The 72,089-nt window shown below is 33.2% G+C and overlaps 2 protein-coding genes and 1 pseudogene across 9 annotated transcripts in view; 2 read left to right on the top strand and 1 right to left on the bottom strand.

The window, feature by feature from the left end:
- Positions 1–55,204: 55,204 nt before the first annotated feature.
- LOC107604858 (aspartokinase 2, chloroplastic) lies at positions 55,205–65,406 on the top strand. Of its 7 annotated transcripts, none has more exons than XM_088489616.1 (14): positions 55,205–55,509; positions 58,825–59,227; positions 59,462–59,544; positions 59,681–59,721; positions 60,374–60,528; positions 60,647–60,796; positions 60,920–61,015; positions 61,276–61,392; positions 63,504–63,623; positions 63,721–63,813; positions 63,897–64,013; positions 64,251–64,367; positions 64,550–64,612; positions 65,039–65,406. In XM_088489616.1, the coding sequence occupies exons 2-14, from the start codon at positions 58,829–58,831 to the stop codon at positions 65,177–65,179; spliced, it is 1,692 nt and encodes a 563-aa protein (XP_088345742.1). In that variant the 5' UTR covers positions 55,205–55,509; positions 58,825–58,828; the 3' UTR covers positions 65,180–65,406. The 7 variants fall into 7 exon arrangements, with proteins under 7 accessions (XP_088345742.1, XP_016162050.1, XP_020960519.1 ...); XM_016306564.3 differs by having other exon boundaries at positions 55,210–55,509; positions 64,239–64,367; XM_021104860.2 differs by having other exon boundaries at positions 55,211–55,509; positions 58,684–59,227; positions 64,239–64,367.
- Positions 65,407–67,968: 2,562 nt separating this feature from the next.
- On the top strand, positions 67,969–68,798 carry LOC148562761 (uncharacterized). The gene has a single exon (XM_088489393.1). It carries the CDS (start codon positions 68,047–68,049, stop codon positions 68,641–68,643), a length of 597 nt encoding a protein of 198 aa, XP_088345519.1. The 5' UTR covers positions 67,969–68,046; the 3' UTR covers positions 68,644–68,798.
- A 2,208-nt stretch (positions 68,799–71,006) lies between these two features.
- LOC107647303 (phytyl ester synthase 2, chloroplastic-like) overlaps positions 71,007–72,089 on the bottom strand; it is an 8,884-nt pseudogene continuing 7,801 nt past the window's right edge. The window contains exons 8-10 of the transcript XR_015885926.1: positions 71,638–71,723; positions 71,297–71,406; positions 71,007–71,144 (exon numbers count right to left, since the gene is read on the bottom strand). The product of XR_015885926.1 is annotated as a phytyl ester synthase 2, chloroplastic-like (transcript). The remainder of the gene's footprint in view (positions 71,145–71,296; positions 71,407–71,637; positions 71,724–72,089) is intronic.

Here is a 72,089-nt window from a genome sequence, read left to right as displayed (position 1 = left end):
AAAATAAATACACTGTATAAACCCAAAACTTTTTTTCAATGTATTAGGATGTTAGGCTAAAATTTTTAGCCACACCCACTATTTAAATTTACTTAGTAATTTCGTAGAATATTCCCTCTAATCCATTTATTTTATCTGTCACTTTCTTTGAATGCACATTATATTATTGATAAAAATTTATAATCAAGAGTAATAAATTAAAGATAATATAACAAAATTAAGTCAACCTTAACTAATAACAAGATAAAATAATACAATAATTTTTAATACTTATATAAACTAAGAATATATTTGATAATTTAATAATAAATTATATTAAAAATTATAACTGACATATATTATAGAATAAACAAATGGGTAAAATAAATAGATATTAAAGAACGGATGAAGTAAAATATTAATATATAGAACGTTATCGATTTCACAGTGAACAATTTTCAACTTTCACTTCTTAACTAAAATAAATATGCAATCTATTTTTAAAAATATTATTTATATATCAAAATTAATTACTAAAATTAGTTATTATATATTTTTATATAAATATATATAATTTAATTTATTTTTAATATATTTACACTAACAACTGATTTAATTATACACCTAATACGATTAATCTATTTATTAATAAATTTAGTTAACATATATCTTAAGAATATATGTTAACAAATTTTTAAATTCTTTATCTCAATAAATGTTGAGTTGTTGACTAAACTATTTACATTAACAAAAATATTTTAATGTATACTAAAAATTAACTACTAATTAATTAGCGTCACTATATATATTAATTTATACACTTTTTTAATTAAACAATTAACTACTAGAATAATCAATTTTATTATAATAGAATAATTAAATTTACGATAGACGAATAATTAAATTCATTTAAAGTAGTATATATTTTTTTATGAAATACTAAATATGTATTTCAATACGTAATAGTTAATTAGTAATTGATTTTTTTGTACACATATTCACATAACTTGATTGATTTATTAAATATATTATTTATTGCAAAATAACTTTATCTCTCTTAATAATTATTATGTTAATTATTTTTATTATATAATTAAAACAAATTTTAACTTATTATTAATACTAACATCAAATTCGTAGAAGTATCTCTTATATTTTTTTATTAATATGAATTATATATAAAATTAACAACTTTTTCTTTATAATAATAACAGTGCATTTAATTTTTCCAAACATTTTTCTTAACTTTTTTAATATTGAAGAAAATAATGGTTCTTTAAAAAAGTTCACACATCTATATTTTCCTATATAATTCGATTTTATAATATCACAATTTAATTTTGAAACTGTTTATAAATATTTTTCCCTAAATGAACATACTATTTAATAATATATAGCCGATTCAATAAAAAAATAAAAATAAAAAAGAGATCAAGTTAAACTAGGAAATCAATGAGATTCCCATGTCTCTCCATAAAAATGCTTAGTACGGTTCGGGATTAATATTACCATTCTTTTAAATGAAAATTTATGTATAGTTAGAATTATTAAATAATAATTTAATTAAATTTATTAAATTATTTAATAATTTTTAATTATAAATTTTATATAAAAATAATTATACATAAATTTTTATTTTTATTTATAGTTTTTTTGGTTACTCTAATGAAATGAATTATTATTTGTGATCAAGAATTATCAGTACTAATGTATTAGTTACTTGATAGATTTTTTTTGTAATGAACCTTATTACAATAATGATTTTTTTGAAAAGTTTTTTGGAAAGTTATTCGAACTTATTGCTCTTCTGAAATTTTATATATATAGGGTGCTTTGATTAATCCTAGAAGTAGATTACTCTAAATCCATGAATGACTAGCAATAAAAACATCTCAAGAACCTAGATTAATAGGTTCTCCATAAGCCTTCATTATTAACAACAATAAGTGATAAAATTGTGAAAGAATAGGAAAATAATAGATAAAGAAATTTTATTAATTGTTGATTGATTGAATTATATTGAAGTGTGTTGTAAACTATGAAGGTAAAACTAAATATATATATATATATATATATATATATATATATATATATATATATATAGCATTGTCCTATGAAAGATAAAAACAAATAAAGATAAGATAAGAACAACTAAAGATAAGATAAAGATAAGATAAAGATAAGATAATAAAGACTAAAATTGTAATTGAATTTATCTATTCTGTTAGGCTGAATTTGTGGGCCACACGAGACTTCTTTATTGTTGTCATAGGTTAAGGTGGAAGAGTAGTTTAATACGCCCCCGCAAGCTGGTGGATGGAAGATGTCAATAATCCACAGTTTGGATAAGTTCCGATGAAATTGTTGAGTGTTTGACGTGGTGACGCAGAGGAAGATGCGTGCAGCGGAGCTTGAGTTGCCGGCGGCAAAAATATAAAGGGAGATGCTGTGCTTGAGCAGCGATCTTCAAAAAATGCGTGCGGCAGAGCTTGAGCTGCCGGCAGCAAAAATATAAAAGGAGATGCTGTGTTTGAGCAGCAATCTTCAAAAGAAAAATGAAAAAATAAGCGCGTAAAGCGCAATAAGATTGATCTTTAGAGGCCGCGTATGGCGCAATAAGAGAGGGCGCATAAAGCGCGATAAGAAAGAGGGCGCATAGAGCGCGATAAGAGTGCAGATGGAACTGCTAAAACAGAATGTAGATTAAACTGCTGAAACAGAATGCAGACGGAACTGCCGGAAGAAGGCGCAGATGAAACTGCCAGAGGAAGGCGCAGATGAAACTGTCGGAAGAAGGCGCAGATAGGCCATAGTGACTATTCTATGAATGATAGTTGTTTCATGTTAGAACAGGGATAACCAAGACTGATGTTGGATTTTTACTTGGATGGATGTAATAAAGATTGGTTGGATCTTGAACTGAATTGGAAGATTGATTATTCATTGTGAGAGGAGATTGAAAAAGAAGCATGGTGATTTCTCACCTAAAAGATGATAACTTATATATCCTCCTCAAGGAGGATACCAAGACTCTGATACCATGATAAAATTGTGAAAGAATAAGAAAAGCCTCATATCATTTGCAAATTCATCAGGCCCTGAATACACGAATTTGTGCAGCTTTGACTCTATATCCTCAAACCCTATTGGCTTCAACAACACACTCTCACATTTGTTACCAAGAATCCCTAACTTCTTGGGATCCAGAGTTTTATTGAAAGTCCAGCCATCTCTTCCAACTATGAAGCGCTTCAAGATCACCCAACACTGCATCTTTTGATAACGATCCATTCTCTGCTCATTCAGAACAACCTTCATCTCCTTTTCCTTCTTCGTGTTCTTGGAGTCAAGCATCTTAGAACCGGATCTTGGGATTCTTGAAGGAAGAAGGAAGAAGCAGAAAGTGAAAGAAGGCCACGTAGGCATCAACGTGTTGGATTCAACTCCTTTGTTAAGTACTATATTATTCTTTCGACAATTTTCTTTACCAATGTTTCTCAAACAAGCTCGAGCCAACTACTTTCTTTTTTAATTCATCTTAGTGTGATGAAATTGTGAAATCCGTACATAATGTCTCCTATGTTATTTTGCCTTGTTTTGTAAGTAAACCAGTAACGGTAAAGCAAACCTTTTAGTCCTATATTATACCGCATTGTAGTAGTGATTGTACCCCCACAAACTTGTTTGTTTCTTCTTTCTGTAATTAATCCTACCAAAGATCGAGCCTTGAAACCCTTGTTCACTCGAAACATCAACAACCAAGCTTTTCAATAGCAGAGGCAGATGTTGCCCCAAGAAAGAGACTCATAATTAAGCTTCGTTTGCCGCGTTCAAGAACAGTGTCATCTGAAGAGTGCAAACTAAAGAATGATGCTGATACTGAAAAGCATGGACCATAATTTATGGCTTCTGATTCATGCGGTGAGAAGAGGAAGAAAGATTAACATTGCAACACTACTGAATACTCGTGTAATGTAGTGAGAAAGAGCGATACAGAAGGTTCTAGAACCTTGTCAACTGATGCACAGTGCAAATAGAAGAAGGACGATGATGGTGCTGATTCTCGCGGAGGCAGAAAGAGAAGAAAGTTGGCAACTTTTGAAGTTTCTGTTTCCACAAAATTTTCTGTGCAAGAACACCATAATGCATGTTCAAGAATCCCAAAAACCGGTTCTAAGGTGCTTGACTCGAAGAACACAAAGAAAGAAGAGGAAGAACATCACAATGCATGTTCAAGAATCCCAAGAACCGGTTCTAAGGTGCTTGACTCCAAGAACACGAAGAAAGAAGAGGAGATGAAGGTTGTTCTGAATGAGCAGAGAATGGATCGTTATCAAAAGATACAGTGTTGGGTGATCTTGAAGCACTTCATGGTTGAAAGAGATGGCTGGACTTTCAATAAGACTCTGGATTCCAAGAAGTTAGGGATTCTTGGCAACAAATATGAAAGTGTGTTGTTGAAGCCAATAGCGTTTGAGGATATAGAGTCAAAGATGCACAAATTCGTGTATTCAGGGTCTGATGAATTTGCAAACGATATGAGGCTTTTGTTTTCTTATGGATTCATGTACCCTCAGAGGGATCAGATTCATAGAGTTGCAAGGAGATTCAATGAAAGCTTTAAAATTACTTGGAAGGCTTTGACGGAAAAGTGGTCAACTGAATAGAGGAAAAGGAACAAGATCTTCAAAAAGGGAAGAACGAATAATAAAGCGGTGCACCAAAAATTTTAGTACAAAGCTCTGATATCATGATAAAATTGTGAAAGAATAAGAAAAGAAGAGAGGAAGAATATTATACTTTGTATTTCTTGATTGATTGAATTGAATTGAAGTGAAGTGTAAACTATGAGGGTAAAACTAAATATATATAGAACATTGTTCTATGAAAGATAAAAGCAAATAAAGATAAGATAAGAACAACTAAAGATAAGATAAAGATAAGATAAGATAAGATAAGATAATAAAAACTAAATTTGTAATTGAATTTATGTATTCTGTTGGGTTGAATTTGTGGACCACAAAACTTCTTTATTATTGTTATTGGTTAAGGTGGAAAAGTAGTTTAATAATAAGTTCTGGTCATTGCCAGCTCTTCAAACACATAATAATAACTACAAATTCAATTTAATTCCTAAAATCTTTTGAGACAATTAATTTTATAAAATTTATATTAAGTTTAATAATTTTATAATTTAAATTTTGTTATAATTTTATAATTTACGTATTTAATTTATTTTTTAATTTTATATATAATCTTAATTTTCTCTACCTTGTTCAAACATTACAAAAAAAAAAAAGTTAATTTAAGATATAAAGGTGGTTGTGGCACGGGATACAAAAGTATAGATATTATTCCGTTTGATCACATATTAAACACGCAACAATGATCCTAACTAAAATTTTCAACAGTAGAATATATATGGTAGAGTACATACTAGTATGTATCCTACATAAAATTCAACGTAGAAAAGTAGCAGTAGATATAGAGAGACTATCTAGTATCAGTTTTAAAACTTTTTCTGACCCTCCATACACCCATCCATCAACAACACGCCTCCTTTATTCCTAATTTTATGCCATGCATGCGTTTCAAAACCCTCCATACGTCATTTCATATTTAAAAATACAATAAATTAATTATTGATCTAAATTATAAAATTTATATTAAAAATAAATTAAATAATATATATTTATATATACAAATATATACTAACAGATTTGATAACTAATTTTTATTTTTATTTAAATATTAAAATTTTAGATCAAATTATTTATAATCAAAAGATTATAAAATTAAAAAAAATAAGAGAGAGTGTTTTTATTTTTGCGGAAAAAAAAGAAAGAAGAAGAATTTATTTAGACCATCTCATTCATTCCAATTTCTATTTATGGTCCACCTGTCATAAAAAGTAAGCTTTTGCGTCATAAACAGTAAATAGAAACTTAGAGTATCTCTTTCTTCTCCATTAGGAGGAACCAACTTTAATTCATGTTGTGGCCTCACTTAATTAATTAATTAAAATACTTAAAATTAATATAATTAATTTTTTTCAATAATATAATTTAAATTTATAAATTTAAAAATAATTTACTATTAAAAGATATTAATATTAAATAAATTCATATTAATTATGACATAAATAATTTTAATAGAATAATATAAATAATATAATTAAATATTTGAGACTGCTAATTTAATATAATAATATAAATAAAATTTAATATTAATTATGACATAAATAATTAATATAAATTATTAATTAAATAAAAATTTAATTATTCAATATAATTAATTATTAAATTAATTATTATTTAATTATTTAATATAAGTATTTATTATAATATAATTATTTAATATAATTAATTAAAAGTTTGTATAATTATTTATTTAAATAATAATTTGACAAATGACAAATTATTATTGGCTATACCAAGTCTTCATCGAGAGAGACTTAGTTCTATTAAAAACTGTGTAGGGACCAACTCCACTTCTCTCCAACTGCTAGGGACTCAAATGTGTCAGAAAAAGTAAAAAGGGCGCTCAGCGTTAGAGTTGCTCTTACGATTTATCTCTACCTCTACTTTCGCGACGATTTTAAAATCAAGTTAAATCTTAGGGACAATTTTGTATAAAAAAAAATTGATACGAAGAAAATTTTCAATTTATACCTTAACAACCAAAATCGTACTTAACATATATAATACTTTAAAACTAAATTATACCGTAAAACCTTTTTGTATAGATGATTACTTTTACAGAAATCCAACGGTAGATTTGGATAGTAAATACAAGCCTACTCTCTTCGATTATAAAACTGTCTATTCCGATAAAATAGTAAATTCAAAAATAAAAATTCAACGTAATTTAATTAGTAAGAGGAAAAAATATATAAAGGCATATATTTTAATTTAACTAAAATTTAGTTAATCTTACAAAATTGTTAAATTATACTTAATTCCCATGATGAAAGCTAGCTAGTTGTTTTGTTGGAGGGGGAATTGAAAAACTTGAAAAATGCAATTAGGCATAGGAGCTCGCAGCCATTCTTTAATGAAATCACAAGCTTGTAACAAGTCGTTATAATTAGTTTTACCTTTAAATTAAAAAATGAATTAGATTTGGGTTACCCCTCTTAAATGATGTCTGACATGCATGCATATACTCAATTATTGATGAGAGAGAAAAGAGAAGCAGATCCGGGAGGAGGAGGACAGATAGGATAAAACTTTTGGGGACCAGAAAGCGAAACTGTAATAACCAAATTATGTATCCACCACACACATATATCGCTCAAACACCCAATGGATTTTTCTCTTTTTTTTTTCTTATCTTTTTAATTTTGGTTTTTCATCCTAACAAAATTAAAAGATTATTAAAATTTATTATTTTTAATTATTATTTAATTATTAACTTAATTTCTTTTATCTAATAATATATTTTATCTCATATTTTTAAATACTAATAATTAATTAATAACAAAAAATAATAAATTTTAATAGTCTTCTAATATTTTTTTTCAATTTCCTTTTGTGTTTTCTCTTGTCTTTTTGTTTCTTATGAATTTTTTTAATTATTATATAATATAATATAATTTAATTTCGATATAATATGACTGTAAAATAATTTTACATATTTTTTTAATTATATGTCGACATATTAATAAAATGATTATTTTTATATTAAACGATAGTGTAAAACGTTTTTTTTGCTGTAAATATATTAAAATTAAAGAAAATTCTATGATGTCTAATATATAACATATAGGTACCTAATTTACCTAAAAATTAAGAAAAATAAAAGTAGACTCTATTTTTTTTTTTTTTTTGGTATCAAATGATTTAAAAGTTAGACAATAGAACACACCTAAACTTAAATTCTATAAAATATACATAGCCACCTAGTTTCTCTTCAAGACAACGCGCCATGCAAGCCCCATGATCAAATTCTTTGCATGTGTTTCTATCATTCCAAGGGTGATAAACTTTGTCTCTTTTTTATTTTGGGTAGTCATAATTGCATATTTAATTTGATACATATTTTAAGCACTTTTTTATGTAATATTTTAAAAGTTTTGCTATTCTATGTCTTAAGGACATATATTAAGTATATTATAAAAAAATATTTTAATATTATTTATTGTTTTTATATATTAAAAATGTAAAAAAAATTATTTCATAATAAATAACATTAAAATATTTTTTTTATGTCTTTAGAACACATAATAGCAAAATTCATATTCTAAGTTAGTTTTAAATATTTTATCTAACATTTTACTTTATTTTAGAAAAATTAGCCATCACCAAGTTAAATTCTTCAAGTGGAGGTTAACACATTTGAGAAATGTGAAATTTTTTAATGTGAAGCATTTTACAAACCAGTCAATTTTCCAAAATATGACGGAAAATTTAAAATAAAAATAAAAAATATTTTCACAAAATAATTAGCACTTGAATTATAGCTATCTATTTAGATAGCTTATGAAATTGATAATTAATTAATTAATTGTATTTAAGTAAACCTAGACACTAAGGGGTAGTATCTTTTAACCAAAGAATTTCCTCAAGAGCAAAAAAAAAATGATTATATTATTCTCGTCATTGTTTACATATTTATTATATTATTTAAAAAATTTAGAATAATTTATACTAATAAATTGAATGGGATTTAAAATTACGCAGATGTATGTCCTAAATCAATTTTCGTTACACGCCTATTCTAGAATATCTCTATAAATCGAATCAATTGAATTTGATTTAACTATAATAGGAATAAATCGAATCAACTAGATTCAGTTTAGTAAATCGAATTTAGTTAATTCGATTTACTATTTCTGTAGCATGTATACATTGATTCGATTTACTATTTATATAATTTATTGACATTTCTACAAAATATAAATGTCAACAAGAAAATACTCCCATTTAGATTTAAATAAAATATCAAAAAATCAAAACGAATAAGAATAGAAATTCAACTTTTTTGTGTTTTAGTTCCAATTCCAAAAAATCTAAATTTTTATAAACTTGTGAACTTAAAACGAAACAATAAACGAATTTCATTAAAATTCATTTTTTGATTCATTAGTATCTAAAAAATCATCACCGGAATTTTTGATATTGAAAAAATTAATATAAAGTATAGCCTTCCAAACTCCAAAGTAACATAGGAATTAAAATTTAAATTTTTTTAGAGTCAGAAATAACAGATAGTTATATAATATAAAATAACTAAATATATTTATATAATATGTAATTTAATTTGAGAAATAATTAAAATACTATATCAATTAAATTATTATTTAATTTGTGAAATTAAATATAAAATTATGTTTTGATGATGTTGTGCTCTGAAAAATTCAAATTTGAATTAGAAGTAACGTCATCAAAACAATAAGTTCTATAGTAAACTGTATATATGCTACAGAAGTAGTAAATCGAATTAACTAGATTCGATTTATCTGTAGCATATATAGAGTAAATCGAATCTAGTTGATTCAATTTACTATACTATTATAGCTAAATCGAATCCAATTAATTCGATTTGCATAGAGATATTCTAGGACATGCGTATAATAAAAATTAATTTAGGTGTGCAATTTTAAGTATAAATTACCCAAAAATTTATTCTTCAAAATGTAATTTTTATATGATCTCTATAAAAAATAGATTAGTATTTTTTTTTAGAAATTTGACTAATTAATCTAATTCTATAGAAATCCAATAGAAAAGATAGAAGTTTCTGATAAATTTTTTAATTTCGCGGCATTCCTTAAAATATTTTGAACATAACTCAATCATCTATAGACATAATAAATAAGAGAATACTTTCAAGTTTGAACAGTATATATATCTATTAAATATGAGGTCTGAATCTGAACCTATGTGTATAAACATAGAACTCTTGAATAACAAATTGAAGCTGTAGCCCAAGTTGCATTTGAATCAAGCAATATCTAAATTAAAGCCAAGTCTTTGGAATAAATTTTCCAAGAACAAACCCAAGCTTCTCGTGACACTTTTTTTTTACCCATCATTTCATTTCACCCACTCCCAAAATCAAACTTGAAACTCTCATCTCAACTTTTCAATTCCCTCTTTCTCAATGCTCTTGCTCCCTCTCTTCCATCTGTCCCTCTCTCCTTAACTCACTCCGCTACCGCATACTCTATTAACAGTCTCGTCAACTTTCATAACATTATATAACTAGTAAATTCTTATGAGATTCTTATAATTCTATGTTTTCTAAATCAAATTTATATTTGTGTTTCTATATATTGAGCTTGGATCACTACCATAAAAATGGGGTTTAGCCACCAAATTTTAACTACAAACACTAAATTAGGATAAAAATAAATAAGTGTGTTTTCTATTTATCACAAAACATTGTTATAGTGGCTAAAATTTAACCTTTTGTTACAAAACAATATTTTTCACAGCTACATTTTTTGCTTACATTAACGTGCTATTAAGGTTGTCAAACTCGCGAGTCCAAGTAAACTCGTGGAGCTGACCTAAACTCGACTCGCGAGTTAACTCGTAGACTCATATGAGTTCACCTATTATGAAGTTTATATATATATACTCAATTCTAACCTTTCAACATTAATAATATCAATCTTAAAACGTATAATAAATTAAAATAGTAGCACACATTATAACAAATACTTTAAAATACACATTCAAATCCTCTACAATTATTCTTATACAAATACAATATAGAACAGACAAAATTAAAAATTCTAAATCTGTAATACTAAATCTTTAATTGAACATTGAACAATATCAAATAATCAAATTTATAACTCAAAAATTAATCAAATTATAAATTATACTAACACTGTAATTTACCAAAGATGCAATACTAAAAGTAAAACAAATTATAAATATTTAACTCTACATAACTAAAATAATAAATATTTGACAATTCAACATTCAATATAACTTTGTTTACGACATATAATTAACTCTAATCAAAATAATTAATTACTAACACCCATAAATGAATGAACTATCTGGCCACATAGGCTAAAATTAGAAGCAATAAAATTTGAAAAGCAAAAAAACCTAAATCAAGAAGCAAAGGCCTAAAGAAGGGGGGGGGGGCAAAGACATACAAAAAATAGAGGATGCATATATAAGCAAAGAAGGGGCAAAGTCCCAGCAACAGCGAATCGATGACAAGGGTGCACCAGGCAGTGGTGGTGAGGGTGCAGTAGCAGCACAAAATGACGGCGACAAAGAGTCATGGACTTCACGACGACGTGAACCAGAGTAGGACTGTAGGAGAAGTAGTCGAACTCGTGAATGGTGATAGCACGATGGAGTTGCGGATAGTGGAGATGTGAAGAAATACAGAGTAAAGTGCAGCAGAGGTAAAATTCACAAAGACAATGACGCAAATCAGAGTAGAGGTAACAGACGCAGGCGAACAGCGACTGCTCGACGGAACGGCGACTGCGACAAAATATGGAGAAAGTGAGACTTGAGAGAAACGACGCAGATGAGTGAGTTATGAGTGAGTTTTCTTTCATTCTTTGGGAGTGTTATCGTAACCCTAATAGAAAAAGTGTTTTTTTTTTCAAAATGATGCTTTCTTTGAGCAAAAATGAAGAAAAACACAAACTCGCTAACTCGGTCCTAGACTCGTGAGTTTGACGAGTCTAGCCGAGTTTACTCAGGATCGAGTCTATTCCCGAGTCAACTCGATTCCATATCTAAATTCGTACGAGTTTACGAGTTAGTTTGACAACAATGCGTGCTATAGCTATTCTGTCTTGAATAAATTAATTTTTTAAATAAATTTATTAATGTATAGTATCATTTTTTTAAATATTCTGACATTAACACATATTTATGAAGTTAAATCTAAAAATATAAAAAAATGAATTTAGATAAAATAAAAAATTATAAAAATAAAGATAATATTCTAATATTTGAGTTAATTATAAAGATAAAATTTATTTAGCTAAAATAATATAATTTGAATAAATAATAAAAAGTTCAATAATTTTTAAGTATAAAAAAATTAATTTTATTAAAAATAAATTATTTTATCATTTTTTAATTTAAAAAAATGACAATAAGTTAAAAAAAAATTTAATCTTTATTTACATGGTTTAGTACTCACTATATATTTTTGTGAGTACTGTACTCTTATTATATGCATAATTATTTTTTTAAAAATTATTTTATGAAATTATGAATTAAATTTTTTATTTATACTATTATTTAATTGGTATATTCTATTAATTAATTATTTTACAATTATTTTTAGTTATAAAAAAATTAATACTAATTAATTTATGAGTCACTTATATAAAAGTTTACAATTTTATTAAGTAACAAAGAAATTGATTTGTAAAATTTCTTATAACAATTTTATGTGATAATTAATTTGTCTAATGTAATAAAATTTTAGTAACTAATTTAGTAATTAAAATTTATTAAACATTAAATTTTTCAAGGTAAAAATATTTGCAAAACTTACTTAATGTATAACTCTTATTATATTGTTTCGTGTATAATAGGTAAATAATTAAATGATAGTGTATTGTTTGAATCATCAACTATCAACTAGAATAAAAGCGAGATTTTTTTTTTTGGTGACTTAAAAGAAAATAAACAAAAACTAAGAAAGAAAAAAAAACAAGAAACTGCTTAAGAAAGGCAGTCCCGCTGAATACTACTCTCAAACTCCTTCCAAGGCAATGGAAGCTCCACTTGGGGAGAAATAGTCCTCATTGCAGTCTTTGCCATGATGTCTGCTACTGTATTTGCATCTCTCAAGATCAACCGAAAATCAGCACGCCATTTCCAAGACATGATATCTCGAATTTTTAACACCAAAGGATTAATAAACCCAGAGCAATATTGTAAATTATTGACAATAGTAAATGCCTCCACACAGTCTGTCTCACATATAATGTCTCTTTGTCCCGAGTCCCATGCTAAAAGAAAGCATCTCCAAATAGCAAACAACTCTCCTTGCAAAATGCTACGACTCTCAATTGTTCCCAGACAGCCTCGTTGCCACCTTCCCTTCCAATCTCTGCTAACACAAGCGAAACTAACTCGAGCACCACTGCCAGGATAGCTAGCATCACAATTAATCTTAAAGGTACCCACTGAGGGGGGAATCCAAGAGCCACTAATGGTTGAGGGGATAGATAGTCGTTGCAACTCAAAAATATTTCGGAGCTCCTTTTCTAAGGACAAAGCCATACCAATCACCTTGTCTGTGGTCCAATGCTCGTGAGGATGAAAGATCTCGTTATTTCTCGAACACCAAATCCATCAGAGACCAGAAAAGAATCTAAAAGGGCGCTGTTTGCTATTATATAAGAACCAACTCATCAAATCCACTGGTTGATCGGAGATCCCTAAAGCTTGCCAAACAAGTTGGGCTTTTGGACAATCCCGAATACAATGTAAAACCGATTCCTGACCTGAGAAACATCGTGGACAGCTATCCGTGTGCGAAATGCCCCTCCTAAAATGAAATGCAGCAGTAGGAAGAGCCTCCCGAAGACATAGCCAGGCCAAAATTTTGTGCTTTTCTGGAACATGTTGACGCCAAAGCCAAAGCCAATTACCCCTATCCTCCCAACTAACATCTTCTTACTGAGCCACAAATAACCACTATGAGCATCATAAACCTTTGAGGCCGCACCAGTCCAACACCAACCGACCTCTGAACCAGCTTGAACATCTGGGTTGTAAGAGTTAATGTTGCTCTGCAGAGACTGATTCAGATGAGAATAGATATTCTCAAGGTTCCACTGTCCAGATGACCAAAGGTCCAAGATCCTGAGATCCGAATCAGAAATGTGAACATAATCCATCTCCTGACATAGTCGCCCCTCTCTTCTCCATTTAGAAAACCAAAAGTTCTGTTCCAAATCCCCAATGCACCAACTAAAACCTTCCTTCAGGATATCCCAAGCTCGACATATACTCTTCCAAACATAAGATCCCCTTCCTCGAGACCGACTAAAACAATCAGCCTTAGAAGAATGGTATTTTTCCGTCAACAGTTGAACCCTTAGCTTGTCGGGATGGTGAAAAAGTTACCAAACTAGTTTTCCAAGAAGAGCAATATTGGCACAAAAAGGATCTCTAATTCCCAAACCTCCAAACTTCTTAGGAGTGACCAACACTTTCCAGTTAACTAGATTCAGGCCTCTACCATCAGCTTGACCCTTCCATAGAAAGTTTCGCATCATGGATTCTATCTTATTAGTTACCCCTTTAGGGAAGAGAGATACTTGCATGCGATAAGTAGGAATCGCAGTCACTACCGAGTTGAGCAAACAGAGTCTGCCTGTCTTATTAAGCAATCTCCCTTTCCAGCTGGCTAGCCTTCCCCGAATCTTGTCCAAAACATCGTTGAAAGTTGCGCGTGTCACCCGAGAGTGATTAAGGTTCACCCCTAAATACTTGCCCAAGTTCTGGATGAATCTGATGGAGGAGACTCCAGTGAAAATCTCTTTTCTTGTCGCTGAAACATTCCTGGAGCATAGCGCTTTAGATTTTTCCACATTAACCTTCATCCCAGAGGCTCTGCAGAAATTTTCCAAAGCTACCATTACAGTTTGAACTTGTTGTTTTTCAGCTTTACAGAAAAGAAGCAAATCATCGGCAAACATCAAATGAGAAATTCTTGGACCCCCTCTAGAAACCGCAACTGGCTTCCATAAGCCCTTATCAACTTGCTGATTAATAGAACAGGACAATCTCTCCATACACAACACAAACAGATACGGTGATATAGGATCTCCTTGCCTAAGACCCCTGCTCGGAGTAAAGCTATTTAATCTATCCCCATTCCAGAGGATAGACAGTGAGGAAGCAGTGACACAACGCATAATCAGATTGACTGTCGGAGGAGGAAAGCCAAAACTCACTAGGGTTTGTTTCAGAAATCCCCAATCCACTCTATCGTACGCTTTCTCCAAATCAATCTTAAAGGCCAGGGTGCCTTTCTTTGACTTTGTCTTCTTCATAAAATGGAGAACCTCTTGTGCTACAATGATGTTGTCAGGAGTTTCTCTCCCCGGGATAAACCCTCCTTGAAGGGGCCCAATAATCTCTTTGAGATGGGGACGAAGTCTATTGACCAGGACCTTCGTTATAACTTTGTAAACCACATTACAGAGACTAATTGGTCGGAAATCCTTCATGAAAACCGGGTTTTCTACCTTCGGAATAAGAACCACAAGAGTTTCCATCATCCTTGGATCCATATCCAAACCAGAGAACGCATGACGAACCATAGTCCAAACATCAAAACCAACAATCTTCCAGTATTCTTTAAAGAAGAAAGCCTGAAACCCATCAGGGCCCGGCGCCTTAAAAGAATGCATACTGAAAACAGCCGACTTAACTTCTTCCAGAGTAACTGGCGCTGTGAGGCTACAACAGGCTTCATCATTCAGGGAAGGCAGCGGCACATCACCAAGACAACCTAAGTCTACATCCTCCGACTGGCAGAATAGGCATTTATAGAAGGATTCAGCTTCCTTTCTAAGGACATCCGGGTCCGTTTCCCACACCCCATCTTGAAGAAAGAGACCATGAATCTTATTATGCTTTCTCCGCACAAGAGTCTGGACATGAAAGAACTTGGTATTTTTATCCCCAAATTTTACCCACTGCTCTCTGGATTTTTGAAATCATAGAAGTTCCTCCTGCACAAGCGTGTTATTAAATTCCTCAATCAGCTGTTTTTCTTTTTGCCGCATAGACAAATCTTCCATTACTTCAAGTCGCTTCTGAAGGAAATTAATTTGTCTCTCCAATTTGCATTTCCTAACGAAAATGTTGCCGAACACTTTAGAGAGATTGTGAGAGTCATATATTTATTAAAGTAGTTTTTTAGTTATTTATTGTTTTTATAATACAAATTAAAAATAAAATTATTACAGTCTCAAAATTTAAATTTAAATTTAATTTTTTAATCATATTTGACCATTAAAAAAAATAATTATTGTATTAAAAATAAAATAATTTAAAGTATATTTAGTAGATAATAAATAGTATAATAGAAAAAATATTCTTAAAATTAAAGAAAATTAAAAGATGATCTAAACAATAATGACCAAACTGAATTTTTAAGATTTAAAATTTTAATGTGCGTTTAATTTCTGAGGTAGTTTTTGGCGAAAAATTAAAGTAATCACGGACAAATTTTAATATAACTTTCCATCATTCACGTTGTCTTTTAATTCCTACTTTTCAATACTTAAGTTAGTAAAAAGTTTTAATAGGATGTAGTTAAATTAGATGATCAGTTACTTAAAATGTGATGATATTTGTAACATAAAGATGCCATCATAATTGAGAGAAATTTTTTGGTTGATAATAGGTGTTATTTCATTATTGTATAAAAAATTATTAAAATAAGTTGATTATTCACTGCATACTAAATAGCTAAAATAACTAGGGATGACAACATGCATTTTATCCATAGATATCTAACCGACTCCACTCGATTGGGTAGGGTTGTCAATTTGATCCGCAGTAGATAGGGTAAGGTGCAGATTGAGTCTCAACCCTATCTATCCGCATCCTATATATGTATATGTTATATACTTATATAAAAATATATTTTAAGTGGATGTTGAACTAAAAATTTCTCATTAAATGTAAAAGATTTTTAGCCACTAAAAAAATTATTAATTTAGAATTTAATATTTTTTTAACATAAAACTCAGTTCTATTTTAAATTATCATCAAATTATACAATAATATTGCATCTTTTTTATAACTTACGGGTAGAGTTGAATATCTGCGAATTAAAAATAGGTAGGATTAAAGTTAGGATATTCTCAATTTACGGATAAAGTTAGAGTTTACTTCAAACTCTATCCTATCGTACCTATTATCACCTCTAAGAATAATAGAGACCAGAGAGAACTCTTTGCTTGCTTTCCAAGTTAGGTCTGATATCGATTGTGACGTCCGAATTGGGGTCCATCAAAGTATTATGGTCCAGTAGGCCCATCTAGGTAGTAGAATTTGTTTAGCCAATGACCCAAGTTGCCTTATTTCTTTTGACAGTATGATTTTGGGCCTCTAATATTTAGACTTTAGACTCATGTAGGAACAATTTGTATGAGTGAACTTTTAACTTAAGTATACGTTTTTATTCTTAGGTTATATATTTAAATTAAAATAGTTTGCAGGTAAGTTTCTAGTATAGTAGTCATTCTCTATATTTTATAACAAGTGTACCTGAATTTAAAATTTGACTGGTACCAAATAGGATGAATTTGTATTGTCTAAAATTGAAGACCGTGTAATCTAACAATAAAAAAAGTTTTAACAAGTAATAAACATGAGTTAATATAATTTTTTTTTCTTTACAAAGTTCAACCCACCTGACCTTCATTATCTGGATTTCTTGGATATTTCATTAAAATAAGAATCATGATAGTCCGTAATCACGCTTACATTAAAAAAAAAACGTTAATTTCTTGACGAGTCAAATTACTCGGTTAGTCCCTGATTTACATTTGCTCCTTACAAGAACAAATTTTAACCTATTAAGATTTGTAAACTAAAATAACTTAGGCATATAATACTTACATGATACAAAATATGAGCATTATGCCAATATTTGAATTAAGTTGTGTGATTTAAATTCAGATAAACTTTAAAAATAAGATGTCACAAAATTGTAACCTCAAAAAGAATGCAAAGATAAATTCTCAAATTTGGTTACCTCATCTAAGAGACAGCTAGCTACCTACATACACGTCTAATTTGCATTTCTGTACTCTTGCCACAAGCTTAGGACTTTGATTTCAATCACACACACACACGTCCAATTTTATCCTCTATATATATATAAGCAATCAAACAAAAACACAAACTGACCCCTAAATTGACCTTCGTACTAAATGGGGTTTCGGAAAACTTCATCTTCAATTAAAAAGAAAAATAAGATGTTTCCCATTTTCGTTACATAGCTAAAATAAATTTCTGGTTTCATCATCTTCTTATTCGGGATTGAATCTTCTCTTTTTTTTTTTCTTAAAAGAATAAAATATAATCTTTTATAATTTATTTTATAGATGTAACAAAAAAAATATTAAAAGATTAAAAATTATATTTTATTCCTTCAATTGAAAAAAAAAATTAAGATGATCTCTTTTCTTCTTTTAATTCATCATGTAAGAACGGTTTTAAACATGATCACAGGTGACGTGAAACTAAAGTGGCTATCTGGATGACACACACACCACACACATGTCTCACATATGCAAATAGTTATGGAATTTGCCTTCTCTAAAATTGTTTAGTCACTTAAAAAAAAAGTGAATTAATCTAAACCCTTAAAATATAAATGGTGTTTATCATCTTAAATAAATAAATAATAAATAAATGCATTAAAAGTGTTGAGTTGAGTACACAACAAATTTAAATGATGATGACAAATATTAAATTATTGGGATAAATACCCAATTAGTTTTAATGGTTTTGAGTTAGTGATGCAGGCAAAATAAATAAAGCAGCCCAAACAAATAGAAACAAGGAAAGAGGAGCTGCCCATATCTTCAATCAAAGCCCAAGTGAAAGTAACAAACATATCTATTAGGCCGAATGAAGTGACAAAAAAATCCAAGCCCAATGCAATTCATCCAAGTTGAAGCCAACGTTCACATTGCTTGCTTCGGTTAGATTCTTGAGAAGAGAGAGAGAGTTTTTTCTTCCTGGTTCATTCACTAGAGAAGAAAGAAAGAGAAAAGTAGATCAAGAAAGCAAATGTCTAATCATCTAAATCAAATCAGGTTAAGCTAAGTCAGAGGATAAAGGTAATTTATTACCATTTGCATGCAATTTATTTTCTTCACTCCTTCAAAATTCTGCAACACCAATTTGAGATATATGGAGAAAGTGATTTCTGATAATCACTGCTGTGAATCAAAGACTCAAATTGTTACTTGGGGCCAAAGCACTATCTCAAGGATTTGGATTTGGGTTTATCATTAAACAAGCTTTTTCATGCTGCTCTAAGGTCTTCAGTTAAGCAAAAAGGACCAGTTTTTAAATCCCTAATTTGGGGGTTAAATGAAGAGAGGTGACAAGCTAAGGAAGTGAAGAGTCCAAAGAGTTGACTTGAGAAAAACCCAAACTGTGACTCTGCACAAGGTACAAAAAGAAAAATGCTCTTTAGTTTTGGAAGAAGGAAGAGAGAACCAGAATCTGAGTTTGTTTGAGAGCTTCCCTATGAAGAGCTCAATGTTTTGGACAGTGTTTCTAAGTTAAAGAAACATTCTGCCAAGATGAAGAGCTTCATTAGAGATAGCTAAATCCGATTCAACTCATAGCAACATAGGCTGTTACGCATCAATCTTCTTCTTGTTTTATTAATTTGTATCTCAGTTTCAATGTATATCTTTCTGTATCGTCTTTGAGAGGTAAAAGGCTGAGAGAGAGACATTGAAAAAAAGCCTAAGAGTGAAAAAGGCTGAGTGAAACACTTGAGAGAAAAGTCAAGAGTGATTTCAGATTTTCTTTGGTTATAATTTTCTGTCTTGTGTCTTGTACCAATGAGGTGCTCCTTGCTAAGTTGGGTAAGCACTTAGTGTAAAGAGGTAGGTATTAGCATAACCAAGTCAAGTTTAGGAAGAAACTTGTGTGTCCAGATAGGATTGTGTGAATCCTAAGAAATTGGTGTATGTAATACTTTGACTATAGTGAAAATCTCACCACTGTTGTGGTGGAGACTGGATGTAGGTTGCATTGCACAAGGCAACTGAACCATGATATATGACTGTGTCAACTTCTTCCTTTCTCTTGCTGTTCTATTTTCTAAAATTTATGAGATAAAATGAAATTGTCTCTTAAATTTTCCACTCCACAGTTCAAACAGAAATTAAATTTGAAGTTGGGTATAAAGACATAATCGAATCAAAGTAAAAGAAGGCCATAGATTCAACCCCCCGTTCTCTAAGCCTTCTGTAACCTTCAATTGGTATCAAAAGTCAATGTCTCAAGAATCAAGCCTAACAGCTTGGAGCAAAGATCCAATGGCAAACAACTTTGGTACAACTACAGTTGCCTACACCCTAACAGAAGGTCAATCAAACAACAGGTCTCCATTCTTCAACGGAAAGAACTATGCTTACTGGAAAGAAAGGATGCGAATCTTTATCCAGTCCATTGACTACAACATATAGAAGATTGTTGTGAGCGGCCCCAAAATTCCATCAAAGATAAGTGCTGATGGAATGGTGACTCCAAAAGAGAAAACTGAATGGAATGACGACGACAAGAAGAAAGTAGAAGTGTAGAACTGAATGTTAAAGCCATCAACTTACTACACTGTGCTATCAGCTTTGAGGAGTGCCAAAAGGTGTCTAGATGCAAGACAGCCAAAAAAATCTGGGAGAAACTCTAGGTTACACACGAAGGCATCAAACAAGTTAAAGAAATAAGGATTGATATGCTGCGAAAAGAGTATGAGATGTTTAACATGAAGGATGGAGAAAGCATTATAAAATGTTTGAGAGATTCTCAATCATAATCAACAGCCTTGATACTATGGGTTTAACACACACAGAACAAATCCTAGTGAGAAAAATCCTTAGAAGCCTCACAAAGAAATGGGAAACAAAAGCCACTGTCCTAGCCCAAAGTAACAACCTAAGTCCCATAACATATGATGAGCTGAGAGGAAACTTCTTGCTTATGAAACCACACACATAAGCCAAGACTCAAAAGAAAAAAGGAATAGCCCTTAAGTCAAAAGTCGAACCAAAAGAGAGTGAATCTAGTGACAGTTTTTCAGATTATGAACTTGTATTTTTTGCTAGGAGGCTTAGAAGGCTAATGAGGAATAAAGACAAGTACAAAGGCTCGAGATCAAAGGAGTACAAGAAGGATATGAGCAAAGTGATTTGCCACAACTGCAAGAAAGCTGGACATCTTAAATACAACTATCCGAAACTTAAGAAAGAGGACAAAGGGAAGAAAGAAAAGGAGAGAGTGCTCATGACATCTTGGGAAGATCTTGAGAACGACTCGGATGAGGAAGAAAACTCCGAATGTGAAGCTCAAATCTGCTTCATAGCTGGTGAGGATTAACTTAATAAGGTAAATTATTATGACCTGTCCATAGATGATTTACATGTTACCATTGATGATCTCACCCTCAATTCTGAAAAATTACTAAACAAATACAATAAATGCAAATCTGAAAAAGAAATATTGAAAGATGAAAATGATTTTTTAAAAGAAAAGGCGAAGGAAATCGAATGTGTTTTGGATATTGTTAAAGAAAATAGATTTTTGAAATCTGAACTTGAGAAACTTAAAGGAAAGCACATTGTGGATCCTTTTTAAGAGCTTGTTGCTGAAAATGAAAGGTTAAATAAAATGATTAAAAGATTGAATAGTGATTTAGCAAAATTTGCTCATAGTTCTAGTAACTTGGACAAATTACTTTCAAATCAAAGACTATTGTTTGAAAAATCTAGTTTAGGCTATGTGACAAAAGAGTGTGCAGTTTTTTATCATTTCTCTACAAAATTCATGGCCTCTTCTTCATAAATAAAATCCAACATTAACAAATCTGGTCTTGGATATGTTCTCACCTATGAAGAAGAATTTGAAAAATCTTATTTTGATAAAACTGCATCATCTTCAAAAACCAAACCTACACCAAACAAGTCGGGTCTGGGGTATGTCTCAAACAATGAGGTTGCTTTCAAAAATCCACAATTTCCAAAAGAACCTCTTACTCAAGAAGTTCATATGCTTTCAAAAATTCTAGTTTGAATGTATTTGCAAAAAGAAACACTAATAACAACAATAATTTTGTCAAGAGAAATGCCCATTTTTCAAAAACCAGAGAACCTCAGTCATTTAATTATTCCTAGCATAAAAAATTAAATCAATTTCAGCAACATGCATCAGAAAATTATTGCTTCAATTGTAAGAAAATTAGTCACTCTGATCTACAATGCTTTATTAAAAAAGAAGAGTAGGAAACCAAACTTACAATGTTATTTGTGATTTTAATGCACTTGGGCAGCCAAGGTGGATTAATTTCAAAGGATCCAAATTAATTTGGATACCTAAGATTACTTGAGATTGTGTGCAAATTTGCCTAGCATCCAAGAAGAAGAAAGATATGTGGTACTTAGATAGTGGATGTTCTAGGCACATGACTGGAAGGTCAACCTTCTTCATCAAACTCAATAAGTATGATGGAGGGTTTGTGACATTTGGAGATGATGGAAAAGATAAAATTATAGCTGTTAAAAAAGTAGGTAACAATCATTTTACTTTCATTGATAGTGTCTTTTTGGTTGATGGTTTGAGGCATAATCTTTTGAGTATTAGTCAGCTGTGTGACTTAGACTACCTGATAATATTCAAAAGATTAGAATATCGAGTGGTGAGTGAAAAATTCAATGAAGTGCTATTCGTAGCAAATCGTTGTGATAATGTGTATGGTCTCACTCTTGATGAACTAAATAATCAAAATATAGTTTGTTTTAATTTCAAAGAATCTGAAAAGTGACTATGATACAAAAGATTGGGCCGCACTAGCATGTTTCAAATAAACAAGCTTGTCAAGAAGGGATTAGTAAGAGGTCTTCCTTTGATAAAATTTCACAAAGATATCACTTGTGGTGCTTGTCAAATGGGAAAATAAACAAAGAATTCATTTAAATCAAAGGAAGATGTTTCTACTAAAAGACCACTTGAATTGCTACATATTGACTTATTTGGTCCAACAAGAACTCAAAGCTTAGGTGGTAAACATTATGGTTTGGTGGTTGTGGATGACTACACAAGATTTGGATGGATTTTATTTCTTGCACACAAAAATGATGCCTTCTCGTCTTTTGAAACTTTTAGCAAGAAAATTCAAAATGAAAAGGATTTAAAGATTAGCTCAATGAGAAGTGATCATGGAACTGAATTCGAAAATCAATTATTTGAATCCTTTTGTGAAGAATTTGGAATATCACACAATTTTTCTTATCCAAGAACACCACAACAAAATGGTATTGTTGAAAGAAGAAACAGAAGTATTCAAGAAATGACAAGAACTATACTTTGTGAAAGTAATATTCCGAAATTCTTCTGGGTTGAAGCTGTTAACACGGCTTGCCACATTTTGAATAGAACAACCATAAAATTTTTTTGAAGAAAACTCCTTATGAACTTTGGAAAGGTCACCTACCAAACTTAAATTACTTACATATCTTTGAATGCAAATGTTTTGTCCTAAATAACAAAAAAAATTTAGGAAAATTTGATTCAAAGGCATATGAATGTTTATTTGTAGGATATTCCACTACTAGCAAAGCTTATAGAGTTTATTATCAAGATGCTAGAATTATTGAGGAGTCCATACATGTTACCTTTTGTGACACTAACTTGGTTCAAAGTATATTGGAAGATTGTGATATAGGAAATCGGGTTCAAGGCAACACAGGAGAAGCCCAAAATCATGAAAAGGAAATTTATGGGCAACCTAAATCTGAAATTGCTGCTGCAAGAGATTCTGCAGGAGACAATTCTGTTTCGTCTCCAGAAACAGGCAAAATTCCTGAGAACACCAATTCCATGGATCCCTCAGTGACCGAATCTACTCCTAAGTCCACTAGACCTCGTGATTAGAGATTTTTAAAGAATTATCCACAAGAATTTGTCATTGGGGACGTCTCTCAAGGTGTAAAAGCTCGATCCTCCACTAGAAAAGTAAATGAAGAATCAAACTTAGCTTTTCTCTCTCAAATGGAGCCACAAAACATCAAGGAAGCATTTGATGACCCTTCATGGGTAAAGGCTATATAGGAAGAGCTTAATAAATTTGAAAAGAATCAAGTTTGGACACTTGTTCCAAAGCCAAATGGAAAGAAAGTGACCGGCACCAAGTGGATTTTCAGGAACAAATTGGGTAAAGACGGAAGCATAGCTAAAAACAAAGCAAGACTAGTGGCACAAGGATATGATCAAGAGGAAGGAATAGATTTTGATGAATCCTTTGTCCCTATTGCCCGAATGGAAGCCATAAAACTTCTTCTTGCTTATGTTTCTTATTGTGGTTTTAAATTATTTCAAATGGATGTGAAATGTGCATTTCTGAATGGAGTAATAGATAGAGAAGTGTATGTGGCTCAGCCACCTTGCTTTGAAAATAAGGAATTTTCTAGTCATATTTTCAAACTTTCAAAAGCTCTTTATGGACTAAGGCAAGCACCTAGGTCTTGGTATGAAAGACTTAGTTCTTTTCTCTTGAAAAATAGATTTCAAAGAGATACCACAGATACTACTCTATTTATTGAAAAATTCTAATGATTCTTTTATTTTGGTCTAAATTTATTTTTGGATCAGCCAATGAGACCCTTTGTACTGAATTTGGAAAACTCATGACAAGTGAATTTGACATGAGTATGATGGGTGAATTTAATTTCTTCCTTGGGCTTCAAATAAAGAAATCTAAAAATGGAATTTGTATTCATCAAGAGAAGTATACCAAGGAATTAGTTAAGAAATTTGGTATGAAAAATGCCAAACCCATGGAAACACCCATGCACCCTAACTCAAAGATAGAAAAGGGTGAAATTGAGAAAGATGTTGATGAGACTAATTATAGAGGAATGATCGAATCTCTTATGTACCTAACTTCCTCTACACCTGATATTGTGCAAAGTGTTGGAATGTATTTAAGATTCCAATCAAAACCGAAAGAATCACATCTTTCTGCAGATAAAAGGATTATTAGATATGTTCATAGCACATCCAATTTTGGTTTATGGTATCCTAAAACTAATAAGTTTTCTGCAGTTGGTTATTGTGATGCAGACTTTGCCGGAGATAAAGCAGATAGAAGAAGTACATCAGGCATTTGCTATTTTCTTGAAAAGTCCTTAAATGTCTGGTCTAGTAAGAAGTAGTCTATAGTGGCATTATCCACTGCTGTGGCTGAGTATATTGCTTCCTCATCTTGTTGTTCTCAACTTCTTTGGTTGAAAACTCAACTTGCTGATTATAAATTATATGCTGAAAATATTTCTTTGCTGTGTGACAATATGAGTGCTATAAATATTTTCAAAAATCCAGTTTTACACTCAAGAACTAAACATATCAAGCTGAGATTTCACTCAATAAGAGAACATGTTCAAAAAGAGAATATTAGCATTCAATTTGTGAAATCAGAGAATCAATTAGCTGATATTTTTACTAAACCTCTAGCTGAAGATAGATTTTGTAAACTTAGGACAAATCTAGGGATTCTAATTTATGATTCATTATTTGTGCCTTGCTAATGTGTTTGTTAAAATTTTTGTCTCTCAGGTTGGTATGAGACAATTCTGGCAAATGAAGAACCATCATCCTGAATAATATTCTATGGGCTCAATGGCAAGTTCTGAATCTTCTGGGCCAATTTTTCAGTTATGAGTTATTGTGATCCAATATGTTTCTTTAAACTTTATCATCTCTGGGCCCAATGAGTGTTACATCACCCATGTGTGAATTTGTGTTTTGTCTTTTAGTAAAAAAGATTTCATTTTTAAATTAATTCTATTTTACCTAGTATTTTTTTAATAAAATCAAATCACTTTTTATGATGTCAAGTCTTTTCAAGGTCTAGTCATAGGTGATGCAGTTACATATTTTCAAGAAATTCCTTTTTTTGTTGCAGTAACCAAACCTCTCTCTTCATAACTCCTTCCACTACCTCTTCGTTTCTTCCCCACTATCATTAGTGCATTGTTTGTTTGAAATTTTTGTCCACACCAATGAGGAAGAAAATTGTTATTCAAAAGAGTCCAAGGGCCAAAATCCTCAAACTCCCTAAAAAACCTAGAACTTCTCCTTGCTCCAAAGATCAGACCTTCACACCATCACCATCTCCTCCAACCTCTCCTCCTCGCACTGATCTAATGGCACGCACCAAAACAACTCCAAGGTATCCCTCATCCTCCAAATCGACGAATCCTTCCAGTGCTCCTTCAAAGCCAAAAACATCGAAAGGGAAACGTCCTGCTGCTGAGGAGACTGTGCCTGAACCGTCTCGACCTAATCCTAGGTCTGTCCCTCAACGTCCTCAACGAGGTAACCCTAATGTCGCTCTCAAATCAGTTAAGGAACCTTCCATTGATCCTTTTGAACACAAGTCACAATTTATGACTTCTCACTCAAATTACGACCCCCTTCGTTTTTGATCTGCCATGAATTATGATTTCTATGATGGTGTTGTCGTTCATCGTACCATCTGTCTAACTTTTCTTGCTGATTTACCAACCCTGAAAAAGAAAGGTTTTATTTTTGCTGATAATCTTCAATTTCTGGACTGAAACCATCTTTTCAAAATAAAAAAACTTGCCTACCCAGTCTTAGTTAAATAGTTCTATGCAAATATGAGTTACCATGAAGGCAACATTCATTCATATGTGAAAGGTTTTGACCTTATTTTGAATGAGGAATCAATAAGTGACACGCTAAAATATTCTAATATTGGTGCATGTGCTTATACCTCTGGTAAATGGGACGAATGGTTAGGTGTTTCCTATAGAGATGCTCTGGCTATTTATATGTGAAAACATCTCTTTGCTTGATGGCCTCACACCAACTTACAAAGCCCTTGGTTATCTTCGGGCTCAGCTGTATCGTATAGTGAACCATATTATTCTTTCTCAAAGTGGTTCTTATCAGAGGGTATCTTTCTGTGATACTATGGGTTTGTATGCTATTCTCACAAAATCTGAAATTTCTTTTGCATACTTAATGGTAAGGCATATGTTTGATTGCATAAGAAGTGAGAAAGATAAAGCTCTTCCCTATGGCATGTTCTTAACTTATATTTTTAAACATTTTGGTATTGACTTGTCAAATGAGACATATGAAAATAGATACTCATATCTAAAAGGAGGTGGTTCAGTGAAACAGCAGAAAAAAGGACCTACTCGAACTGAAAAAGTGGTTCTTGATGATGATGATGATGACTATGAGCCTAAGGATCTGCCTCCGGGACTTCAGCTTCCACTGAACATAAATCACTTCTATATGGAGTGGTGAAGGATATGGTACAAGAATTTGTCTCTCAATCCAACCATCTAATTACCTTAAGCAAAGAGCAGAAAAAACTGGCTACCAAGCATGAAAACTACCTCGAAAAGTTCAGAGATAGGGTGGCAATTCTCATGAAGTTTATTGAAAACACCATTGAGGATGACAATATGGGCTCTGACCCTGAAGACCCTGCTGATTCTGAGGAGTATGGTTCTGATGCTTGAGGATGTCTCCTCCATTGTTGTCTTTTGTGTTTCTGGATAATTGTCTCTTGGAACAATTGTAATTTATTTTGCACTTTGTCTTGTTTTGGATGACTGTAAACAACTAACTACTGCCTTATTTTGCTCTTGATTTATCTAGTTATCTGGACTTTGCTCTAACAACTTTTTACAGGTTTGAAATCGTTATTATTTTCTCCCTTGATGACAAAAAGGAGAGTAGCAAAGAGCAGATGATGAATGTCTGATGATTTTCTCTGGTTATTGGCTTGCATACTCTATTTTTTTGAAATGTTATTCAAATGGTCTGTTTTGAATTTTTCCTAGCCTATGTTTGGTCATGACACAATCAAGTATTTTTAAATAATTTTTGTACAAGAATCCAAATTTAAGTTTATTTGCTGGATTTTGGTTAATGCTTATTGTACTATTGGAATTCTGTGAGCTTGGTTACATTGATTAAATTATGTATGTTGTGAATAATTGTGCTATTTTTATGGAAATACCTGAACAGGAAACTAAAGAAGAAGCACAAATTCAGGGGGAGCAACCCTTGAAAAGAAAAGGAGGAGCAAGTCAAAAACAAGTGACATCATCTAAAGGGAAGTAATTTAACTTTTTTCAATTTAATCCCTTTGATCATATTTCTTAAAACTATGTTTGTCATCAAGGGGGGATTATTGAGTTGAGTACACAACTAATTTAAATTATGGTGACAAACATTGAATTATTGGGATAAATACCCAATTAGTTTTGATTGTTTTTAGTTAGTGATGCAGGCAAAATAAATAAAGCAGCCCAAACAAATAGAAATAAGGAAAGAGGAGCTGCCCATATCTTCAATCGAAGCCCAAGTGAAAGTAACAAACATATCCAATGGGCCGAATGAATTGACAAGAAAATCCAAGCCCAATGCAATTCATCCAAGTTGAAGCCAATGTTCACATTGCTTGCTTCGGTCAGATTCTTGAGAAAAGAAAGAGAGAGTTTCTTCTTCTTGGTTCATTCACTAGAGAAGAAAGAAAGAGAAAAGTAGATCAAGAAAGCAAAGGTCTAATCGTCCAAATGAAATCAGTTTAAGCTAAGTCAAAGGATAAAGGTAATTTATTACCATTTGCATGCAATTTATTTTCTTCACTCTTTCTTCAAAATTCTGTAATGTCAATTTGGAATATATGGAGAAAGTGATTTCTGATAGTCACTGCTGTGAATCAAAGGCTCAGATTGTTACTTGGGGCTAAAGCACTATCTCAAGAATTTGAATTTGGGTTTACCAGTGAACAAGCTTTTTCATGCTGCTCTGAGGTCTTCGGTCAAGCAAAAAGGACCAGCTTTAAAATCCCTAATTTGGGGATTAAATGAAGAAAGAGAGGTGACAAGCTAAGGAAGCGAAGAGTCCAAAGAGTTGACTTGAGAAAAACCCAAACTGTGACTCTGCACAAGGTACAAAAAGAAAATTGCTTTTTAATTTTGGAAGAAGGGAGAGAGAACCAGAATCTGAGTTTGTTTGAGAGCTTCCTTATGAAGAGCTCAATGTTTTGGACAGTGTTTTTAAGTTAAAGAAACATTCCGCCAAGATGAAGAGCTTCATCGAAGATAGCTAAATCCAGTTCAACTCATAGCAACATAGGTTGTTACGCATCAATCTCCTTCTTGTTTTACTGATTTGTATCTCAGTTTCAATGTATATCTTTCTGTATTGTCTTTGAGAGGTAAAAGGCTAAGAGAGAGAGACATTGAGAAAAAGCCTAAGAGTGAAAAAGGCTGACTGAAATACTTGAAAAAAAAAGCCAAGAGTGATTTCAGATTTTCTTTGGTTGTAATTTTCTGTCTTGTGTCTTGTACCAGTGAGGTACCCCTTGCTAAGTTGGGTAAGCACTTAGTGTAAAGAGTTAGGTATTAGCATAACCAAGTCAAGTTTAGGAAGAAACTTGTGTGTCCAGATAGGATTGTGTGAATCCTAGGAAATTGGTGTATGTAATACTTTGACTATGGTGAAAATTTCACTACTGTTATGGTAGAGATTGGATGTATGTTGCATTGCACAAGGCAACTGAACCAGGATATATGTCTATATCAATTTCTTCCTTTCTCTTGCTGTTCTGTTTTCTAAAATTTATGAGACAAAATAAAATTGTCTCTTAAATTTTTCACTTCACGGTTCAAACAAAAATCAAATTTGAAGTTGGGTATAAAGACATAATCGAATCAAAGTAAAAGAAGGCCATAGATTCAATCGCCCTTCTCTAAGTCTTCTGTAACCTTCAAAAAGGGAATCAAAATGTCAAATATTAAAAAATAAAAAAGAAAAATGCACCACTTTGTAAGGATTGTGTGCAAAGTTGAGTTTCTACAAAACTGAATGTATATAATAATAAATTTTTTATTCAGTGAAAAATGATAGAGAATACCATACAGACATTGAAGACGACGGTGTTATTGAACATAAAAGGCATGATAGTTATAGAGGAGATGATGGAGTCACCAAGTGAAATGAGCATGCTGGTTCCATCTATGGACGCTACGACGATGGTGTCCCTAATGGGGACCAGCATTGTGTTGTCCCTTATTAAAGCTACAACGATAGAATTGCTTAGCAAGTCAAACATGGAAGTGTTGCTTCCTGGAACCAAAATTGTAGATTTATTAGAAGAAACAAATAAGTTGAAGATCACAATATTACTCTTTAAAAAGGTATTTTTTTTATTGAACAATTTCAAATTTTACTGCAATATATTTGATGAAATTTTGCTCAATATATTTTTTTATAATATTTGCAGAAAATTAAATTGTCAATTGATTTCTTAAAACATGAAAAAATCAAATTGCACATCTCAATTCTACATCAATCACTTTTTTCAATATATTTTTCTTTTCAAATATATATATTTATGGCATCATTTTGCACTTTTAATATCTTTTCAAGTAATTTAGTACTCATAATTTTTAGGAATAAATATTGTTTTGTAATAATTAATATTTAGAATTTTATTATTTATTTTGTTCAGGCCAATTATAATAAAAAAAATACTAAAATTAGGTATAAATTTTACATGGTACTAGAAGCTAAAGAATTCTAGAAAAATTATGGTAGAATAATGAGTTTTGCCACTTTATTGATGCTAAGACATTATTGATCAATCATAGAGTTAAGTTACAGTACTAACTTAGATAACTAATTGATTGGATGAAAAATTATGTATTTGAATTTTGTAACTTTTTTTTTTTCAAATTTATAATGAATGACTTTATGAATTTTGTATTTTTTGTTTTGTTTATGTTTTTTACTATTTGTATATTTTTATCATGTTTATTGTTCTGCATCAATACAATGAGAATTATAAGTATATGCTACTTAGATTAGGATTAATAAGCCATACAATTAAACTTAAACTATAACATTAGACAAAAGAGGATGTCAAGGAGGGTTTGGACATCTGCTCAAGAAGTTTAATAGAGAGAATTATGGCGGATAGAGACTTTGGAATTGATACTTTAAAAGGAGCGTTTGCTACAATTCGGAACCACCCTAAAGGATTTCGGATCAAACCTCATGAGGACAATGTTTTCTAATTTTTCTTTGCAAAGGTGGCTGATGCACCACTATTTCGTGGTACATTTTGTATTTAATTGAGTGAATTTTATCCACTAAACTCACACTTGTTCATATAATTCACATGTTTTACATTTTCCTTTCTAACTTTGTGCTATAATTGAAAATATGTTTCTTTGGTCTTAATTTAGCTAATTTTAATCCTCTCTTATTACCATTCGATGCCATGATATGTGTGTTAAGTGTTTTCTTAGAGATTACAGGGCAGGGATGGCTTAGAGAATAGAGAGGAAACATGCAAAAGTAGAAGGAACGCAAGAAAATGAAATTTTTGAGAAACTGGCAGCGACGCGCGCATGGACGATGCGTACGCGTGACAGACGCTACGTGCAGGAAGTTGCATAATTCGCCCCCAACGATTTTTGGGCTCCTTTTCGGCCCAATTCCAAGTCCGAGAACACAAAATAGAGGCTACAGAATGGGGGGATCACTCATTCATTCATTAAATCATTCATTAATTATTCACAATTTTAGGTTTAGATGTAGTTTTCTAGAGAGAGAGGCTCTCTCCTCTCTGTAGGTTTTAGGATTTAGGATTTAGGATTTCTCTTAATTTTAGGATTGTTTCTTCTCAATTCCAGGTTCAATGTTCCTTTAATTTGATTTCTCTTCTAATTTAATTTGTTTCTTCTCAATTTTATTATTTATTTAATTGCTTTCAATTTTATTTCCATTATCATGTCTCTTTTCTACTCCCTTCTCCCAACAACGAAGATGGTATGCATGTTGATAGAGTAGACTCCCAACTTGACATGGGGTTGATTAAAAGGAGACACTTGAGTTGGAATGCTTAAGTGATTAGTTAAATTGGAAGTTGTTGGCTAATTTTCTATTTACTAATGCTAGTCCTTCCCAAGGGAGAGGACTAGGATTTGCGAATAAGAGTTAGCTCAATCACTTGAGTTTCCTTTATTTAGTAAGGGTTAACTAAGTGAAAATAACAACCTCTTTATACTACACTTGAAAGAATTCCAACAAGGATAGAACTTCCAATTAATCATTCCCCCAGTCAAGGCTTTTTATTTTAATTACATAAAACCTCTTGTTAATTTTCATTGCTTTAATTTATAATTATTTATTTTTCCATTCTCATTCCAAAATTTCTCAGAAAATTCATAACCAATAATAACTACACCTCCCTGCAATTCCTTGAGAGACGACCCGAGGTTTAAATACTTCGGTTATAAATTTTATTGGGTTTACTTTAGTGACAACCAAATTTTTGTACGAAAGGATTCTCTGTTGGTTTAGAAACTATACTTACAACGGGAATTTATTTGTAAAATTCTTTACCATCAGAGAATCCATTCGTCAAAATGGCGTCGTTGCCGGGGAATTGCAAACGTGTGCCTTATTATTGGTTATTGTAAATAATTTTGCTTTTTCGTTTCTTTGTTAGTATTTTTAGTTTTAGGAGTTTAATTTCATTAATTTTTGTTAGTTTTTGTTTTTAATTTTTTATTAGCTACTATGAATTCTCACCCCTCTGGCTTTAAGTTTGGTTCCAATGTTGTTGTAAGGAATGGAAGCTGTAATGAGAACATGCATCAAGGTTGGAAGAATCAAAGATGGGAGGAGCCACAAGGATCTGATCAACCCTCTTGGCAACAACCCCCTCCAATGCGCTATAACCAACAACCATTCTGTGATGCATACCAAGACAATAGTTATGGTGGACCCTTTCGTGACAAACCACCTCCACCAAATTACTATGGTCAAGAGCCATTCCAGGGAGCGTACCAAGATGATGAATATGGTGGACCCCCTTGTAGTTACCAACAAGCCCCACCATATGCTTATGAACCACCTCACCAACATACCTTTGAACCACCATACTCACAAGCCCCTTTACACCATTCACCTCCATATGACCCTAACTCATATCCACCATACCAACCACCCTATGAACCGTATGAACCATACATAGAGCCACCCCAATTCCAACCCAATTACTCCCAAAAACCACTACCTCCATATATAACATGTCCATATCCATCAATCCAAGAGCACTATGATCCTACTTATGATAGTCGAGCGCAACAAAAATCACAGGATCGTCTCAAGGAAACAGTGGATCAATTTCATGCAACCCTTCATCAACTGAAGCAAGCAATAAATCAATTAGCTTCCTGACGTTTGGACACTCAAGGAACTCCCATGGCTTCATGTGGAGAATCAACTGAAGAACGCAGCATGAAGAAGAAGCTAGAAACTCCGGTGGACAGTAAGGAGCATGACTTTGTATTGGAACAAGTGGAGGAAGCCAGAATTATCAAAGAAGAAGAATTGGTTGAAGACTTAGGAGATGCAGAACGTCCATGGGAAAGCCCAGTCATAGAGCTCCCTTCTAAGGAGTTTAAATTTGATGTTAAGGAGGGCGTACAACCTCCAAGGCATATCATGGTTGAAGACTTTGAAGGGGATGATCAAGAGATATATTCAATCATTGATGAATTCTTATCTACATTTGAATCCTCTCCCATTGGACTTGACATGGAGATTAAAGAAGAAGAAGCACAACCTCCCATGCCCTTGGTGAACAATGAAGAAGAGATCAAATTGGAAGAAAGCTACCAAGAGGAAGAGGTTGATATTGAAGAAGCTTACAAAGAGGTGGAAGTTGTCAAGGAAGAGCTCAAGGGAATGGAGCTGGAAATCACCTTGCCAAAGTTATTGGAGACCTCTCTCCCAAAGCCATCACCATCCATTCCTTCATTCAAGTGGGTAAATCTTTCATCTCTAAGCTTAATTAGCCCACTTGAATATGCTTTGCTTGAGACGGATGAGCAACTTAGAGCTCTTTGTGGCTATAAGAGTAAGAGGGAGATGGTTAGTGGTTGGCAACACAATCCTAGGTTCATTGTGGTAGGAAGCTCATGGCTGAATTATCATGGTTGGAAGAATACTAAATTGTATGGGTCTAGGAAGCTGTTTGGATGCCTCAGTGAGAATTCGGATTGCTTACCATCCGGTTGGAACAATGATGATCAGCACAAAGACGGGTGCAAAAGCAAGGTTTGGGACCCCGGAATTCATTCAAACAATCAACACTTTTGGGGCCTTGTCACTTACTTTAGATTGATTGACGGCTGTATGCGCCTAGTTTGGGATCCCGGAGGCCATTGGAATTACAAACATTGGTGGGGATTCAAGGATCAGTACAAGCACAAGCCACCATGACAAGGAACTCACCAAATGTCCAACTTAAGGACTTTAACTAAAATTGTTAGGTGGGAGACAACCCACCATAGTATGATCGTCTCTTTTTATTCTCAGTTTTATTTAATTTTAATTTTATCAGTGTTAATTCGTAAATTCTGCATCATCATCTGCATTCTGCATATATATATAAAAAAAGAAAGAAAAAGAAAGAAAAGCGCGTCCCACGCGTGCGCGTGAACCATGCGCACGCGCCACATGCAACGCTAAACCTTACAGAAAGTTACGCGGGAGCTGTGCAGGAAGGGTGCCTTGCGCACGAGCCAACCCACGCGTACGCGTGGGCGACGCGTGCGCGTCACCCGTATTTTAGTCACCCCACACGTATGCGTCAGCGACGCGTACGTGTGGATCACCAGATCGGCGTCAATGGGTGATTTGGCCGAGAGTTGTGCTGCCTTGGTGCTGGTATTGTGCGTTTAGCACAACCAGTGGTCATGCGTACGCGTGACCGACGCTTATGCGTCACTAGGATTCTTGCTCACCCACGCGTAAGCGTGGACGATGCTTATGCGTCGCCTCTTCTTTTGCACACCCATGCGTACGCGTGGGCGACGCTTACGTGTCGTTTCGCAGATTCCCTTCTCCTTCTCTCTTCTCTCCCTTCTTATTCTTTCTTCTTCCTTTCTTACTTCCTTCTTCTTCATTTCTTTGACTTCTCCTCCTTATTCTCTTTCATTCTATTTTACTTAATCTAATTTCATATTTTCATTCATTGCATTTTAACTGTATGCATGTTTTTATTTTCTTTTCTATGTTATTATTTTTCTATTGGTATTAAATGTTCTTATTCCACTGTTGCATTTCTATTGCTTTCTTTTGGTGCTTAATGACTTGTTTTCCACTGTTGGGTAATATTATTTAAGTCAATGTTGATCTTTTCTGATACTTGTATTGACATGCACTCACACTGTCTTGCATTACCCACACTCTCTTCCCCATTGTTGTAACTTTTGTACTATTGATATACCATTTGCTTCTACTGTTTTCTCTCTTGCATGTTGTAGCTACCATGTAATTGAGACCCTCATTATTTGGCATTAACTCACCCATACTTTATTTATTTTCTTATCTTTATTTCTGGGTTACTTTTCTTCTCTTTCCTCTTCTTTCAAGATGGCCATCGAGAAGGGAAACGAGAAGCTTCTCAATGGGGTGACAGATAAGTCCATCTGCACAATCTATGGAGAAAAGCGTCAGTTGGAGCAACCCGTCCACTCGCACATATTAGCATGCACCGAGGACGGTGCAATCTTTAAGTGTGGGGAGGTCGATACCGACTTCCATGGGTTAGTTATTTCCTTCTCGACACCAATGTTTTATTTTCTTTGTTTGTTCATTGTTGCATTTGCATGTTTGATTGCATATTTGTTTGATTTTGTGCATATTTTACCACCACTTGGTTAAAGTAATATTTTCTTTTTCAAGAAACTTTTTATAACATTTCACTAATTTGATTTAAAATTTTTGATAAACTTGTTTGAAGGAATATTATACTGGAACATGGTTTAGAGCTCGAACACACAAAACCTGTGAGATTTTGAGCCTATTTGAATTGGTTGCATTCTATCAACCAATATTTTATTTTTGGTGTGTGTTATTCTCTCTAAAATTGTGATCTTTGTCTTGCTTAATTCTATATTTCCATTGTTTGACGTAGGCATGCACTTATATGATTGAGGCCTTTGTTTCACTGAGCTTACATACCCATATGGCCTTATCCTTTCATTATCCTTTGCAAACCAATGTTGAGCCTATTATACCCCTTTGTTCTTTACTTTAGCTCATCACTAACTCTAAGCGGAAAACAATAATGTCCTTAATTTGAATTCTTGGTTAGCTTAGACTAGTGAGAGTGCTCATGAATTAAGTGTGGGAAAAGTGGGTTTGGAAACGTTTGGTTTTGGAAATTAAGTATGTTAGAGAACTAAACATGGAAGAAATAAATTGAAAGTGTAACCAAGAGAGATACAATGAGATGGTGTTTGATGCAATAGGTGTTACTAATATGGAAGATGCTGAACAAGAGCCTAACCCAGAGGCAAAGAGCTTTTATCATCTGTTAGAATTTGCCACAAAACCCTTGTACGAGGGGTCTGTTCATTCAAAATTGTCTGCATATATTAGAATGATGAGTATTAAGTTTGAATCAAATCACACCCAAGAGTCTTTTGATAAATGAGCAACTCTTTTGTAATAAATTAGTACCTGTCAGGGCTAGTGGCATCCCCCAGAGTCACTACGAAATAAAAAAGTTAGTTTTTAAATTGGATCTAAATTCGGTGAAACTCTATTGTTGTTTGAATGATTGTATGCTGTATTACAATGGAAACGTAGATCTAACTGCTTGTAGATTTTGTGATGCACTGAGATTTCAAGTCGAGAGAGAACGAATTGATAAATATCGGTTAAAGAGAATTCCAAACAAACGGATGCACTACTTGTCTTTAATTCCTAGGCTAAAACAATTGTATATATCAATGAGTTTGACCCCTCACATGACCTGGCATAGTAAAGAACTAGTTGTACTTAGTTGGAGTTCAATAAATAAGGGCACAAGCTACTTGCCTCATCGTACATGCACTTACTTTAGTATCGGAATGTCCTTGCAGATGGTCCCACCCGCCAACCTACCGACGATCGAGGTTGCACTTCTCCTTGCGGAGCTCGTGCCCAGATTCAGATACCGCGTACCCCTGTTTCTCCTGACTAGCCGCCCAATCGACACCTCATCTCTGCGAGCAACCGAACAGGTTGATTTGTCGTTGGGTATGTTCATCTTATAAAAGATAATATAATCAATGCACATAGCTAGCCAACATGAAAGTTAGATTGTTATAATATATAAATTAGTTATTTGAAGCAGTTCGAGCAGGTAATGCTGCATTTTAGCTAAGTGTACTATCTTGTTCCATGATTGAGGCTTCAATTTGCAAGTGTTACATACAGATTCTGCGTTTCTTTTATTATGTATATCATTCGCATAACTTTCTCTCATCAGTCTTATCCAACATTGCATTCTTGCCTTTTTTTTCTTAAAACTTAAAATGTTGATTATTCTAATATTCAATCTTGTCTGGCCTTTTTCATTGTTATGCCTCGTGTCTTAATTGGCTTTGGAGTCTAAGTTTTAACTTTTTGGGGTCTATTTACGATGATGCGCAAACTTTGACTAGCAGCTCTGAATTATGGTTGCAGTTAAAGGTTTCTTTATATGTTGCTACAAGAATTAGATTTGAATAGTTGAATTCACTATTCTGGTTTTTAGAGTCAAATTTATTGTTAAACGTTCTTAGTTTTTGAATATAATCTTAAGCCCATTTGTTCAAAATTGCAAGTTAATCCCACCTTGTTTTTGCAATAATTTATTGGTTAGAGAAATTCTTAAATAGAACTTAGATTCGTAGTGGATTAATCTTTAACTTGTCAGGTTAAGAAATACCATAAACAAAAGGAAAATTTTGTTTTTGGTGTGGGATAGAATTACTTACAATAGGATCCAGTGTTACTAGGATTAGGATCAAGAATGATAATTGTGTTTGTGGAGGCTCTTGTGCCTAGTATTTATAGCCTTCGGTTTTTGGAATCAGGAGAGACTTTTATAAGATCTTCTCTCATTTTGGTGGGATATGGTCCTAATTTTGTTTTTTTTTTTGTCTTGGGGTCCTAATTTTATGTTGGGCTTTGTTTGCCTAGTATGATATATGGGCCTAATTTGGGCTAGTCCATAACAGTTTTCTAGTTAAATGAAAGACTATATATAAAATCAATCTGTGTCCCTTAACTATCTTTTTCGGATTCAATATTCACTGGAAGATGGGAATGGAGCTTGCTTACTTGAAAGGGTTGTCCACTTTACCTCTGTAGTATCCGAGGAATTAGTCATTAAGCTTTCGACCTAATGGATACCTGATGCAAACAAAAAAACAAAAAAAATCAATCTGTTTCTCAGTTTTCTTTTTTTTTATAATATAATATATTTTGGGTGTTTAAATTGCTTGTAGTTTAATTACCCATTCAGAACATTAATAGTAGGCATGTCCTGTTTCGCAGACATGGATATCGTTCAATGACACCAGCTCATAGTGATGCTTGATTGGTCTTGGGTTTTAAAGGTGGTGTTCATTTTGTGCTACAAACTGAAAGTAGAGCTCGATCGTTCAGTACCCCATACCTTATACAGTGGAGCTTCACAGCTTGTTCTCATTCATAGTGGATCTAATTCTATTTTCTCCCCTCATTCACCTGATTTGGAAGGTTTATGTTGATTATTTTCATGATTAAGAGTAACAACTAACAACTATTGAGAATATGTTATCGGTAAGAATTTTGTTCTTTTTTTAGGTTGAAAATAAGTATTAATCAGTAATTTTGTAGTTTAAATTAATTCTTACAGCATACTGTGATTTAGTTTGATGAAGTTAGGTGTTTGTAGCTTCAAACCCGAAACATAGCATGCATAATTTTGTAGGCAAAGTATTTGATGTTGAGTTTTATTTGATTCAGTTGTCCAAAATATTTATAAAATAGCTCCAACTTATTATGTTGTATTTAAGCATGAGTAACATCTAAGTCTTATTATTCGCACAGAACAACACCACATCAATAAATCTAAAATTCATTTGTTTCTTTTTAAGGCCTCAGTATGCTACTTTAATCTTCAAGTCTTCATCCACTTCCTTCTACTTTTCTTCATTCAACCACCTGTTTCATGGTGTAATAGAACTCCCAAGAAACGCAAAGACTTCAAAAATCATCAAATTTAATTAGATATGGATAAAATACCGAACAAAAGGATGAATTAAACTGAAATGGACCTAAACTAATAAAAAAATTCCAGCGATTCCGAAAATCTATCAAAAATATTTGTTAACCTCTCACACTCGATAAAAGACCCAATTTCTTCAGTTAAACCGATTAAGTTAAAACTATTGACAGTGAACATTTGGAAAAATTTAGTATTTTTACCCGTAATAACATTACGGGAATATAAATCTTTTAAAATTATATGATCAATTTTATCATGACATTATAGATTATGACAAAAAAAATTTATAGAATCAAATTATTTTTACAAAAAAAATTAAATAATAAAATTTTTAGTTATTATTTTCATGTGAAAGAGTTTAATTTTTTACCATTAATTAATTTTGACATTCATTATCTAAAATTTAAAAGAATTTAATGTGTATATTTTTATATTTGATTATGTGTTAAATCTGTTGCACAAATAGAAATAATTAATTTTTATACTTACTATTTAAAAATAATATTTTTTTTTCTTTATGTATAAAAATATAATTAGATATTAGCATAAAAAAATTTATATTGAAAGTTATAAAATTAACTCAAAATATTTTTTTTAAACAATTGAATTTTGATTCTAACTTTTAATCACAATATCCTAATTATATATAATAAATATTTAAAGGAAGAAAAGTGAAAATATAAGTTAGAAAACTAAGCAGTAAAAATTTAAAACTAAATAAAAAACATGCATATAAAAACATTCATATTCATTCATAATCATTGTACAATCATTTATCATAGTCATGGCATCACATTATACTTCACTTCTTTACACCTTTCATACATAATTCATCACTTTCAACCTTACTTTACCCCCAAGTTACCACCTTTTCTTAGCTTCATCTCGTTATTAGGCATACCACTAAGATCTAGGGCTAAAAGAGTAAAAATAGAGGTTTAGAGGTTCGAAATTAGGTTTTAAAACACAATTTATTTTTGCTGAAAACAGGGGTCACGCATACGAGTAGATCACGCGTACGCGTGGGCATGCATTTTTCCTTCCTTGCGTACGAAAGCACCTTGCTCGCATACGCGAGATGCCCAACCCGAAAAGGTTGGTCGTGTCGCGTGCAGGTGGTCGCATACGCAACCCCTCAAATATCACTGCTCGCGTACGCCAGCACCCTGCTCACGTACGCAAGATGCCGAATCCGAAAGGGTTGGTCGTGTCGCGTGCAGTGGTCGCGTACGCAAGACATGCAGAATGGCAAAAATGTTGAAAGCTGCAGAATTTTCAGTTTTGCACTCCAAACTTTCGAGCGCATAACTTTTTCGTTTTAAAATATTTTCATCTGTTCTTCAAACGGCGTAAATTTCACGGACCCAATTTTTATATGAAACAAGTTTGAAACAATTTGGGGGTCCGGAAGCCGAGTTATGCCTTACTGAAGTTCGGCTAAAAATCAAATTTTCAAAAAAGTTTATAAACCTCTATTCTTACCAAAACCAAACTCAAAATCAACCTGCCATACACAAAAACAGCACCACCACACACCATTTACAATACCACAATCTCCACATACTACTACAATCAATCATACCTCAATACCACACAATCTCATACCTAAATTCCTCAAATTAATCAACAAGATCATCAACAATCCATCATCTATGCATATTTAATATTATCAACTTGTCAATCATCATTCAATCACCATTTAGCATTCCATTTTCATCATAAACAATAATCACCAATAATTACTCAATCCATATCAACAATCATCATCAAAAGTACTAAGCATTTAACATACTCTATCATTCCAACCTATCCTATGATCATCTAGCCTAAATTTTCACAAGACATTATATATTAAATACGAGAAACAAAAACCATATCTTAGTAGATTTTCTCGTATAACCCAAGACAACCCACTTAGGCAAGATTACAAGCCCTCAACACCAAAATTCAGCAACTAGTACCAACTCCAAGCTTCCAATTAAGCTTCCAACATTCCCAATTTGCTTCATATCACATATATATACACACCTAACATATTTTATCACATATATATACCCAAAATTTAATATCCAACACACTTAATCAAAGAATTAACTAGGGTTCAAGGATTCTCACCTTACCTAATCACCAATGAAACAAGATTAAGCATTTTCTCAAGCTAATCGGATCCTATAACATAAAAGAATCAAAATCTTAACACCCACTCTACTTAATTTTCGAAAATCAGGGGAAAGTGAGGATGAGAACAAAACTAAAGGTTTCTTACCAAATTATGCACCGGGCTTTGTAAAGCTCGAAGCCATAGACGCGTGGCTGCAAACGGTGCGGCGATCGGAGCTCGGAGTAATAAGATATGGTGATTTGAAGTGGAACTAAGGGTTTTGTTCTCTTTCCCTTGTTCTTGAGCTTGCTTCAGAATAATTTTGGCTTAATGGAGGAAGAAGAATGATTCTTCTTTAAGTTATTGGGCTGATGGGTTGGGCCTTGGGCCCAACATGGCCCGGTTTGACCAGTTCAGCTGGTTCAACCAGTTTAGCCCGTTCGATTCAATCTTGAGCCAATTTTTTTGAAATTAGTGTCAAAATTATTATTTTAATTAGCTCTATCTTATTAAGCTATAAAATTCACATTTCTAGTTTCTTTTATTAAAAATTAATTTATTGATTAATTATTCGCTAATTTTACGGGGTTAGCATCCTACCCACTTAATTAAGAATTTTGTCCTCAAAATTCAGATTTAGTTACTTGAAAAGAGGTGTGGGTAGTCCTTCCGCATATCCGATTCGAGCTCCCAAGTATGCTCTTCGATACCAGCCTAACTCCAAGCTACTTTTACCAATGATATTTCCTTTCTGTGCAATCGTTTGATGCTGGTGTCGTTAATCCTAACTGGGATTACTGGAAGTGTCAGATCTTCTCTTACTTGAACTGATTTCGGTCCAGAACATGACTTACATCAGGATTATACTTTCAAAGCTGCGACAGATGAAACATGTCGTGCAGGTTTGAAAGATGCGGCGGTAAGGCAATCCTATAGGCTACCGGTCCAATCCTCTTCAGAATTTCAAATGGACCGATGTAATGGGAATTCAATTTCTTCGTTTTGATTGCTTTACTCACTTCGGTTGTTGGGGTAACCTTTAGAAACACATGCTCTTGTTCCTCAAATTCTAAAGACTTTTGCCTCTGATCAGCATAGCTCTTTTGATGGCTTTGAGCGACAAGCATTTGACTTCGGATTTTCTTTATCTGCTCAATGGTTTCAGCTATCATTTCAGGCACTAACAAGCTTTTCTCTCCAGCTTCATATCAACATAGTGGAGATTGACACTTTCTCCCATACAGAGCCTCATACGGAGCCATTCCAAATCTCGCATGGTAGCTATTATTATATGCAAACTCCACTAGTGGTATATACCGATCCCAACTTGCTGGCTGGTCCAAAACACAAGCCCTGATCATATCTTCTAGGGTTTGAGTCGTCCTCTCTGACTGACCATTGGTTTGAGGGTGATATACGGTACTCAAGCTTAAATGAGTTCCAAATGCTCACTGGAAAGTCCCCCAGAACCTTGATGTCAATTGAGGATCTCTATCAGATATAATGGTGGAAGGTACGCCATGCAACCTCACAATCTCCTTAATATACAAACGTGCTAGCTCTTCCAATGTACAACTCATCCGAATGGGGAGAAATTGAGTCGACTTTGTCAGTCAATCAACAATCACCTAAACAAGGTCATAACTAGTTCGAGTTCTAGGTAAGCCCGACCCAAAGTCTATCGCGATACTCTCCCATTTCCATTGCGGAATTTCTAAGGGCTGAAGGGTTCCTAATGATTTCTGATGTTCGATCTTGACTTTATGATAAGTCAGGCACTTAGATACATTCAATTCTCTGTCGTTCTTCATTCCCGGCCACCAAAACATTGCTTTCAGATCTCGATACATCTTAGTGCTTTCCGGATGAATAGAGAACCCGCTTTTGTGTGCCTCTTTCAAGATATCCTGCCGTAAGGTTCCAACGTCCGGCACACAGATCCTATCCTTGAATCTCCATATTCCGTCATCGTCCCATGATACCCTCCATCGCTTTCCTTGCTCAATTGCCGGCCACACTTTCTGCAATTCCTTTTCGTCTTGTTGAGATTTTTCGATCTTGGATTTAAAATCACTTGAAATTTGCAACTGGCTTAGACATAGAGTACCAGACTCCTCTCTAATCCCCAATTTCAGACCTTCGAACGCCTTTAGCAATTCTTCTTCTTGTAGCATCATCCAAGCAGCACATAGAGACTTTTGGCTCAAAGCATCCGCCACAACATTCACTTTTCCAGGGTGGTAATTCAATTCAAGGTCGTAGTCCTTTAGAAGCTCCATCCACCTCCTCTGATGCATATTCAGTTTTTTTTTGTTCAAAGAGGTACTTTAAGCTTTTGTGATATGAGAAAACGTGAAACTTGACACCATAGAGGTAATGCCTCCAAACCTTTAGAGCAAACACAATGGCAGCAAGCTCTAAGTCGTGAGTCGGACAATTCATCTCATGCGGCCTTAACTGGCGTGAGGCGTATGCCATGACATTACGGTGCTGCATCAGCATGCACCCCAGACCCCTTAGTGAGGCGTCACAATATACCTCAAATGGTTCATTCGGCTCAGGCAACACCAATACAGGTGTAGTGGTCAACTTCTGCTTCAATGCTTGAAAACTTTCCTCGCACTCAGAAGTCTAGAGAAACGGCGCGTCCTTCCTAGTTAGCTTGGTTAAAGGCAATGCGAGTTGCGAAAGCCCTTTAATAAACCTTCGGTAATAACCCGCCAAGCAAAGAAAACTCCTAATCTATGTCACAGAAGTTGGTTGCCCCTAGTCCATTACCGCCTCAACCTTAGCAGGATCCACAGCAATCCCTTGTTGACTTACCACATGGCCAAGAAACTTCAACTCACTCTTTCAGAATTCACATTTAAATAACTTTGCGTATAGTTTTCTCTCCTTCAAGATTTGTAGCATAATTCGCAAGTGATCCACATGCTCTTTATTATTCTTAGAATAAATCAGTATGCCATCAATGAAGACGACTACAAATTTATTCAAAAATAGATGGAAGATTCGGTTCATGTAGTCCATGAATACTGCCGAGCATTGGTTAACCTAAAAGACATTATCGTGTATTCGTAGTGACCATATCACATTCTGAAAGTAGTTTTTGGAATGTCCTCGTCTCTAACCCTTATCTGATGATAACCGGATCGCAAATCAATCTTGGAAAATACTCTAGCTCCCTGAAGTTGGTCCATTAGGTCATTGATCCTTGGTAACAGATACTTATTCTTCACGGCAACCTTGTTCAACTGCCGATAGTCAACACTTAGGCGCATACTCCCATCATTCTTCTTCACTAGTAAAACTGGCGCTCCCCACGGAGAAACACTCGACCGGATAAAACTTTTACTCATTAGCTCTTCTAACTGAGACTTGAGTTCAGTCAACTCTAGTGGTGACATTCGATAAGGAGCAATTGAGATTGGTCCGGCTCCAGGTACCAACTCAATTGCAAACTCAATTTCTCGAGCAGGAGAAAATTCAGGTATGTCATCAGGAAATACTTCAGAAAATTCACATACAACCGGAATTTGCTCTAAGCTTTGTTCCTCACCCGACACATTTGCCGCCAACAGAACTACACCCTCACATTCACACCAATTGCAGTTCACAATTACAGAGTTGAGATAATAATCTTTCGCTACAACCGGCCCTTGCGACCATTCTGACATAAAATGCAGCATCCTTTTAGAACAATTTAGCAAAACATGGATCTTAGACAACTAATCCAATCCCAATATGAGATCAAAACCAGTCATTGGCAAACAGATCAAATCATGAACAAAATCATGCTATTTAACTCGGAATGACACTTGTGGACAACTTAACCTAGTCACAACGGCTTTAGAAGTGGCATTATGTACCTTCAGATCATAACACAAGACCACAATCTTTAACCCTGGTTCACTAGCCTTGTCAAATGCTATAAATGAATGCGTCACTCCCAAATCAAACAAAGCATTTAAGATTTACTAGCTACTTCACCTCGGATTAGTGTCTTGGATCCCTCAGCACCTGCTGCAGAAGTAGTGAACACTCTTCCCGGTTGCTATACTCTACCGGTCTCATACTTCTTCTCTGGACAATTCCAGGCTAGGTGTCCGGGTTGTCCACAAAAGTAGCATACTGATAAACCCCAATTTTGTGGTTTATCTTGTGCTTATTTTAGGGGATTTTATCAATTTTTCTCACATTTATTCAATGAAATAGCATGGTTTTGTAATTCTCCCTTAATTTGTGCTTAAGTGTAAAAACATACTTTTTAGGCCCTTAAATTGGTGATTTTAATTCACTTTAATTCTATTCGATGCCTTGATGTGTTTGTTGAGTGATTTCAGGTTCACATACCCCTGAGCCCAATCTGCACGGGACTCCAGGATGATACTTCCTGCACCTCTAACAATTTAGATCAATTTTTGGCTGCTTTCCATACCTTCTTCCTTAATTGGCATTGTTATTCGGCTTCCTGAAGTTATTATGGCCTTGAGTATGTTGTGGAACAAAACCTCCACGCTTAAAGTTTTTGCCCCTTAGTGCAAAATTCCATCCTTGAGTCCTCTAAAAAGGCATCATTTGACTTCCTTTCTCCAATGCCGGCTTCCTCACACACTCCTCAGCCATCCTACTCTTATTCACAAGTTTAGAAAATATCCTAATCTCCATCGGTGCAACGGAGCCCAGAATGTCACTCCGAAGGCCTCCCTCATATTTTATACACTTCCATTCAGCAAAATCCTCTGGAGCGCCTTGACAAATGCGAGAAAACCGGCACAGTTCTTTGAACTTGTTAGTATATTCAGTAACAGTCATCTGGCCTTGTTTTAATTGCAGCAACTCAAGCTCCTTGGTGTTCCTGACTGAACTGGGAAAGTACTTTCTATAGAATTCTGTTTGGAATACTTCCCACGGTACCACAGCACCATCTGGTTGCATGATACGCCGTGTTCCTTGCCACCAATACTAAGCTTCACCTTGTAGCTGATAGGTCCCGAACTCGACCCATTGTTCCTTGGGAACTTGCTGAGCCTGCAGCTCTCGCTCCATTGCTTGGAGCCAATTATCCACTTCAGTAGGGTTTGAGGTCTCCTTGAAAGCCAGAGAGTGCACTTTCAGAAAAGAGGCGAGTGTCATAGGACCCTCCTCCATGTTGTTCCCATTATTCCCTTTACTCATTTGATTATCCAATGCCTCGGTTGTCGCTTGCATAGCCGTAGCCATATTTTCCAAGGCTATAAAGTCTATAGGGTTGTTCCCTGTCGGTTCAGGACTAGCATTGCCTAATCTTCCTCTACCTCCCCCTCAACTGCGTCCACGAGGTGTCATCTGGTTTCTATACACACCAAATAAGTGATATTAAGTTAATCAGTCTCAATATCGCAAGTCTAGTGCTTCAAAGTCCCAAATGCATGCTCATGAACGTTTATGCCAGATATATCAGTTAGATATCCTAATAGCATATAGACACACATACAAAGAATGCACAAAAGTATAGTCAGTCCGTCTCTCAGGCTCTACAAGAACGAACTGCTCTGATACCATAATGTAACATCCTTCCACACAGAGCTTTACGCTTAAGTTGTAAAACGGAGGTGATGTGGTATTACGACCTCTAAGATAAAATATATATACATATAATAATCGAAAGAACATCGTATACTAGGAGCCTTGAAGAATAGGTAAAACAAAATCACGAAATTAAAAGCGCAACGCTCAAGAATAGGGATTACTCGCGTACGAAGAAAGCTAAGGTTCATAAACACATATATACAGAAAACAAGAATAGAGGGTCAAGAGTACAAAATAACAAGCTCCTAACACATACATACATACATACATACATACATACATACATACATACATACATACATACATATATATATATAACCCACAATCCAAAATACATACATGAAACCCTAGCTCTCCATACATCTCTAAGAGGTACAAAACTAAAACAAGTCACTAGGAGAGTTCTATACATATGGTCATATACAAACATAACACAAAATAATGTCCCAAAGATCCACTTCGCTGTTAAACTCTAGACGCCTATAGAGGTGCCTCTCGACCTACATCTGAAAAACACAGATATCCATATGGAATGAGAACTAGGGGTTCTTGGCATGGTAAAAGTGCCGCATACATAAGATATAAGGTCCCGAAAAAGCCAGAGGCAATCTTAGAATGCCGATACCCAGATATAAAGCTTAAAGAACTAAAGTAGAAACCTTAAATCAAAGTAGTTTTCTAAGGATTCCTAACTTAACCAAAACTTAAACCTAAACCCTTAATCCTCCTCCTTTCCTCTAATCCTCCAACACCGGTGAAATCGCACACACAAACAAGTAGACAATGGCAAACATAGGTAGAATACAAGTACTGCAAATAGCAAATATACAATTAACATAGTAATTTCAATTAGGCATTCTCAATTAATGCACAAACAAGCCATTCAAACAATATGCACATGATGCATGCCTATCTTATGGCTAATGAGTCTCATCTGTCGGTTATCAAGCCAACCCGACAAGTCTGGCTGCTAAACCCTAGACTATCTCCCGTTGCACATCCCCAAGAGTCTATGTATAGCTTTTTCTTATATATAAAATCTACTCATTGAGGGTATCCAACCTGGGAATTTATACGTGCCCGGTCACTCTTACGACGTAAGGTCAACAGAGTATCGAGTCTCGACCTGGAACACGTGGTGGCAAGCCACGGTACTTTATCCAGGAATTCTCGTATCTCAAATAAATAAAGAGCATAAGCCTAAAAAACATTCATATTCATTCATAATCATTCTACAATCATTTATCATAGCCATGGCATCACATTATACTTCACTTCTTTACACTTTTTATACATAATTAATCACTTTTCAACCTTACTTTACCCCCCCAAGTTACCACCTTTTCTTAGCTTCATCTCGTTACTAGGCATACCACTAAGATCTAGGGCTAAAAGAGTAAAACTAGAGGTTTAAAAGTTTGAAATTATGTTTTAAAACACAAAATTTATTTTTGCTGAAAACAAGGGTCACGCATACACGTGGGTGTGCATTTTTCCTTCCTCGCATACGCCAGCACCTTGCTCGCATACGCGAGATGCCCAACCCGAAAAGGTTGGATGCGTTGGGTGCAGATGGTCGCGTACGCAACCCCTCAAAAATCACTACTCGTGTACGCAAGTACCCTGCTCGCGTATGCAAGATGCCAAACCCGATAGGGTTGGTCACGTCGCGTGCAGTGGTCGCGTACGCAAGACATGCAGAATGGCAAAAATATTGAATGCTGCAGAATTTTTAGTTTTGCACTCCAAACTTTCGACGCGTATAACTTTTTTGTTTTAAAACATTTTTCATTTATTCTTCAAACGACATAAACTTAACGGACCCAATTTTCATATGAAACAAGTTTGAAACAATTTGGGGGTCCGGAAGCCGAGTTATGGCTTGCCGTAGTTTGGCCAAAAATCATATTTTCACAAAAGTTTATAAACCTCTATTCTTACCAAAACCAAACTCAAAATCAACCTGCCATACACAAAAATAGCACCATAACACACCATTTATGGCACCACAATCTCCACATACTACCACAATCAATCATACCTCAATATTACACACTCTCATACCTAAATTCCTCAATTTAAGCAACAAGATCATTAACAATCCATCATCTATTCATATTCATTATTATCAACTTGTCAATCATCATTCAATCACTATTTAGCATTCCATTTCCATCATAAACAATAACCACCAATAATTAATCAATCTATATTAACAATCATTATCAAAAGTACTAAGCATTTAACATACTCTATCATTCCAACATATCCTATGGTCATCTAGCCTAAGTTTTCACAAGACATTATTTATTAAATACGAGAAACCAAAATCAAAGCTTGGCCGATTTTTCTTGTATAACCCAAGACAACCCACTTAGGCAAGATTGCAAGCCCTTAACACCAAAATTTAGCAACTAGTACCAACTCTAACTTCCAATATTTTCAATTTGCTTCATATCACATATATATACACACCTAACATATTTTATCACATATACATACCCAAAATTCAATACCCAACACACTTAATCAAAGAATTAACTAGTGTTCAAGGATTCTCACCTTACCCAAGCACCAATGAAACAAGATTAAGCATTTTTTTCAAGCTAATCAGATCCTATAATATAAAAGAATCAAAATCTCAACACCCACTCTACTCAATTTTCAAAAATCAGGAAAAAGTAAGGCTAAGAATGAAACTAAAGGTTCCTTACCAAATTATGCACCGAATTTTGTAGAGCTCGACGCCGTGGATGCGTGGCCGCAAATAGTACAGCGACCGGGGCTCGGAGTAACAAAATATGGTGATTTGAAGTGGAACCAAGGGTTTTGTTCTCTTTCCCTTGTTCTTGAGCTTGCTTCAGCGTGATTTTGGCTAAATGGAAGAAGAAGAATGATTCTTCTTTAAGTCATTGGGTTGATTGGTTGGGTCTTGGGATCAATATGGGCTCGGTTTGACCCATTTGGGCCAATCTTGGGATAAATTCTTTGAAATTATTGTCAAAATTCTTATTTTAATTAGCTCTATCTTATTAAGCTATAAAATTCACATTTCTAGTTTCTTTTATTAAAAATTAATTTATTGATTAATTATTCACTAATTTTATAGAGTTTACAAATGTTATGTTGTATATTTTGATGGTAAAATTTATAATTAGTCATTGATAATGATATAAAAAAGAGATAGAATGGGATAAGAAACGGGGAGATAGAAAGAAAGCGGGAAGGACGGGAGAACTCTTTAACTTTAGAGAAAAATATTTGATTTCAATTGCAATAAAAAAGTGACATGTGACACATTTTACTTATAATAATATATATAATAGATTTGATAGATTATGATTATTCCCTCAAAAAAGAAGTGATCTTTTGAGTCAAATTTTTTTAATGAATTACATATATTCATACATAAATACATGATAATAGGGTTAAATAATTTAGAGTATCATCAAATATCACTCTTGTAGAGAGTTTTAACAAATACTTTGAACTTTGTAAGTTGGCAAATATTTTATAGAACTTATGTAAAGAGCTCCATTCAATGGAACTACCAAAAATATTTATAAATTTATCTCAATTTATTAATTTATATTTACACATTTTTTGACAAAATCTTTTATATTTTTAAAACAAATCTTAACCACCGTCACTCTCAGACATTACATTTGTAAGTTGGCAAGTATTTGATAGAACTTATGTTCATATACGCCATTTCTTATACATCAACATTTGTTCATCGGAATCTAAGCACAGCCATCACCGCCATTCCCTAGACATCAAGGTCTTGCCGTTCAAAAATGGTAAACTCTTGGCATCTTTTGCACTTGTGTCGAGCGACGATTCGCTGCCACGTTGGCAATTAGATTGGGTCAATTTGGAGAATCTGAAAGTACTTTTAAGGAACGACGATTATGCTGAGTTAAGTAGTAGCTCGTTCGTGTACGTAGGTTCGAACACGAACGACGACACTATTTACTGGGCAATCGGCATTTCCAGTGAAAGTGCTTTGGTTCTTAAATTGGAGGACTTGAAGTTTTGTTTCGTTGGGTTTAGAACGCTTGTGGTTGCAACCGATTGAGTTGAGTTCAGAGCCATGGGCAATTTGGTTATTACCGGTCATGTAGGTTGCTTTCTTCTTATTGATTCTTTTTTTGTTTTTTAAAGATACTAAGCCTTAATTTTTTTTAGGTTTGGGCTTAATTTTTAAATTTAAAAAATTTTGTTAAAAATATGTAAATATAAAATAATAGGTTGAGGCGAATCTATAATTATTTTTTGCAATTCCATTGGATAGAGCTTTCTGTAAAAGTTTCCTAGAATACTTTGCCTTATAAATTTAGTAGTTCTTTCACTTCTTTGTCTTCGTGCTATTTGTTTGCATTATTGCATAGCAAATTACTCTAGTTTTAAAGTTAAAATTTAGTCCCCTGAGTCCTAACCACAATGGAGGTTAACCCTATTAAGATTAAGATTTTATTTAACAGGTCTATTTTATTCTTAAACTATAACCTCTTCTTTTTAGTGCTAAGCCAAAGGTTACTCTGATCCGATTCTCACCTATTCAACTGGCATCTCTCAAAATATTGCCATAGCCATTGACGGCACGAGCATGGATGGGAAAGGCGTGGACGCTGCTGCCTGCTAGTTACCTTCCATCGGGAGCTCTCCGGCGATGGATGATGACACAGCTACTGAGGCTGATTGGTGCAAGGACAAGGCGTGACGCGTAACAACTGCGATGGAGGACGCGCGGTAGAGATGCGGCGAGGGGAGAGCTGCACGCCAGGAAGGGTGCCTGATGGTGGCGCAATAGAGATACGACAACGGCACAAAGTGCGGGAGGAGATTGACGGGAGGAGAAGCGTGAGAGAGAGGACAGAAGGTGCGTATACGGAGTGGTTTGTGGCTTAGGGTGACAAAACTAAATTTCTCAAATTTCAAATTTCAAATTTAGAATTAAAAGGGAGTTCATAGTTGATCTCTTATACTTTTTTATTTTCAATTTTAAAATAAGTTTTTTTGAGAAGTTGGTTGCATATAGAGTTGGTTACCTATATTTTATCTAGGTGTTTGCTATGGTGCCTAAAAGATATTGCCTAATTGCTAAAATAGGTTAAATAATTAATTTTAAATTTAAAAGTATAAAAGTTAAAAAAATTTAAATATTTAAAAATTATTATAAAAAGTAATTTAGGTAAAAATTAGACACCAAACAAAAGGCACCATAGAATTGGTCTTTTATCTATTGCAAATTAATGTTGCTTGATAATTTTTGCATGACTTGCATGTTGTAGTAACCGACCTGCCAAAATTATTCAATAGCTGAATTTTGCATAATCACGAAATTAGATTGCCAAAAGCCCAAAACTATTGTGAGCTCATTATATAAATTTCAATACTTACTCTCTGCTAACATGAACTTACAAATATATGCCTGTCTTAAAACTCCATTTTCAATACAAAGTAATAGGATAAGTATTTCCTAGTGTGGTACACGACTGCACGTAATTTGTTGAACACTAAACCTCATTGCAAAGTTTACTAGCTCCTAAATTGTCCAAACAAGGACTCTAAAAGAAAATAGCCTAAAAATTATTATTTGAGCACTCCAAAATAAAGCAAAATGCCTAGGGATAACGATTTGAGCATTCGACTTGATCCGACTTTTCCCATTTTAAAGGTGATGGATTTTTCAACCGTTACTTAGATTTTGGGACGGGTACAGAGAAAATGTGATGATAATTGTTTGAAATAGGATGGATACAGTAATGGTCACCCATCCTGTATCAGTCCCAAACACACACAAATGAATGTTTGAGATATATTATTAGATTTAATTTGATAAATTTAAACGTTTTTAAAATTGCTTTCAATTAGTAATGTGAGGCATTTAATTATATCTAGAATTTATATAATCTTTTTTAGCATTTTGTATTTTATTTTCATAGGCTATAGATTATATTTCAGACAATGTCATAAAAAAAAAGGCCAAGTAATATAGATTTGTGGCAATAAATAGAATATCTACGAGTAATGAGACAAGTAAGGGAGCAAATCTTTAATGTTCAGGGCAGGTGTGGCCGTGTGGGTATTGAAATACCCACTATATTTGATTTACAAATTTTATGGTCACTGAATTTGTTTGCCTGAAAATTGAAGAAACTATTTTAACTCTCAAGTGTTTCTAATAATTTTAGGTAGAAGTTAAGGTAAGGGACGGTAAAGCTGTCAACATTCACATGTTTTGTAGCCGCCGACCAGGTCTTATGGTCTCTACAATGCAGGCTCTGGATAACTTTGGATTAGATGTTCAGCAAGCTGTTATTAGTTGCTTCAATGGTTTTGCTTTAGACATCTTCAAAGCTGAGGTACGCTTCTTTATCCATTGCCAAACTTCACTTTCTTACTTTTTCTTTAAGTTTTATGTTATATGATGCTTGGACCTAATTTTATTGAGGTGTAATGCACATTGTGTCTAATACTAACAGTGTTAATTAATCCATGTACCAACCTGGATTGTTGAAAAGGCTTGCAATGAATTCACTGAAATCAAAGCAGTTCTTAATTGGTAAATGGAATTACAGAAATGCTAATAGTGATTGCTGTTGTAACTTACAAGCAGGATCCAAATAAATGTTTACAAATTATAATTACTGTCTGTAAGGCATTACTGGGAAGATCAAATAGCAGATTAGCTTAATTTGAAGGTTGAAGAGTTGTCTTGTGATATCTTGTCATGACTTTTAGCAAAGCAAATGATGTCACATTGTTTTTTTAAGTCATGGATTATATCTTGTTTGTTTTATTTGTCTGTTTATTTTGGTCATGGAATATTTTTCTTAAATTTTGCTTCCTCAAAATGTGTCTGTTTAATTTTTAAAATAGACTTGCTACAGAAAGTTATCAGTGCCTTAGTTGTTTGTTTTTAAAGGGATTTCAATCCTCACTAATTAAATAACAGTGCATCACAATGGGTAGACCTTCCATACTATGCTATGATTGGTGGTCCTCGCCCAGATTCCATGTGAACGTGATCTAGTAGAGTTCCCTAAACTTTGACTGTTGTTCTCAATCATCCCTACAACCACGACGATGAATTATCAGTTTGGGACATTTGGGGCTTTGTTTAGGATTTTATTTCAATCGTAAGGGCTAGATTGAGTATTTGAATTTCATCTCTATATCATTTAATCGTTACCCAACACACTCACTTCACAGTAGGAAGGTGGAATCCAACATGTCAGGTAAATGTGCCGAATAAGCATTCCGGTGACAGAGATCATTGTAGGGATAATTGAGATCCATTAACTAATTTGGAAGTTCTAATTGAAGCCAATAAAATTGTAGGAGTTAAATTGAGTATTGGATCAAATTTTAGAGTCAAATTGAGATTTAACTCAAATTTTAATCCTCAATAATTAAATATAACAGTGCATCACAATGGAATAGTTGCCAAACCGGGTATCTCCCCTGGTCTAGCCACTCGATTTTTTTTGGGTACCATGATCATCTTGGAGAGAGAAGTTGATAAACCCGACGTCCAGATATTGATAACTCGTTTTCGGATCTCCTTCTCAGCTTTCTTAGATTTTTAGCATGAATGAACTATTATTTCTAATTATAAAATATTAGAGTATTAATAATTTTAACAATAAAAAATACATTAACTTGATATTTATTAAAAACTGAGCTAGTTCTTTTGGTAGTTAAATCGTACATTTTTTCTTTGATTTTTTAAACTTGACGATTTTTTTATGTATATCAAATTAATTTTCATGTTTTATAATTAAAATTGTTCACACTCAAATATTTTATGATAAAAAAACTTTGAGTGATCAACTTACTTAGAGAGACGACAAAGAGAAGATCACTTGCATATTTGGTGTTAGTTCTTGGCAGTTGACACGTATGTTGCTTCCACCCAAAAAGATCTTTAGGTTTAGTATTAGGCAACTACTTCAATAAAAATGTCAAAAATATTTTTTTATGATGATCTTTATTTAAAAAATATAATTTATTTGTATAATCACACTTTAAATAAAAATAACACTTTTATAACATATAAAAATAAAGCTCTACAATTTATCATTCAATAATCAAAGTAAAGTATCTTCACATAATGATAATCATAAAATTTTTATTGAAGTAGTCCCCTATTATATTATTCTTCGCTATCATGGTTGTTTTACACTTTTACTTGAAGTGTCTCTTAAAAAAAACAGTATGCACTTTTTTTTTATTGAAATAAAATATGAAGATTATACTAAGATATAATTCAAGACAAGATATTATTTCATAGTGTGTGTATGATATTTCTGTAAACAATAAAAATAATAAGTAAAATTGAAAAAATTGAGATTTTTAACTGTATTAATTTTATTTGAGAGTTTTTATGCGTTATAAAAAGGTTAGGTATAAAATTTGAAAAAGTAATTATTACCAAGGTTTTGAAAACCGAATCAGACTGGTCGGTTTAATTAGATTAACCAGAAATCAATCAGATAGTCGGTCTGGTTTATTTATAAGAACGTCCTATAAAAAATTAATGAAAAATCGGTCGAATTGATAGTTAACCGATAAATCGGTCGAACCGTTCGGCTTTTAGTAAGTTCCGGTTTCCCCAAGCCACAAAACGGCGTCGTTTTGACGCTGGGTAAAAAAAAAAATGAAAAAAGGGGCTGAGGTAAAAATAACGTTGCTGGAGCCATTTCCTGAGTTTGTAGTCACCCCCAACCCTAAATTTCTCCTCAACCTTCTTCCCCACAAACGCCACCGTCACCTCCACCAAAGGCCGGAGTGAAGCTCACCGTCGCGTGTCGAAGCGTCACCGTCGCGGATCGAGGCAGCTCTCGCGGATCGAAGCGTCACAATCACCGAAGCATTGGCGTCGTCTGGTCCTCGGCTTAGCATCGTCGTGGTTGTCGTCTGCTTGTCGTCGTCACCAAGCGTTGGTCGTCGTCTGGCTCTGACCTTCTGTGTTCTCCGCCTCTCCCACGGTGAGTGCTTCACTGTTTTTGTTTTTCAATTAATTTTGTGTATTTGGTGTTGGTGACAAAAACTGTATGAATTGGGCAGATTTGAGTTCATGGGTTTTTGGTTTTTTCAATTAAATTTTTATTCAGTGAAGAATATAGGGCAGATTGGAGTTCACAAATTCAGATGCAGAGTTCTTCTGAGTTCTTGTTCTGTTGAGTTCTTCTAAGTTCAGTTTTAGAATTTTGCTATATAAATTAAAATTCTGCTCTCTTGAATTTTTATTTGAATTTTGGTATTTTGAATTTTGCTTAATAAATTTAATTCTGCTCTGTTGAATTCGGCTATATTGAGTTTTGGTGAATTAACCAGATGAATTGCTGAATTTAATGATGTTGATTGTCGTATGAATTGATATATTCGTCTGGATTTTGGATTGCTGTCATTTTGAATTTAGATGGAACAGCCACAAAATGGTCAGCATTCACAGCAATTGATATTTTTCTAATAAAATCAAAATGATTGGTAGAAAAGATGCTTGATCCCTGTATAATCAATAATCTTGAGAAAAGTAGAAAGGTTATTTGTAGTTTATCATTAAGAGAGAACTTTTATACAGGTCAATAAAACTAGACTCCAAAATCTTTCAAATCAGAGAACTTAAATTAGTAGCATTATAGATAGAATATAGATAACATAAAATGCACCCAACAAAATTTCCAAGTCCATTCACTAAAGTATTGAAGACAGCACAAAACCAAATCTATATATAATGTCATTGCAGCAACTCACAAGGACCAACATGGTAATAACAAACTAAACATGGTAAGATATATGTCATTAATATTGATTTCTTATTGAGTTTTCCTCCTATTTTATTAGATGGAGGAGACATGGAAGTTGAGGTGGATATTGTAATTGAATCCTCAAATACTTCTTTTGGTGGTACTTCTAAAAATGGTGGCTTTGGGTTACCTGTTTATGATGGAGACCGGAACACTTAATGATGATTATAACTTTTGATGAGTAGTGTTTTTGTTTTGTTGAAGTATTGTTTGTTCAATGTTGTTTCTTTTGGTTGCAAAACATATTGTGTTTGTCATTTATGTGAGTCTTGATTTTTTTTTTTGGTTATAAACTTTGATATTTGAAGTTGTTAATGACTTTTTAATGATAAATTATGGATAATTTATTTTGTGAAATTGTTAAATTTTAAATTTTATTAGTTTAGAAATTATTGAATTTAAACTTCTAAAATTATATATTGAATTTTTTATAATTTTACTCTATATTTAATTAAACCGGTTCAATCACGGTTCAACTCCAGTTAAACCATTGAACTATTAAACCAGTTATTCGACCGATTCGATGACTGGTTCGGTTCTTGCCACCTTGATTATTACTGAGTTTTAATTTATCCTTTAATTGTCTTCTTAATATTTAAAAGATTAACAAATTCAAATATATATTATTTTAAAAATAAGACTATAAAAGTATATTTTTTTATTAAAATTTATTAGAATTGAGTGTATTTAATTTGACATTCAAAGTTAACTTAGGAGGTGAGAATTATTTTACTCTTATAAATATCATATCATCATAAATTACGGTATCCCTTCATAAACCTGTATTTCAATAGGTATATTTTAAAAATAAAAAGTGGCATCAATTCTTATATTTTATTTTATTTTTTAGAATTTTGATTTCTTAAGAAAGGTCTTTAGAAATTCTTATATTCATTTTGGAGGAAGAGTGATTATTCCTATGTATTAATTTGTTACCACAAGATACTTCAAGAAGAGAGTAAAAGGTATAAAAAAAATATAGTAAAGTATCGTTTTTATCCTCAACGTTTGGGGTAAGTCTTATTTGTGTCCCTAACATTTAAATCGTTCTATTTGTATCCTTAACGTTTATAAAAATGATTCAATGTTATCCTACTATCAATTATACTAACAAATCAGATTATATTTTTCAATTATTCTCAATTAGGTCTTACTTGGATGTGTTCGATTTTAATATTACATATACTATTTGTGTTTAGATTCAATTATGTCCCTAGAAAAGTGAATTATGTAAATGTTGTAGGGATTAGTTTCAACATTTGATGAGCTATTTTTCGGAGTAGATCATCGATTCTATTCAAGACATTTGTATTCTACCTTCAAAAAGAGATTTTTAAAACTCAAACTAAAGCACTCATGATGTGTAATTGACAGCAGGATAACATTGAATCACTTTTACAAACGTTAGGGATACAAATAGAACGATTTAAATATTAGAAACACAAATAGAATTTACCCTAAATGTTGGGAACAAAAACGATACTTTACTCAAAAAAATATTACTGAATAGTTATCAAACAATTTGAAGTATTTTATACTCCTAAAAAAAGATGATAAATCACTCAAGTGCCAATCAAATTTTAAAAAAATTAAGAAATAATTTGCCTAAAAAGTAACTTAATATTAGAGAGTAAAAAAAAAGATTTTCTCAATACATTGAACTTACGAAAATTAAAAAAAAATTAATGTTTATTTTATAATTTTTTATAAAACTTCTCTTTAATAATATTTTTAAATAATGCTCATACAAACACTTATTGGCATGACGTTTTAAGAAAAAAATCCAAGTTAAATGATGGACCATTGTTACATGGCAACATTTGTGTGGATACTTATAGCGGTCCATGACAACACCAAGATTAATATTTAATAACTAATATAGTAATGAAATGAAATATATGATTTGGACAGAGAGAGAAAGAGAGTGAGTGTAAGAGAGAGAGAAAGTGCGGAGGGACGCCGCTGTTTCCATCCCATTCCCCACTTATTTTTCCCTCGCCATCACTTCACAACTTGACACACCTCAGTCAAAGCCGCCACCGCACACTCACCACTCACCTTTTTTCCTCCCTCTTCTCAGGGCCCCCAACAAAACGACAGTGTTTCAAAACCCTAACCTCTCATTTATTTTCTAACACACTCCAACAACTCCATTCTCACCCTCTCAACAAAGCTCCTTCATACAAGGTATCTATAAATTCCTAGAATCTTTCCCAAACTTTTTCTGTTAATGCGAAAAGAGTTTCTTTCGAGGGAAAAACGAAAATGGTTTCTTCTGCATTATATTTCGTTAAACTTCAATTGATTGTGTCTGTTATTGTAACTGAATTGAGTCATGGTTAATTCTTGCAGATCGAGCATTAAAGAGATGAAGCATTATTTGGCGGCTAACTATTGAATAACTTAAAGCATTATTGATATTTATTTTTCTTGATTTCATTTTCCAATTTAGTAAATTTGCTGAAATAACTTATTGTTAATAATCATGACAAGCGCTATGAACCTATGCGGTCATTATAACGGCACATTCGCTGCGGCTTCTGTGAAAGCATCTCATTGCCAATCTCACTTGTTGCCGTGTCGAATCGGATTCGCGGCGTCTGTTGCTGCGGCGGTTCCAATTTCGTCCTGTGGCGCAAGGGGAGGTTCTCGCAATAGGGCTGCATTTACTGTGAGCTGTTGCAAGGCAGCAACAGGGAGAGATGTTTTGGTTGAGGAGAACGACGTCGTTTCCGAAACGGAGAGGAGTTACACTTGTGTCATGAAGTTTGGGGGCTCCTCGGTTGCCAGTGCTGAGAGGATGAGAGAAGTTGCCAACCTCATAATTAGTTTTCCAGAGGAGAGGCCTGTGATTGTTCTATCTGCAATGGGAAAGACAACTAACTTGCTCTTATTGGTATTTTCTATTCCCTTTTCTTCTTTTGAAAAATCTTTATGGTAATCATGAACATGAAGCACTGATGAGTCTAACTTACATCTTTTAATTATTATTTGAATTTATGTTTATATTACTAATACATGAGTGGTACGGCAATAATTAGATGGAGTTAGTATGTTATCTTATTTATGATAAATCAACTATTAATGTTGACTTGTGTTTGTGAACCTTATACTTTTTATGTTTGGTTAGGCTGGAGAAAAAGCTGTAAGTTGCGGTGTTTCTAATGTTGATAACATTGAGGAGCTTAGCACTATAAAAGATCTGCATCTCAGGTAAGGGAAATTGATTTACTCAATGCTTTTTCCAAATCTAACTAGAATTTTGAGAAAAAAAATAAAAAATAAACAATAAAAAGATGTTTAAATTGACTACTACTTTCTCATTGGTATTCTGTATTTATTTACTCAGGACTGTGGATGAGCTCGGAGTAGACAGAAATGTTATTGCAAGTGAGCTACTTTCCAAACTAGATTAATCGTTGATTTGGTTGTATTTGATACCATTTATTTTATTAAACCCTCTTACAAGATCAAATTTCACTGATGATTCGGTGCTGCATTTATGTGCGATTCTAATGTGCTTATGGGTGTCAATCATGTATTTAAATAAAAGAGTTTATTTACAATACATGCTTTTATACTAGTTACTGCTTGTTTGGATATATAATTTTGTTTTGTGGTGTATGTTTTGGGAATTATGATATTGACATTCAATGCTTTATGAAGGTGTTGGCTAATTTAAAGGGCTTTATCTAGCACGATTGCTTTTTGATAATAACTCTGCCAAGAAATTTGTGAGGCAAATGGTGGTGTACCAATTGGCATCATGGATTGGCCATTGCATGAGTAACTTGGCATAGATTGGCATACTGGTTTTCTTTTATTGCATTGAAGCCATAATGATCATCATTGTAACAGGAAAAAGGAAAAACCATAGTTTGAGCTTGTTACATCTTTACGAAATCTTTATTTTATTACATCTACTTGTGTATTGAACTAATCGTGCCATTTACTTTCTTTCTTCTTAGTATCTTTGCTCAAGAAATTTTCATGTTTGAACTTGAATTTTTGCTGACTTGATATGTTATGTGGAAACTTCTAGAGCATCTTGAAGAATTGGAACAACTTTTGAAGGGAGTGGCTATGATGAAAGAGTTAACTCGCCGGACTCAAGACTATTTAGTTTCATTTGGAGAGTGCATGTCCACTAGGATCTTTGCTGCATATCTTAATAAATTGGGTGTTAAGGCCCGCCAAGTATGTTCTCCTTAATTGCAACTCATAAAGTTACTTCTGAAATGCTAATGTTGACAGTCCAACTATAGATCCATTTCATTGTAATTTGTTGATGAATGCTAATTTAATGGTTCAACAGTATGATGCCTTTGAGATGGGAATTATAACAACTGATGACTTCACAAATGCGGACATTTTGGAAGCAACTTACCCTGCTGTTGCAAAGAGGTTACACGGTGATTGGGTCTCAGATCCCGCGATTCCAATTGTTACGGGCTTCCTTGGAAAGGTTTTTGTGATGCCTTTCATTTTTATGTTTTTTCATCCTCTCTTTTGGTATGATAGTTTTTGGCATCGATACAATGGTTTGTAAAATTGGACATGCGATTTGTCATTTGTATTTTTCTTGTAGGCCCGGAAATCATGTGCAGTTACAACATTGGGTAGAGGGGGTAGTGACTTGACAGCTACAACAATTGGGAGAGCACTTGGGTTGCCAGAAATTCAGGTTTGTAATAAAAACTTCTGCATGTCTAAAGTGCGTTAGTGCCCTTAATTTATACATTCAAGGAGCTGTTGAGTTGACATGTTAATGTTAGTAATAATTCTGTTTATAGGAAGTGCAAGTGTCTGTTTTTTCTTGATAATGTAAAATACTAGCAGGAATTACTGCAAATTTTTACGAGTGAGAGTACATGAGTTTATTTTGCCCATTTATGATTGAATTGAGATAGAAAGGAAACAGATAATGTGGAGTTCTTTAAACAGGTATGGAAAGATGTTGATGGCGTTCTAACCTCGGATCCAAATATATGCCCACAAGCTGAACCGGTTCCATGTTTGACATTTGACGAGGCTGCTGAACTTGCATATTTTGGTGCTCAGGTATTGTTATATTCACCTACTTTGTTCTGTTGACAATATGCTATTTACCATTTCTCTCATTGCTATAAAACATTTATGGATTCTATTTAGTGTTCTTGGTTCTGCTTGGGGTTTAATCACATTTCTCATTGTTGTCATAAAAATCATGAGAAATTTTATTTTGTAAAATTTTATATTTATATATACTTCGCTAGGTTTAGATATAACAAGATTCATGATAGGACATTGTGGTTTTGACTGGCCCACGTAGCCTCCCCAATCTAGTGGAATAGGGTTTGGTAGTAGTTGTAGTAGTATTATATTTGCTAAACTAAGACAGCTTAGTTACATATAGGTCGGTTATTGTCGTTGTTTGTATATTTTTACTATTTGACATGATAGATCTTGTGATGTATTATGTAACTTCGCTAAGCTTGATTAAAGTAGAAATTTAATTCTACTAGTGTACAACTACGGGGTACTGGGTCCTCAAAATGGAGAAACTATGGAGGGAGGACCAATATACTAAAATAAATGCAACAATGTCGTTCAATCTCTCGACATATCAGAAAGATTCTATCTTCAAACTAACATGAAGAGACAGCAAATAACACCATAAATGCAATTCTTTGCCATAATTCTTGTCGGGGGCATAGGAACAAACTAGAAGATGCAGTCATTCTGCTTAGTCCCAACTCCCAATACACAAGAACCACATAACACAAGCAGCAACTTCTTTGAGTCTTTCTATGGCAAAACCTTTGGAAGGTATTGGCAGAAATTCAGAATCTTTCTTCTTAGCACAACCTTTGAAATGTATTGGAAGGACCTGATCCAAGGGGAAAATAGATACCAAATTTTCACCAAGAACTTAAAGCAATATATTATGAAACTAAAGTAGCTTCCATAATGTAAGCTAACTTGGCCATTGTTTGGAGTTAGACTTCCACATTTTATTAAGAACTGTGGGGTCCTGCGATTCTTCTGCATTAATAGTGCAATGAAGTTTTAACCTACAAATCCTGGGGCTTTGTTTTGTTGTTATACCAAATTTTCACTGGAGTATAAATTGGATGACATTGTTGTGAAATTTGGTGAACTTATAGGATTTGCAAAGTAATTAAACCATAATGAAATAAGTAAATAAAATATTTTATAGATAAAGTTGCAATTTTTCTTTAATTTAAATTTTATAACCACTTCTTCAAAAGTTATCTTTTATCAAATTCAGTTTTTTGAAATAACTTTTCTATAAGAATTCTTATCTGTTTCAAATTCATATTTGACTTTCCAGATCATTTGATTTCCTTGTCTTCTTGAGTAAAGGTAGTCTTGCTTTGCATCTATATTCTATACCATCATATGTATGCATATACAGTATGCTGTCTCCTGTGCTACAACACTTGTGCCTTCTGCCTTCTCTCTGATGTCTTTGTCGGACCTTCTTCCCCTTCTACCTCTTCCTCTATAAGTGGTGCATAAATGCCAAACTTCTTTCTTTCATGAAGAACATGTTATATCTTCCCTTTCTCTTTTTTCCCTCATCTTTTGGCAATAACTTGGGGAAGAGTCAAAAGCTTTCTTTATCTTCCTCTGGGTTTGATATCCATCTTACGTCACTAGATACCTGTTCCATGGCATAGTCCATATAACTCATTCAGCCTTGCTTGCTTCTTGTTGAAGAACTATTAATAAGCATCAGTTGTACAATGTTTCTATGATATGTCTCAAATTTGTAACTGAGGTCTCTATGCAAGGTATGTCATCAGTTATCACCTCTAAGAACTATCCTGAACAGCAGGATTAGAAGAAAAACATAAGTATAGACTGTATAGTAGTTCATTATGTGTAGCTAATTTTGAATGAGAACATAACAGTGTATTATTGTTGTAACTGCCTGGTATTCCTTGGTTAAAAAGGGAGGGGGGAGAGAGACAGGGGGACTTGCCTGCTGCCAAAAGAGAGGGGGGGAGGGGGGGGGGGGTTGGTTTACGTGTCATGTCTTTATTGGAGAATGCCATTGCCTAAAGAACTTTTTGGGAGTTTTTGCCTGCACAATTATGAAAAATAATTTATATGACTTCGCTTTGGGATATTGGAATAAGCTTGTTGGAAATATTTGTAATTTGCAGGTCTTACATCCACAGTCTATGAGACCTGCTAGAGAAGGTGATATTCCAGTAAGGGTTAAAAATTCTTACAACCCCAAAGCTCCAGGTACTCTCATCACTAAAGCAAGAGATATGAGCAAGGTTTGTGGAACATCTATACCTGAATAAATTATAAATACTATCATCTTAAGGATGACTTTGTACAACTATACTTAAGTTTTACTTTGTCCACCTACAGGCAGTCTTAACTAGCATTGTTTTGAAACGTAATGTGACCATGTTGGATATTGTTAGCACTCGCATGCTTGGTCAGTATGGGTTCCTTGCCAAGGTGAGAAAGCTAAAGCCTGCAGATCTGTCCTTTTATGTGATGAATACCTTCCTTCTTGTCTTCATATTTCTATATTTATGCAGGTGTTTTCAACCTTTGAAGACCTGGGCATATCTGTTGATGTTGTAGCTACAAGTGAAGTCAGTATTTCTTTGACGTTGGACCCATCAAAGCTTTGGAGCAGAGAACTAATTCAACAGGTGAGACATAGAGATGATCATCTCCATATCCTGTTGTTAAGTTACTTCCAATATTGTTGGTGTTACAGTGTTTAATAACTTTTTCCTCATGGTGTCATTTGACCACGTAACATACGCTACTTAGTGAGACAAGACTTGAATTATGTTGTATTTTACACCTATTGAAATATCCTTTCTCTGCCATTTTTGTATACCAGCCTTTGCGTAATTCTAATTGATTGTCAGTCCCTTAAGCAGGAACTAGACTATGTTGTTGAAGAGCTGGAAAAAATTGCTGTGGTGAATCTCCTACAAAATAGATCCATAATCTCTCTCATTGGAAATGTTCAGAAATCATCACTAATATTGGAGAAGGTTCTGTGTTATAATTATCCAACTTAATTGTGTTCCAAGAATTGTTGTTGTTTTGTTTTGATCCTGAGTTTTATTTTGTAATATCACTATCTGGGTCCTTCCACGTGAGCAGTCTCAAACTTATTTACAGTAGCAAGTTAATTTTTCACTTTCCTTTATTACTGATTGGCCTTTTATTGCAGGCCTTCCGTGTTCTTCGAACCCTTGGCGTCAATGTTCAAATGATCTCTCAGGGTGCATCTAAGGTATCCCTACCTTAAGAAAATGGTTTTTGTGTCCTTTTGACCCGTCTTTAGTGATCTAGAAATCATCAACCTTGTACATTTTTCATGCATATATAATCTTAGTTGGCATGAAACGGTGTTGACCAAACGTATTATGTCTTCAACTGGATAGCATGACATATGCACCAATGTTTTTTGGCTTTGTAGCATGGTGCTTTGTCATACTCAGGCTATGATTTACATATGTAAAAGTTATAACAGTATTCTAAATTCCTTTATTTATGCTCATACACACACATGGGGGAGGTGTAAGGGGTTTCTATAAACCCCTTCCAGCTTTAGCTGGTTCTTGAACCTGGATACACTTATTTTCAAGCGCAATAGTCTAACTTCATTCTCAAATGTTTTGTTTCATGTATTTTAACTTCGTATTTTGTTTCCCTGCAGGTGAATATCTCGTTAATAGTAAATGACAGTGAAGCAGAACAGTGTGTAAGGGCTCTCCACAAAACCTTCTTTGATAGTGAGCCCTCCCAGTTAGAAAATGAATGCATACAAGGGAATGGCTCTCATCCTGCAATATCATAGGGGAATAGCATACTTAAACCAGCAGCATATACGGGAATGGTTCTGTTCCTGTATAATATATGGGATTACTCCCAAATTTTGTTTGGATGAATTGGGCACGTTTGGTTTAGGATTTTTGGCGACTATTTTTTAGAAGCAGAAGATAAAGCAAGAGGAGCGTTAAGTTATTTTGTACTTTGATATTATTGTATTGTATGAATACTTCTTATTAAATTTTGAACGTTAAATTGTTTGGTTGTAATAAATAGGTTTAATTACTCGGTTGGTCTCTATAGTTGTGCGAAATTTTTAATTAGGTGTCTATTTTTTTCTTTTTAATTGAGTTTTTGCACTAATTTTTTTTTTTCAATTAGGTCCCTGTTGGTAGTAATTGGCTTAATTGTATAGGGATCTAATTAAAAAAAATTAATGCAGGGATTCAAATAAAAGAAAAAAAAGTATAGGGATTCAATTGAAAAAAAAATTGGTGCAGGACTTAATTAAAAGGAAAAAAAAATATAGGAATCTAATTGAAAATTTTACGAAACTATAGAGACCAATAGAGTAATTAAACCTAATAAATTTAGTAGTAGTTTTTCTCATAAAAATACAATTAAGTATATGGAGTGGGAGATATAGAGAGTGCGAAAATGAGTGTAAAGGGAGGGACATTTTTAATGAGTGTAAAGGGAGGGACATTTTTTAAAACTTCAAAGATAAAATTGTAATTGAGAACAAATAAGTGGTTACAAAATTTAAGCAGCATTATATGTATACATATTTTTTCCTTGTTTATAGGAACAGCAATCCTTTATTTGCTTCTAAGAAATAAAAAACAAAATTGTGATAACAAAAAAAAAAAAGACGGGTTTATTATGTGTTTTTACTTTCTCTTTTATTCAAATGATAAAAAGTTAGAAATGTATTCAATAATAACCAATGAATACAAAGTTACAAACTATGGAATTCGGGAATTAACATCAGAAGTGGGAATCTTCCAAAGGACACATCAAGTGAACTTAAACAAGAATTGAAAAGAGAACGGATACAGCTTAGAATGGAAGGGAAGCAGCAACAGTGCAAATGTGCAACACCAATCACTTCCGGTAGCTTAAAAAATATATGCAGATAAAGAAATGTTAGGGCCATTTTAGTCTAGTAATTTAACGATATTTTATTTTATATTTTTAAATATTACTGACGAATTGATAGTTAAAAATAATAAATTTTAATAGTCTTTTAGTATTTTTCGTATGCAATTTTTATTATTGATTTTAGTGATTGTGCGTTAGTAGTATAAACTAGCTTTACATTATCACTTGAAAAAAAATCATAAAAAAATTATTGATTAGATGCTTGCATACAATTTTTAGCATAACAGTGTTTATAAGTTAAATTCATTCCATGAATAGTTAATTTTTATAATAATTATGAATAGCAACTTTTTGGGCATTTTTTCATTTATAAAATAAAAAAAATTATTATTTCCCACAACATGATTTTTGAACTTTAATTTCCTAAATACTATTTTTTTTTTTTTATATTTAAGCAAGTTCGCCGGACCGCGCAAACTCCATAAAAATTGGCAAGTTCGCCTAACCCCGGCGAACTCTATAAATTTTATAGAGTTCGCCTAAACCCCAGCGAATTCCCTTTTTTAAGTTTTTTCAATTCCACTTTTTAATCCATTATCATCATCTCCAAATAGTATATAAATCTACAAACAGTATATAGGAATACACAAAAATACACAGACAACAAGCATAGCTTCTTCAAGGATTTTTTTAATTTAATAATAACAACTATTGTTATCGTCTCTAAAAATACATAGAGAATAAGTCATATTTAACAAAAAAAATTTTAATTATAAATTAAAAAATAATTATTTTCCAAAAATAATTTACTTCAAATATATCAACAATGGTAACGATTCTTATCGTTTTCAGAGTACATAAGAGTAAACAAAAAGTACACAAATAACAATCCTTGTTATTTTTGAGAAATAGTTATTTTTTTAATTTATAATTAAAAAAATTCTTGTTAAATATTGCTTATTCCGGTATACCTATACATTTTTAGAGACGATAACAATGGTTGCCATTGTTAAATATGGCTTATTATTTTTTTAATTTATAATTAAATTTTTTTTTGAAAAAACCATACTTGTTGTCCGTGTATTTTTGTGTATTCCTATATAGTATATACTGTTTGTAGATCTATATACTATTTAGATATGATGATAATGGATTAAAATAGTGCGGCAAACTTGCTTAAATAAAAAAAAATCGTATTTAAAAAATTAAAGTTCAAAAATCACGTTGAGAAAAATAATAATTTTTTTATTTTATAAATAAAAAAATCCTAACTTTTTGTTGGCAAGGATCATTAAATAACTGTAAAATACAAAAAAAAAAATTCATAAAATGAATAACTTATAAAATATCCATTTCTCTCCCTACAAAATTAAAATAACATATACTTTAATTTATTTTATCAAAATATCTATTAATAATAATTATAATTACATAAAACTTAGTTATAATTATTTAATTAATTTAAATAATAATGATAATAGTAAAATATTTATTATAATAAATTTCATTTATCTTAAATATTTTATGATATAAAATATTTCAAATCACAAAATATTTAATTTAAAATTTTTATATATTTTACGTAATATAATTTTTTTTATATATTTAATTTGTTATATTTCTAGTCACCAACAAAAAATGTTATATTTCTGAAAAAAAGGGAATGTCATTTTAAAAAAAAAAAAAATAGCCAAATACTTATATATAACGTGAGATAAGATTCACATCTTTCTGAACCCTGTTCCCCGCAAAGGTTTAGGGTTTCGTTGTTGCACATCACACTTTACCACAACGATGGCGTGCACGGTTGATTTCCGGTGCCTCGACGAGGGTTTCGGCGGCAAAACCTACAAGCGCAAGCGCGAACAGTCCCAACCTCAAGCTGACGCCGAAGACGGCATCAACACGAATACCAACGAAAATTGCGGCACAGTTTCAATGGACACCGACGAATCCGTTCCTCCACCAGCCAAGAGATCCGCCATACCTTCATCCGACGACCCGAACAAGCCGGTGTTCGGGCGGCCGACCTACGATGGAGTGATCGCCGGAAAAGTTTCGGGTCGGAAGTGGAAGCAAGCGAAGAGGCAGAGGGCTTCGTCGGTGCAGGTGAGCAGGAAGGGCACGACGTTCGAGGAGAGGGAGAGGGAGAGGATGATCAAGAAGGCGTATAGAGAGAGGATGACGGAGCTAAAGGAGGAGATTCGCGTGAACAAGGTTGAGAAGAGGAAGAAGAGGGAAGAGAGAGAGAAGAAGAAGCAGGAGAATATTTTGAGATCTGGTACCAAATTTCAGAAGATTACGAACCCTAATACGTTAAAGAGAATTGCCAATTCTAAGCAGAGGAAGCAGCTTAAGGTTGTTCCCGATGAGTTTCTCAAGAAAAAGTAGCAAACTTTTGTAATATGTACTTCTATTTGTTCCTTACCATGAGGATTTCTATATTACCTTGCATTTTGATTTAGGATGGTGTTATTGGAAGAGAATTTTGTAACAGTTTACTTACTTTTTTTTAATATATGAAATTAGTAATTTTTTGCTTCTAAGTTCTGCTACTAATTCGAGGTTGGAGATGCTATGGTCCAATACTCCAATTTGTTTTAATGCTTTATCGTTCTTAATTAGATGTTTTGTCATTGATTTAGCCCCTGTTTTGGGGTTGAGAAATTTTGGCAGAAGTAAGAATAACTATAAGGTTACACAACCCAAATTTTATTGATTTCCTTGTTGAATTGACCATGCAACAATCTTGGGAGAAGATAAAATTGAATGTGAAGAACATAGGTCTGTTTGTATGCCTTCTGTAGATGATCGGTGTCGATTCTGCTAAAAATAAAGGAAGATGAAATTCACACAAGTAATTTTCAGAATTTTTAAAGAATAAAAATTTATTGGAGATCAAAGTGCCTAATCTGAAGAAATTGTTTGAGGGTCAATTGGGGTGTTTACTAAAAAAATATACCCAATAAATAACAAATACATTTCACATGCATTATGCCTCGTATAGATTGAAGGAGAGTTCTACATTTCAAATTTCCTGAACTGAAAGCAACTTTGGTTGAGAAACTTTCTTAAGAGACTTCTTAAGCTTAAGAATTTAAGTAGACTGATTGTTTTTTCTCCATATTACAAAAACCTACACCTACACCTAACCCTTCTTTCATAACTGTTTGCAGGGGAACGTGAACAGAGGTGTTTGATGGAAAAGAAAGTGAATAATGTGGATAGGGCGTTCCATTATGTGTATAAGATGCAAATGCAAGTAACTTTGATATTTTGATATGTTTATGGCTGGTGTTGTTTTTGGGTTATATATGTGGTTGAATTTGATCTGTTCATTAGTAGTGTAGTTTCTTGTTTTGTGTTAAAAATGCTTTGGGTCTATTTATCCTTGATGACTATGTTGAGCAGGATAAATAGTACTCATTAGTTATTTTCTTTTCTCTCAATTTCGAGTTGAAATTGTATAGAATCATTTTAAAAAAATTCATTTCAAAATTTAGAGTTTAGAATTTAAAACTTAGAATTTAATGTTCAAAATTTTAGGGTTCAAAATTTTAGGATTTAAAATAAGATTTATACTTTAGAATATCGGTATACCTGATACACTTGAAATTCTTCCTATTATGTATATGGGAATATGAGGAGGGTTGGTGTCCAACTTTTTTGTCTCCTAAAATACTCTTCGTTATGTATAATTCATTGAACATGTTTTCTCTAAAATTTGAACCCAATATCTTTTAGTTAAATTATAAACCACTTATCATCTCACCTAATTCAATTTTGTTATTTTCACGACAATTTTTTCTGTTATTTTTATACGTATTTAATAAATAAAAGAGTGAATCAATATACACGTTATTGATATACTAGTTATTACATCTAAAGGCGCTAAACTCCCTACATATTACAATTAGCAAACCAACTAATATAACTGCTCTACTGTTAAAGTGTTAATACTAAAACGAGCAACTGACTACACATCTATGATCTAACTATAGTCCATAGTATTAACTATATGCTACCGTATGCCAGCAATTAGGCCCTAATTATGGTTAGTTACATGGTTAGTTAATTCTGAATAAATTCAGGTGGTTATTTAGAAATTTCTATTAGTTTATAAGTCGCTGTAGAATCTTAATTTTATAATTTGGTTATAAAATCCAGTATCCTACAATAGTGCGTACATCGTAAATAAACCTGGTACTTGGCATCTTTAGAGGGGTTTCTATACGTTCATGAAACCTTGTAAACTATGGAGTTTTAATCAGCCTAATACAATTTACGTAGAAATCTTTTAAAACCCGTTGCCATGCCGCCATTGAAGTGGCAACTAATAAGCCCATCAACCTGCAAGTCACCAACATTTATATGCAAATAACTAAATCTTAATAGCTTACCAGCCTACCACAATCTACAAAAATTAAAAGAAAACAAATAAAACAAAATTTGGTATATAATAATTGGTTATAGTGCTATTACTATATTACATTCGTGAAACCCGCATTCACCTCTTATTGATTTGAACCAAGAATTATTGCACTGTTCTATTAAAAAGGAAAAAGAAAAATGGATGATTTCATTTTCGTTTTACATAGGGGAATGCACATCTGACCAATTAAAAGAGGAGGAGGTAAAAAACAAAAGAAAGAAAGAAAGCAAGACAGACAGACAAGACACCAACAGGTTTGGTTTCCAACATTCAAATTTCGAAAGTTGGAACTTCAGCATCAAAACCATGTTTGGCCTTGTATAATAGCCGAGGCACTATGTTTCCGTAAGGGTCACTTTCTCTTTTCTCCTTTAAATAAGCCAAACATTTCTCAACCTCGGATTCCACTTGTAAATATAGTTCATAAGATTTCTCTCTGTCTTTCAGCACATGCTCCTACCTGTCAAACAAACATAAAATATATCTATATATAAATTTAATCTGCCATAGTCAATATCATATAAATTTTTTATGTACTCATTTTATCTCGTATGTTAGAGTAACAGATCACATATTGAATAATTACCACCAAATTTCATGGCTTGAGCATACCTTTAGTTTCAATTGGTTTTCCAAAATAATAATAGAAACGGCCAGGAACTTTAGGCAAGAATGCAGGCATATGTACTTGTTGATTTGCCACCTCACCAGTAGCATCAGTCCTAAACTTTAAAAATGTCGGACATAAATAAGAATTTAGTTTTGATATGCAGTTTAAGAAGATTTTATGTGTATCCAAATACGTAATTATATGTGTAAGATGGCATCTATAGAAGGTTCAATAGATATAACGATATAGTTTACAAATACTAAGTTGTGACTCTTAATGTAATATGAATCATGCCACACAATGAACAACTAAATTTAAAAGGAAAATAAAAAAATGGAGATACCTCAAAGGGATAGACTCAGCTGTGAGCTTCTCTATTAGAGACTTGAATAAAGGAATGTTGACCAAGTCATCATAATCAAGAACAACCTGAAAAGACCAATGCAGGTTGGTGTTAATGGTATAAGTCCATGTTCAAGGCATCAACAGAAGACGTAGAATGAAATTAAAGAATGAACGTATTATATATCAGGAAACTCTTGACAAGAATGTTTTATGCAGGTGACGTATTTCCTGTATTCTAACTATTCTACAAGACTAAAACATCGTCAGAAATATATGAGAAGCTCATAGTTCTCATAAATCTTTAGGACTATTCAGTAATTTAAAATGAAAATGTTTATGTTTAGAGTTTAGTGATAGGTTATCAAATTAAATTCTTCTATTCAGTAATATATAAAAGAAAATGTTAAATATATTCCTTCCCACTAATTGCAAAGCCTTCATTATTCGATC

Source organism: Arachis ipaensis, chromosome B6 (assembly GCF_059453495.1).
Source record: "Arachis ipaensis isolate K30076 ecotype BB chromosome B6, ASM5945349v1, whole genome shotgun sequence".
NCBI classification, from domain to species: Eukaryota; Viridiplantae; Streptophyta; class Magnoliopsida; order Fabales; family Fabaceae; genus Arachis; species Arachis ipaensis.
The sequence above is the reverse complement of the archived record's forward strand: the minus strand, read 5'-3'. Positions and strand labels throughout refer to the sequence as shown.

What these genes read in the sequence shown, in the direction of transcription:
- LOC148562761 (XM_088489393.1), top strand. Translation starts at nt 68,047, where the DNA reads ATGGCGTGCACGGTTGATTTCCGGTGCCTCGACGAGGGTTTCGGCGGC.
- LOC107604858 (XM_021104860.2), top strand. Translation starts at nt 58,817, where the DNA reads ATGACAAGCGCTATGAACCTATGCGGTCATTATAACGGCACATTCGCT. An exon ending in AGACAGAAATGTTATTGCAA is followed by an intron (nt 59,722 to 60,373) that starts GTGAGCTACTTT and finishes GGAAACTTCTAG; the next exon opens with AGCATCTTGAAGAATTGGAA. An exon ending in AGTATGGGTTCCTTGCCAAG is followed by an intron (nt 63,814 to 63,896) that starts GTGAGAAAGCTA and finishes ATATTTATGCAG; the next exon opens with GTGTTTTCAACCTTTGAAGA.